Raw genomic sequence first — 72,089 nt, 5'->3', positions numbered from 1 at the left:
CACTTACAGTGGTCAGTCACCTGCTCCAAATTAATCATGCATGTGCACGCTGACAAAGATAAATACTGACATTGATGCAGTTTCAATCTCAGTCCATGCAATGAGCGTGATGCCTGTTCACACAGAACTGAGGTTTATTGAGGAAGTTACAGTTTTTATACAGGAATGCAAGAAAGATAAGAAAAAGGCAGGCTGTAAGCATATACGTCTTGTATCCGAATACACTGGCGATCAGTCATTGGCTGTTAAATTTCAACATCTCTTAGCTTTCGAGTTCCCAGGAAATGATACTGTCTTTCTTGTAAACCACATGACGATCATGTGCGTCAGCATCTGGGTGCGGTACTGGATACAGGCGCCATCTTAATGTATAAACGTTGCACAAAGAAAAATATAATTTCTTAAGCAGTATAAAGCATGTATAAAAATAAGAATGGACATGGTCTACCTTCACATTCCCCCCTAAATTATATTTTTCTTTCCCTACACAGTGTTATCTGGAATGTGAGTACAACATTCTTCACCAATCATGGAGCAGACTCCACCTCTTTCTGCTGTGATCATATCTATAGCTAGTCGGTTTTGGAGAGAGGAGGAGGGTGTGGTAGAGTTTTTCATGCAGAAGTCAGAGCCAAATATGCCTAGTTTGACTCCAGATGTTTCATTGGCAGTAAAACAGGTGTAGTTACCAGCATGTATATACACATGACCTTAATAGTCCCCCCTTGAAACAGCTCCAGACAAAGGGAATGCAGGGTGGGATGTCTGTCCCTATCTCTCACTACCGGACTGTAAGGAAATACCCTTCACATCTTATAAAAAGCATATACATTGACTATTGTCAGACCTATAAACAATATGAATATAATAACTATAGAAACATAACAGGAATATAAGTTCAGATGGATCCAACAGTCTTCAAATTTTCTCTTCTCAAGGTCCATATCCTCTAACAGTTTATTGTCCCATTTATTTTTAAGAACATCATCAAGTGGGCGAAGGTTTAAGGTTTTCCTTATACTCTCACAGCTGTACTGGCGATCAACAGGAACCGGAAGTGACCATTGAATCTCATATATCTCCTTATCACCATCCAATCTTTGGGTTTTAGTTTATAAGTTCCTTCCACTGACTTAGAATCTGGAGGGAAAAAGGGAAAAAAACTCGAGAATATACATTAATCATATGTCTTTGATGATTCGTCACATAGTCAGTCAGCACAACATATTACATCTGGAACATTTATAAAAGAATACAATCCAAAGACAGGGCTAAATATCAATTTTCCTCTTTTCAACTTAGTGTGAAACACACTGTATACTTATGGACAATAGATTCAGGTAACCAATAATGACACGCGTAGACACGTCTGCCCCAGAACTAGTGGACTTTGTACACGGACTGTTTGTGATGGTTTTTCCTCACCAGATATGCCCCAAGCCATCCTGAAGGGAGACAACAACACACAAGCACGTACTCATACCGTCTCACTGTATATACTCAACCTGAAATCTCTGGAACAGGTACAAGGGCTTCAGGCCTGGCTCTCCGGCCTAGCACATGCCATGCAGGCTCACATATATATCTATATATCTGACTATAGTGATGCTAAATCCTGCAGCTGCCCATCCTCCGCTTACCAGGTCACACATGGCTACTACTAAACAGTGCACTTAATAATAATAATCTGCTTATGCCATCAGTGGGAACAATGTTCTCAGTACATACTCTCTTACCACCAGACACCAGGACTTGTACATCCTCTTTCCAAGTCTCCTTTCCTCCTGGACCATCTTCGGTGCATCAGTGTCATAAAACCTGAAAAGAGAGCTAAAAGGTTTGGGTCTTACCAGTAAAACATGTCCCCTAGGCTTGTGCAGCTGGGCTAATGGCAGTGTCTGCCCACATGCTACCTCTACTTTCTTTCGTATCAGCCTTGGTGTGTGCCATGACTTCTGACTATACCTATGAGCAGCTGCAGGGTCTCCATCACACAAAAGTCCTTGCCCTCCAGATCGGACCATAATTCTACTATATCCAACACCTACCCTCAGAGATTGTACCATGTTCAAGCGATGGCTTCAAGTCCAGCTGAGACCCGTGGAGTCCCATAATAGGTCTCCTTACGCTTGGTTTACCTCATATACGGTGACTGTGGCATATCTGATGCAGGATTCACCATCTTTCCCAAATATAAGACCATCTATAATAGAGCTCAATCAAAAAAGTTATCAACAGATTCATATCAGCAAAGTTTTCTTAAGTTAACTTATGCTTCTTCACCCCCCCCCCCCCCTTTGAAGATATTGATAACATCACGGTTCGGTTGTGTCAATGCCCAAACAACCATATACTGAATGCTGCATGCACCTCTATGGGAATGGGGTAGGAAAACTCTCCCTGGCTCTACTGGCTGACTAGGCCCTGCCTGCGGGTGTTGGTCAGCTGTTCCCAAGCTAAGCTTGGCCCCGACAACTTCTGACTCTCTAAACACGAAGACCTAACAGACAGGTGGGGTGAGAGCTGAAAGAGGCTAGGGACTGGGATACTAAAGATGGTCACCCCTAATGAAAGAATAGGTGCAGCTGCCAACGGTAACAAATAGGATGGGGCGTGCAGGAAAACAAACAACAATTTCCCAAACAACTCAGATCCTGACAGTTAACCAGTTAAAAAGAACTTTTAGTGCAGAGTGGAAAGGCTACATTAGGAGACATAAACACGACACACTTCAACAAGACTCATTCCCATCTTTACTTCCAATGTGAGATTTAATCAGTGTCTTCTTGTGCAAGCAGCTACACATCCCACACATGACTGTGCTGTCTTTCCCCCCTGGAAAAAAAACAAAAAACAAAAAAACAAACAAACACAAAACAAAAACCTTCTAAGGGTCAGTTCACACGTGAAAACCGCCTAGCTTATTTGTGCGAGGTAAAAAACCTCGGGGAGTTTTTTTGACGCTGTTTTTTGCATTCCACGTGGTTTTTGACGAGGTTTTTGACGCGGTTTTCGCTAGGGTTTTTTTTTTCCTATATGTGCTATAGAAACTGCAGGCGAAAAACCGTGCGGTTTTTTGCAAAAAAACGCGCGGTTTTGTGTGCAAAAAACCGCGCGGTTTTTTACCGCGCGGTTTTCGCCTCCCATTCACTTCTATGCAATTCTTCAGGCGTTTTCCGCCTGAAGAAAGGTCATGTCGCTTCTTCAGGCGGAAAACGCTAGGAGGAAAAAAAAAGCTAGTGGTCTACATAGACCACCATGTTAAAGGAGAGGTTTTTGAAGCGAATTCCGCTGTCAAAAACCTCCCCTTTGCCCACGTGTGAACTAGCCCTAATGCAGCAAGCAAATGTGACTTGTCAGAAAAATGAACTTTAACACAATCTTAATGTTACGTGGACTGGACCCTTTTCTTTTTTTTTTTTTTTTTTTCCAAAAGTACTTCATGTTCTGTGAGAGAGATACATGTCTGACGGGGCGCAGGAGTCTCTGCAAGGTCAAAGCTAGACAATACAAGAAGAGCCAGTACTATCTTATCATGCTGCAGCTCACATAGCTGCTCATCCCACTCATAGCTGCGGCTGGGTATCCCCCCCTGTATCTCATAGCTGTGTCTTGTGTAGGACTACAGACTTCAGCAATCTCTCTTAAAGAAACAGAAACACATTTGTACAATCTCATAATATCAATACAATAAGGTTAGGCACATATTCAGAACATATATAGAACATATATATATATATCAGCAGAGAAAGCAGAAACATTAACTGAGGGATCAAATCAATCTCCTGGTCACACAACAAAATCATACACACAGAATACTATACAACAGGTATGAGAGTGACTTCTAATTCTTTTTTTTTTTTTTTTTTTTTTTTTTTTTTATAGACACAAAGGAATTTTTCTCTCTCTTTCCTTTTTCCTAAAACCAAAACATCATTACAAAGATAATCTGTTCTACGTCTTTTTTTTATCAACATACACACACACGTTTTCAAATTCGGACACCTTACTGAGTTTCTAAGTTTCAATAACAGTTTTCCTACAATGGGGGACGATCCTGGTTTCAATCAGCTTACATCAACCTACGTTCACTTTCTTGCGCAATCTTTCCACTTGCTTCACCCTAAAATCTGATACCCATCCTATTATGTGCATATTGTCACATCACTTTATGGTTCAACATTCCAAGTTCCATCTCATTGACATCCTAAACTTAGGCAGCATACTTAAACCTCCTGTTTCATGCCACTTTCTGGCACCTCTTCATTACATCAACATTTTTCAACCATTCATTTCATGATTCACATAATCTAACACATTGTGACCGCTCATTGACTAAAATACATGTTTAACACAATTTCACACTATATTCCGGATTATTGGATGGACGTCTCAAAATTCCAGATTATCAGAATTTACCTAGAATTTTACTTTTAAGATCAAAATGTTGCTAACAACACAGTCCTAACAAGAAAAACCTTCTACCGTACCCCTCTTATTGCACTATATGTTTTTCCAACTATCTTAAGGGGTTGGGTACGGCTTTAAAGAAGGCAACACCAAATGCTTTACTAAGACAATTCTATGTGGGATCAGTGACTACATAAAAAGAGAATGGAAGCTAGTGTGATATTGTGCACACTTCTGTATGATACAAATTATAAAGATTAATATACAAAGATTAAAATACAGCACAGACCAGATGAGTTACCTTCCCTCATAACCGTGATCTGAGTCAGCTCATGAAAAGGATTTTGGTCTCTTATGGTAAATTTTTAGACAAGAAGAAGACACGTTAGAATAATTAGCATAACGGGATATAAAATTCCAACATAGGTTTCAACACAAAACTATGGGATAAGACACAAAGAAGAAGTTTCATCTCATTATTTCCCACTCCCATAAATAAAACATAAACACATAGATATATAACCAAACAAGTAAAAATCTGAATATTCTCTGTAATACATAGATGATACCACAAATTCAATCTCTGTATGCCGTGAACCTTTGCACAAAGATTTTAACTTGGGGTAAAACCCCAACTTGTAGGTTGGCGAGGCGACAGAGGGTGAGTGGCCGTCTCCCCCTCCGTGACCTCCCATACCCACGCTGTGAAGATTCAAAACTTTTCACTATCACCTTTTTGCTCTTTTGTGGATACAACAGTTTGAAAGACAATACCAGACAAACAATAATTCAAAACATAACCATTACATCATATGTTTGAATATCCCTATATACACATTGTCATTATACGTTACTCAGGTTAACCCTTTTTTTTTTTTTTTTGTACTAAATCACTCCTTTGGATATAATACATAGACTGTGGACTGTGGTGCTGGCACAAAGCCAAGTTTCATCTTCTCTGCGCGTCCTCCAGCATCTGGCAGTCTATGAGATAAAACGACCTTGAAGCTCTTGGCAGTCAATTGAAATGCTTTGATTGCCCTTTACAGAAATAAAATAGGAATAAAACTCAAACAGCAGTTAATATACTGACACCAAAATTACACATCAATATTTTTGCGCAATTTTTTTATTTTCATACCAAACCTCACTCTAGTAATTACCACAAGTGTTCAGAATCTCTTAAAGTATACTTGATGTTAAGGGAAATTTCCTTCCTTCCCAATTTTCCTTTTCTTTACTAGATCCCAACCAAAGTTTTGAACGTATAATCCTCTAAACATCATAATAGTGGTATACAGTGAGGTCTTTTATAGCTGAACTGGGCATAGACACTCGGAAAGGGGGCTACCGGGAGTTTGACCTTCCGGGCTTGAGGGTTTGTGATAGGAACTGGATGTGGCTATCACTGGAATCACCGGATAAAGGGGGCGTGATCTGAGGGACGGTGGGGGCCGGAGATGTTGGTCTGGGTGTAATAACATGGCTGCCATTGGGAACAGCCATAACCTCACTTCCGCCATCCCTGGGCATTGGTCCGGAAGATGAGACAACAGGGGCATGGGCGGGGAGATCCACAGGCTACACAGACATCTTGCAAATCAGGATTCAGCTGCCTACAGACATCACAGATCCACCCATCTCCACTACTCTCGGCGCCATTTTAGGGCAGTGGCGCGCAAGCAATTATACTCGGCATATTCTTTTTATCATTAAGTTTCAGATAACCAAACAAAGAAACAAAGGTTCAGCATTTTCATATCCCTCACGTTCTAGAGTCCTTGCGACCCTGTAATGAGCTTGGGCAGCTTCCAGCAAACCTTTATCTTCTAACACTCCCCGTGACTCTTCTAACATTTTTCTCCACATACTAGGTTGCAATCGGTCCGTAGGAGGCACCTCAGCCAGTTTATACATTCTCAAAGCTTCTTTCACGTATTTCTTGCCCTCCCTGATTCGAACTAAATCAACAGCAGTCTGTGCCCCGTCAGGCAGAACATGTTCCCTCTTGAACAACCGCAACATTCTTACGGTCCCAATATTGCTTATCTGCGTGCGCACGGCAGATATGTGACCCCACAACCACCAACAAAAGTCACCTTTACCGGTCTCAGACTCTTGCTGACAGGTCCTCCGCTGACCAAAGGTTGCGGTCACTGGGCAATATCAGATAGGAAAGAATAAGCAGAAGCAATCCACCAGCTGACAGCCTTATGCTAGGGATCAATAAATAAGTAAATTACAGCACCCGTCCTCTTTACTGACGGCCCGTGCCCAGACCAAATGCTGCAATCGTCCAAAAGGTCACATGCACTACTCTACATCAAAGAGGGCAAGAAATTCACTTCCTGGAATCTGCAGCACCACAGGTGACTGAACACTCGGTGATATATATATATACCAGTGAGGAAAAACAAGTTCAGACTACGGCTCTAGGACCCACCTATCTGTATCACTCAGACCGGACAATCGATCCAACTGGATCACCTGTCAGCCAGACAACGACACACCGACAGTCACAGGCAAATGACACATATTCATATGAATATGCATACACTTACCATGACTCTAATGAGGGTGATCAGGCCTCGGGTCGGTGAGACGTCGTCCGGCATCCAGGGTCCTGCGCGGGTCGGTCATCCGCGGTGGTCCCATGGCCGTGGTCCCGGGTTTCGGCACCACTTGTTGAGGGAGAACCCCCGTCAGAATACGGGTCACTTACAGTGGTCAGTCACCTGCTCCAAATTAATCATGCATGTGCACGCTGACAAAGATAAACACTGACATTGATGCAGTTTCAATCTCAGTCCATGCAATGAGCGTGATGCCTGTTCACACAGAACTGAGGTTTATTGAGGAAGTTACAGTTTTTATACAGGAATGCAAGAAAGATAAGAAAAAGGCAGGCTGTAAGCATATACGTCTTGTATCCGAATACACTGGCGATCAGTCATTGGCTGTTAAATTTCAACATCTCTTAGCTTTCGAGTTCCCAGGAAATGATACTGTCTTTCTTGTAAACCACATGACGATCATGTGCGTCAGCATCTGGGTGCGGTACTGGATACAGGCGCCATCTTAATGTATAAATGTTGCACAAAGAAAAATATAATTTCTTAAGCAGTATAAAGCATGTATAAAAATAAGAATGGACATGGTCTACCTTCACAGTACCAGCTACAAAACCCAAGGGTTCCTCAGAGTCAGCTCCCTCACTTTCTGCACCATGAGTTTCCATGGGTGGCAGAGTTATGGCTAGAGGCACAGGCATGGATAGGGGTAATGTGTAGGGGCAAAAGCAGTGTGGATGTGGAGGCAAGCTAAGCATAAAAAACTGGGGGTAAAAGCAGAGGCATGGACTGGGGTGATGTCTAGGGGCAAAAGCAGTGTGGATGTGGAGGCAAGCAAAGCAGGGAAAATGGTGGCTAGAGGCAAAGGGATGTCCATAGGCAGCAAGGGCAAAGATGCAAAACTCTCCCCTGTTTCAAGAATTTTCCTGACTTGTCTCCCCACAAAACATTCCTGGGAGGAGGGCTGAAACACCACCCTCCTCCTCCTCCGCTGTTAGATTGACCCCAGCTACGAGCTGGAAACGCTGCAACACTGGTGTGGGGAGACGTCAGCGGGCCATGCTGAAGCTCATCAGCTTGGGGGCCAGACAGCACACTGCCTACAAAGTGAGTCATGCCATCCTCGATGAGACGGCAATGTGGTTTTTGCCACTGCACCTGGGCCCAGGCATGTTGTCATGTGTGATAATGGCCGTAACCTGGGATCGGCTCTGTAGCTTGGCAGCCTGCAACATATTCCATGCCTGGGCCACGTTTTTAACTCATTGCTGCTAATCTTTTTAAAAAGGTACCCCAATGTTCCTGAGCTACTGGTTAAAATGTGTGGCGCTTGTGCGGATAGTTTTTAAAGTCTATAGTTGCCGCTGCTAGCCTCTATGCACTCTTACAACGTCTGTACCTGCTGGAACAACGGCTGTTGTGCGACGTCTCCACACTGCTGGCACTAAACATATCATGTGTTGAGCAGAGTGTGTGAGCAGCACAGACCTTTGATGTAGTTCCAACTCCAAAACCCTCGGATTCGTCAAAGTCAACTCCCTCAGTTGCTCAACCATGAGTGGCCATGGGTGGCAGACTTATGTGAAATCCCATCCCATCCATTGCACTGGACATGAAACATTAGCATGCGCTCAGCACAACTCCGGATATGGCAGCTGCGTTAAGCAGGGTGCAGGGTACAACACAGACCAGGCCCGAGCACCAGGAACAGGTGTTAGAAATACTGCAGCATCCACCATTTCCTTCCAATTTTGGTGTTTTGGACCCGCCACCGACTTGTCTGGACCTCAGTGGGGATCATGAGACACAGTTGCCATCAGGGCAAGCTGTGGTCATGTGCGGTTTTCAGTAAGGGGGCAGTGCGCAATTGGAAGAGGAGTTGGTGGATGACGAGGCCACCGACCCCACATGGACAGGGGTGATGTCTAGGGGCTAAAGCAGTGTAGATGTGGAGGGAAGCTAATTCAACAAAAAAAACAGGGTAGAAGCAAAGGCATAAACTGGGGTGATGTTTAGGGGCTAAAGCAGTGTAGATGTGGAGGGAAGCTAATTCAACAAAAAAAAACAGGGTAGAAGCAAAGGCATAAACTGGGGTGATGTTTAGGGGCTAAAGCAGTGTAAATGTGGAGGGAAGCTAATTCAACAAAAAAACAGGGTAGAAGCAAAGGCATAAACTGGGGTGATGTTTAGGGGCTAAAGCAGTGTAGATGTGGAGGGAAGCTAAGCAGCAAAAACAGTGGGTAGAAGCAAAGGCATGCAAAACTCTACCCTGTTGGAAGACTTATTCCTAGGTCTGGAACACGTTAATGCCCCCCCCCCCTGACAAATTACTGCCACTCAGGGGCCTAGTGTCACCAGGAGGGACAAGTATAGGCGCATGTTGTGCGAATACCTGGCCGACACCAGCTCTGTCCTCTCCGATCCCTCTGTGCTCTACTGCCTACACTTATTTTTTCATCTTTTTTTCTGCACTGCACATCTCTTGCCTACTTCCTTTGGGATCTTAGAAGTGGTGGTCCACTTCCAAAGGTGGTAATTTCAGTGCTGGAGTTGTCAATAGACAGTGTAACGGGAGTAGCTGAGGTATCGCTGTCTTAACCACTTTTTGGCACAAAATTAACTTCCAAAGCCAAGTATGGTGCAAGTATATGATGAAAGGACACCTACACACCTATCTCTGACACATTGGGGAGTTCACCCTCATGCCCCCTTTTGGCCTGCACCATCATGCGCCTCTTCCCAGCCACTCCACATCTCCCAAGCTTTTCATTGCAGGCAGAAGTACAACACAACCCACTCCCATGCCCAAGCCTTTAACAGCCTCATCGATAAACTGCTGGCCCTGGAGATGTTGGTGTTTGTTTATGCTTCTGGATACCCAGGCCTTCCGTCAGCAGATGGCAGCTGGGGCACCTCCCTATGCTGGGCCTAGCCGTTACTACTTCTCTTGGTGTGCTGTCCCTGCCTTGCGCCTGCATGTGTCCCATAACATCAGTCGGGCCCAGAGCTCTGCGCTTTGCTGCAAGGTCCACTTGACCACCGACACATGGACAAGCGCCTGTGGTCAGGGATGCTGCAGTGCTTATCTTTAATGACAGGCAGGGTGAATGTGGTGGAGTCTGGTCCCCGGGTGCAAACTGGGGTGGCCTATCTCCTCTCCCAGGCCAAAATTCATGGCAGGAGTAGACTGAAACCCTACGATGCTGCAACCTCCACCCCAGCTACTAGCGGCAAACACTGTAACACTGGCGTGGGGAGATGTCAGCAGGCCGTGCTGAAACTGATCAGCTTGGGGGACAGACAGCACAGTGCCTCCGAGGTCAGGGATGCCATCCTGGCTGAGATGGTATTTTTTTTTCCCTGCTACACCTGGGGCCTGGCATTTTTGCACCTGTGATAATGGCTGGAACCTGGTAGCAGATCTGGAGCTTGCCAGACTCAAACACGGTCCACGCATGGCCCACGTTTTTCAACTTGTTGGTGCCATGTTTCTTTGAAACCTACACCATTGTGCCTGATATACAGGTCAAAGTGGGGCCATTTTCGTAAGTGAGAACTAGCCTCTGCTAGGCAGAAAACATTCAGAGCACACTCCTCTCATCTTCGCACCGTTGGCTGGCGGAGGAAGACGAGGGGGTTGGAGTGGCATCTGATGTCCCTGTCCCACACAAGGCTAGAGGGTGCACTTCAGTGCATCCCATTGCTTCACCACAAATGGTGTGAAGGGGAGTGGAAAATGGAGGAAATGGAGAGTGACCCTTACAGTTGGGGCCAGCAAAGGCATGCCAAGTAACACACTGGCACACATGGCTGACTTCATCTTGGGTTGCTTTTCAACACATATTTCACATCATGAAGAACAAATAATACTGGATTTTTACAAGCCTCGAACCCCGGTCTAGGTCTAATGTCTGTTCCTTTCTTATATTAGGGGAGAGGGAAAAAAAATTACTTCAGTGATACGTTTAGCGTACATAGACTAACTATTAATGTGTATCCCACTTAGTGTTGTTAGGGTTACACACCGTCACAACCTGGCTAAAGCTTCTATAGCTGTTAATAAAGTCAACATAACTTTACGGTATCCAAAAAGACAGCTGGTACCGACAGAGAGCAAGACAAATGTCAACCTAAGCTGTGAGCTCTGAACACCCACAGTGACTTTGGCGTCATCATCATTATAAGGGAGCGGGTGGTAATAAATAACTTGGCAGTGCCTAAAACCCAAAAAGCTTATACAACTATATTTACATTAAGATACACAAATGACACTTTTTAGTAGCATGTCATGAGACAAGCTGATAAGATCTTCCTTTGGGCAGTGCTATTTCAAAGTTAAACGCTGCCTTTATTTTAATTCTGGAGAAGGTGCAGACATTAGATTTAGAACATGTTGTCTTCATTGTCCAAATCCTATTAATATTATAAATGTGAAAGTTTGTGAGTTTGGATGTTTGTGGCTTTGGCTTTTCGGATGTTTGTTAGTCAATCACGCAAAACCCGCTTGACCGATTTGGCTGAAATTTTCCACAAACATAGTTAATACACCCCATTGCGCAATAGGCTACTTTTCGTCACAATAGCGCACATACGTTTTTCCCAGGACCCCCACAAACCCCAAACTCACATCACCATCTCTTCAATCTCACACACTTTGGACCATAGCAAGCCACAAAATTCATATTGCCCTCTGCAGCCTCGCCCCTAACCCCACACAATCTCATATACATATACTTTACCACTTTGCCCCTCATCTTAACGATACTCCAGGAGGCTCTCTTTAACGCTCCGGAGCAGCCATGTTTGCCAATCCCCACCGCTCTGACAATCCGCGACACCGCCCACCCATGTCAATACCCTAGGAGGTCTAATAAATGCAAAAAAAAAGTTTTAAAAAAGTAAAAAAAATATTAAAAACAAACAAAAAAAAGTCTTAAAAATTCAAATCACCCCCCTTTCCCTAGAACACATATAAAAGTAGTTAAAAACTGTGAAACACATACATGTTAGGTATCCCCGCGTCCAAAATCGCCCGCTCTACAAAGCTATACAAATATTTTTCCTGTTCGGTAAACGCCGTAGCGGGAAAAATGGTCAAAAGTGCCAAACCGCCGTTTTTTCACTGTTTTGATTCTGATAAAAATTTGAATAAAAAGTGATCAAAGCAATAACATTTCCCGAAAATGGTAGAACTACAAAGTACACCCGGTCCCGCAAAAAAAGACGCCATATACATCCTCGTACATGCACGTATAAAAAAGTTACGGCTGTCGGAATATGGCGACTTTTCAAAAAAAAATTTTTTAACAGTTTTGGATTTGTTTTTAAGGGGTCAAAATGTAACTACAACCATATAAATTTGGTATCCCCGGAATCGTAACGAAACACAGAATACAGGGGACATGTCATTTTGGTTGCACAGTGAACGCCGTAAAACAAAGCCCGTAAGAAAGTCGCAGAAATGCATTTTTTCTTGAAATCCACCCCATTTTGAATTTTTTCCCTGCTTCCCAGTACATTATATAGAATAATTAATGGTGGCATCATGAAGAAAAATTTGTCCCGCAAAAATTAAGACCTCAAATGGCTCTGGGAGCGGAGAAATAAAAAAGTTATGGGGTGTAGAAGGAGGGGAGTCAAAAACGAAAATCAAAAAATGCCATCGGCGGGAAAGGGTTAACTTCAAATCCCTCTGTCCTAAAGTCACTATGTAAAGTTTCTCACAACACCGTATAGCAGCTCAAATACAAATTAACTTCAACACAAAAGTCTCACGTATTCTCTGAATTAAAGCAAAAACAAGATACAAACTTACATTTCATATCCCATACCTTATACACAGTACAAAAACCTTACCCGCGCCTGTATATACCCACTGCTACAATCACCGCAGACGAAGTCGCGGGTACCAGCTAGTCCTCTATATAGGTAATGTGTTTTTCGGGCCGAGCTGTTTGGGAACGAGCTGGTGCAGCACTGACAACCTGGGTGAATATGGCAAGAGCCTGAGATGTAGGGTGAATGAATCCCCAAATTATTTGGGGAATTTCCACTCAGAAACTGGCACTATATACCAGTAGCAAAAATTGTGGGTGCACGTAACCCCAATATATTCTTTGAATTCCCAGTCAGACAATGGCACTATATACCAGTAGCAAAAATTGTGGGTGCACGTAGCCCCAATATATTCTTTGAATTCCCAGTCAGAAACTGGCACTATATACCAGTAGCAAAAATTGTGGGTGCACGTAACCCCAATATATTCTTTGAATTCCCAGTCAGACAATGGCACTATATACCAGTAGCAAAAATTGTGGGTGCACGTAACCCCAATATATTCTTTGAATTCCCAGTCAGACAATGGCACTATATACCAGTAGCAAAAATTGTGGGTGCACGTAACCCCAATATATTCTTTGAATTCCCAGTCAGACAATGGCACTATATACCAGTAGCAAAAATTGTGGGTGCACGTAACCCCAATATATTCTTTGAATTCCCAGTCAGAAACTGGCACTATATACCAGTAGCAAAAATTGTGGGTGCACGTAACCCCAATATATTCTTTGAATTCCCAGTCAGAAACTGGCACTATATACCAGTAGCAAAAATTGTGGGTGCACGTAACCCCAATATATTCTTTGAATTACCAGTCAGAAACTGGCACTATATACCAGTAGCAAAAATTGTGGGTGCACGTAACCCCAATATATTCTTTGAATTCCCAGTCAGACAATGGCACTATATACCAGTAGCAAAAATTGTGGGTGCACATAACCCCAATATATTCTTTGAATTCCCAGTCAGACAATGGCACTATATACCAGTAGCAAAAATTGTGGGTGCACGTAACCCCAATATATTCTTTGAATTCCCAGTCAGACAATGGCACTATATACCAGTAGCAAAAATTGTGGGTGCACGTATCCCCAATATATTCTTTGAATTCCCAGTCAGACAATGGCACTATATACCAGTAGCAAAAATTGTGGGTGTATATAGCCCCAATTCTATTGCTAGGGGACTTGCAGGGTATTTCTGAGGTGAAGGTGGGGGGGCACACCGTTGGAACGGGGATTTGGGGTGTATATATGGGGTATACGGGAATACACTGTCAGTGTATTCCATTCAGGATCCGCGGAAAGCTGGGTTGCGGCGATTGAGCCCGTCAGTGCCACGTTACACTGACAAGCTTCTCCCTGGAATTGAAGTTATATGTAACCCCAATATATTCTTTGAATTCCCAGTCAGACAATGGCACTATATGGCAGTAGCAAAAATAGTGGGTGTATATAGCCCCAATCCTATTGCTAGGGGACTTGCAGGGTATTTCTGAGGTGAAGGTGGGGGGGGGGGCACACCGTTGGAACGGGGATTTGGGGTGTATATATGGGGTATACGGGAATACACTGTCAGTGTATTCCATTCAGGATCCTGGGAAAGCTGGGTTGCGGCGATTGAGCCCGTCAGTGCCACATTACACTGACAAGCTTCTCCCTGGAATTTAGCTCTTACAAGAGCTGTTGTGGTTGTCTTCTCCTTCCTATCCTAGCCTGTCCCTGCCTACCCAGAATCTAACCCCTAGCTAACTGGACGGAAACCTCCGTCCCCGGTGAATTGCAAGCTCAGAATGACGCGAACTTGGGCGTCGCTGTTCTTTTAAATTAGAGTTCACATGTTTTCGGCAGCCAATGGGTTTTGCCTACTTTTTTCAACGTCACCGGTGTCGTAGTTCCTGTCCCACCTACCCTGCGCTGTTATTGGAGCAAAAAAGGCGCCAGGGAAGGTGGGAGGGGAATCAAGTAATGGCGCACTTTACCACGCGGTGTTCGATTCGATTCGAACATGCCGAACAGCCTAATATCCGATCGAACATGAGTTCGATAGAACACTGTTCGCTCATCTCTAGTAAACTGTCATTTTGGATGCACAGTGAATGCCGTGAAATTGAAGCCCAAAAGAATGTTGCTTAAATGCAGTTTTTCTCTAATTCCACCTCATTCTGAATTTTTTACAGCTTTCTAGTACATTGTAAGGACTATTACATGGTACCATTATGAAATACAATTTGTTCTACAAAACTTAAACCTTCATATCGCTCTGTTAATGGAAAATTAAAACAGTTACAGCTTATGGAAGGTGGGGACTAAAAAATGAAAATCGAAAATCAAAAAATGGCTGTGGTGGGAAGATTTTAATAGGTGCTCGACTTATTCCTATACAAATGTATTTCTTTTCTCTAGCCCCACCATTCCTGAGCAATTTATGCAATTAATTTCAACTTCCAATATGCTAATTAAGCTTTCTACTGTCAGATGGGCAGTCTTAGACTATGTGCTCCAGCTCAGGACCATCCACCATCTATATGCTTGTTATGCTGCATGCAGGGCTGTAGAGGGTTCGGTCGCAACAGGGCCCAGGAGCCTTAGAGGGACCATAAGCACTGACATTAGCATTGAGATTGCAGCTTCCATCGGGCCCATAAACCAAGGAGACCCACAGATTCCCCTAACCACACTAAGGATGATTAAACTACTTAGTACCCATAACCATCACTATCAAGAATTCGCTGTAGGGATGATGTGGGGGGGCTCCAGACAAAAGATGTCACTGGGACCCACAGGACTTTAGTTACGCCGCTGGCTGCATGTTTTTGTTACAGAAACCATTGTAAAGGATGAAATCGACTTTGAAAATCTGCAGCATAAGCTGACATGCTGCCGGCTTTAAAATCCACACCACAGGTCAATTTCTGCTGCAGATTTTTTACTCAACATGTGAGATTTGTGAACATCTCATCTCTTCTTCTCTTACAGTAATACACTGCGCATTTCCCACCCACAAATTAGGATTGTTCTTCCTATTAAAAGCCTACTCTGTCTACAAATCTGAACATGCCTCATTAGATTGAGTGTTAACTATTGTCTGTCCACATTGGTCAGCTTTCACATTCGTTTGTCTGATCCCAGCTCGCCATAATAACACACTCGAGAATTCTAGGAACTTTGATGTTTCCACTAGAGCATTTATCATGTGATTACAAGGAAATATATTCATCCACACAGGACAATGTCATTTGTGAATTTTCCACATCAAATATACAGTATCAACACTCCAACAATGAGTCAAGTATGAGAAACCTTCTGGCAATGGGAAAGCTTGTAAGCAATACTCTCTAAAATAAGAATAGGCTTCTAAAGTTAATTCACAAAGCTGAGTCGTGAATGACATTGACACAAGTTCCTCCTCTGTTTTGAAAAGCCTATTTCTAGAGCAGAATGTGAATAAAGTATATAGACTATATACTGAAGGTCATATATAAATAGTAATAGTATTGGATTGATGAACTCTAATCTCAAATTGCTCTAAATTTTCATATAAAGGGCTCTAGAGAATGCCTAAAGTTGCCACTGTAGTAGCCCTATATATATCATAATAAATACAGGCTAGAAAATTGTATAAGATAAATTTAAAAAAATCCATAGTTTACCCTTCATAGAAGACATTTCACTTTTGAGATTTTTTTCATGCAACTCCACTGAATCTGAGTATTTTCTCTAGCTCCCACCATTCCTGAGCAATTATTGCAGTTAGTTTTGGTGCCTGATATATTAAAGGAGTTGTTTGGAGAGTCAAGATAAGCTTACTTGATCCAGTGGACTTTGATTTCACTCTGACCCTTCTCTCCTCCCCTGATCTCACGAGTAATCATCAAGGGTCCACCAGATGAAGTAAGCTAATATTAACTTCCTGGACAACCTCTTTAACTAAACGCTATAAGGTCAAGCAGGTGGTGTCAGACAGGAGCAGGCAAGGGGGCGTGACTCAACTCCAATCAGAGGCAGCCAGTGTCAGAGCTCAGAATCATACCTCTTATCTGCTCCTGCCTGATACTGCCCACCTGACAGTACACAATCTAAATAATATATCGGGCACCAAAACTAACTGCATTGATTGCTCAGGAATGGGAGAGGCTAGGCAAAAAATTACAACTTCCCTGGAACCAATAGGGAAGAGACTATTAAAGAATGAAAAGAGCTCAAGTCAAGTTGGTGTATCTTTAAAAGGGGAGCTAAGACTTTTTTATTTATGTTTCCAGTCTGTACTTATTTGGACATCAAAGATCGTTACTGCCTGTCATGGTGACTCCGCCAGCAGTACGATCTGGGGGACTGTACGACAGGAATTTCACTTCTGTTACCACCCCCTTTTCCTACCAACCAGAGAGGGTATGAGGTCTGTGAGAAGGCAGGCTTCATGACTTTAATGTTTACTACCTTCTATATCATAGTGAAATAGATTGCATTAAAGGGGTTATCCAGCTTCCCAAAATAATCTGCAAATACATCCATAGCAGTACTGCATACATACATTGTTCCCATTGTATTTGTGGACATGAATCTGTGGACAAACTACACTTCCCATGATTCACCTGCCTGCTCTCACTCTTTGTGAACGCCTTCTTCTCCACTCTGCCCTGGAATGAAATCACAGGTTCACTCCCTTGTCTGAGGTAACATAATGCTGTGATGTTTCTTCTGCAAACTCACCCCCCTCTTGTGAGCAGCAACCAAACTGAGGCTAGATTCTTGGGGGTCCAAAAAACAGAACCCCAATCTACTAAAAAAGTGGTTACCCGAGAAAACACACAGACCCCATAAATTATAATGAGGTCTGCTGGGTTTTTGCCCGAAAAATGTAGAGAGAAAAGTTCTGAGGACTTGTCTTTCTGCATTTTTCAAGTGGAAGGGGGGTAGAATCCCTGAATGGCCACACAATTACCTAAGAGGTAAATCGATTTTCTGTGAAATTGAACAGTGAGTGCTGAGAAAAAAAACACCTATATGGCAGCCACTAACTTTGTGGCACAATTGATCTCCTTCGACTTTGCATAAAAAAAGTTTATTTAAAGTATTTTTCATCCTTGCAGTTTAATGGAAATAAGTTAAAAGTATAATCTACATGTTGATATTTTACTATGTTTAATAATATGTTGGCCTCATCTGTAGTGTACAGTAAGGAAAAACAATGTGCAAGGACAAAAGATCTTGCATTCCTGTAGTTTTCACAAGGTTGTAAAGACATGCCCAAGTACAGTGTCGACCAAAAAAAACCGCACCATTTCACAAAATGTAATGATTGTAGTGAAAATGGTATCATTTTCAGTGATACACTTGTATTGAATCGTCCTTTTCTATATATGGCACGGTGGAAGGGAAATGTTACTCTTAAGTGTCTCAATTACTTGAACTACAAGGATGGCGCATTATGTCTAGTTAACGCCAAGAAAAAAAAAGTGTAGCTTTTGCTCTGTCCCAGGAAGGGTTGTCCGTACGTGCCATTACTGTTAAACTAAGCTGTCACCACTCAACAGTGGTTTGGTTACTGAAATTAAAGCGGGAAACAGGTGATTTGAAGCAAAAAGCAGGATCCGGTCGAATAAGAGTTACTACCCCATCTCAAGACCAATATTTGAAGAAGTTGTGTCTCCATAATTGTCAAGCTAGTGCTTCAGACCTAAAAGTTCAGTTTCAGACTGCGTCTGCTGTTGAAATAAGTGCACAAGCTATCCGAAGACGTCTAACACAATGTGGTCTTCAGGCCTATCGTCCCCCAAAAAAGCCACTGTTGACCAAAGAAATGGGGAAAAAGCGACGTGCTTGGACTAAGAGGCATTTTTGGATAAAAGAACAGTGGGACAACATCATCTTTTCTGATTAATTAAAATTCAATCTCCATGGATCAGATGGGAAATGGTATGTGAGAAGACGAAAATCGGAGGCATACCAACCAGAATGTATTTTACCAACTGTAAAGTTTCCAGCAGGCCAAATGATCTGGGGATGCATAACAAGCAAAGGAGTAGTTCGAATGACGTTTATCACAGGAATAGTGAACGCAAAACGCTGCTCATTCTCAGGGCTCGTTCACATCTGCGCCCGGGACTCCGCTATGCAGGTTTCTGTTTCCTGCACAAAACAGGGCAGGCGACGTAAACCTGCAGGACTCTTTCAAACCCATTCATTTGAATGGGTTTGAAAAGTGTCCAGCTGTGAGCGCCGGTGAGCATTTTATGCTTTCCGCCGCAAAACCGTTTTTTTTTTAACTGGACACAGAATTGGACATGCAGTAATCTGTGCCCGGTTTAAAAAAAAAAAAACGGTTTTGCCACGGACAGCATAAAATGCTCACTGGCGCTCACGGCCAGACTCGGCATGACAGGTTTCCGTCTTCTGCATGCAGAAGACGGAAACCTGATAACTGAGACCTGAACCCTGGTGTAAACCCAGCGTCAGAGACATCTCTGAAACCAACTATCACCGATCACTACTCAGACAACCAAAACTGCATATTTCAACATGACTCAGCGACTTTCTACACAGCAAAGTAAGTAGATCTATTCATATGTTTATTTCCTAATGTTGTTAAAACATTTTATTAACATTTTCTCTTTCTCCACTCCCTTCAGGTCCAGGAATTCCTCAAAACGAGCAACATCACACTGTTGGAATGGCCTGACAACAGTCCTGATATGAATCCTATTGAACATTGCTGGCATGTCATGGGTTGTAAAATTGTTGCAAAGAAGCCAAAGAGTAAAATTTAACTCCAAGAAGTCATTAATAGAGAGTGGCATCATGAAATTGACCAGCAATATATTCAGAACCTGATTTATTCCATGCCAGACAGATGCAAAGCAGTTATTGCCGCTAATAGAGGATCAACAAAATATTAAGCTCCAAAATATGTTCCATTTGTGTTTGTGATAGAAAAAAAACTATAAAAGTTACTTTGGTTGTAAGGAATGATACGACAATGATTTCTTGTCTTTTTCCATTTTTATCCTCTTCTCTCCTGGATGACGAGTACTTGGCAATTTTGTACATGTCACGTGACATTTTTCAGTCGATTTCATAGTAGGAGGTATACATATCATTTGTAGGGGCTCAATTTATACGCATCACATACATTTGCCAAAATCCACTTTTGGCCACCACTGTATATGCAAATAAGTCCTCCAGTTTAGAAAAAGAAGAACCTGCTCTAGCGCCACCTTTTGGAGGTTAGCTACCTATATATCAACGCCTGGTGTTTTTTGTCTGAATCTGGGAATAAAGTCCTGCAAGACTATCTCCCTCAAGAGTAAGAGATACCTATCCTAAGGGTTCATTCACACGGAGGAAAATGCTAGCAGAAAAAGGAACCCATTGAAGTCAATGGGAGGCTGTTTTTTTTCAGCGCTGAATCTTACGTGGATTCCACACCAAACTCATTTTCCGCCATGTGAATGCACCCTTAGGGTGCATTCAGACTACGTAACGCCGGGCGTGTATGAGAGCCGTACACGCCGGCATTACGGCAGACTGCCGAACACTTCCCATTCACTTCAATGGGAGCGCTCGTAACAGCGGCGTTTACGAGCGCTCCCATTGAAGTGAATGGGAAGTGTTCGGCAGTCTGCCGTAATGCCGGCGTGTACGGCTCTCATACACGTCCGGCGTTACGTAGTCTGAATGCACCCTCAGCTGTATTGGGGATATTGCTCCTTATCAGTATGAAGCAAGGTGAGGCTAGGCTAGGTGAGAGGTCATAGATGTGGGTCAGAAGGGGTACAGTTTCTCTTCAAGGAGACTTTCTTTTTCACATCACCATGCAGTGTGCAGGGTCTTATAGACCATATATGCCTTTCTAATAAATTTGGGAAAAGAAGGAGGCAATATCTCCAAAATAGCTGTCAGTGGATGTGTCTCGCTTCCTTTTGGCTGATACATTCTGGTTTGACTTTAACCTCACAACATGTCACTAGCTTGCTGGAAAACCAGTAGCTACATTCCAATAGCTTCCTGTCTGACATCTCAGCTGGAATGTGACATCTGCCACTCCTAAAGCTAGGTCATGTAGCCAAAGATTGCCATGTTACCCTGAGACTCCTTCACCAATGAAAATCACATTTCGACTTCAAAAGCCATGTGATTGGAACTTCTATTTGCACGACACCCCAGCACTGCTTGGTCTTTTTGCGACTAGCGGTCACAGCCATAGCACCTTATTGGTCACAATGTGCTTCCATTAACTTACATTGGCATAGGAGTCACAGGGAGACACAGAGATCTTTACTTGTGCAATGTTAGTAATGGGCAAAGTCCTCGTGTAGCCCTTCCCTAAAATTACACCCTTAGGCTAAGGCCCCACGGCCGCGCTAAAGCTCTGAGGGAACAACCGCGGCGGCAACGCATTGCGGTTCTTCCCACAGCGCTATGAACAGAAAGTTCACAGAGTTTTCCTCCGTGGACTTCTGTTACCGTTATATCTACGGGAAAGCCGCCGGCATTTCCGTAGATATCATAGACATGCTGCGATTTCCAAAACCGCACCGCTCTGTGTTTTTTACTGCACAGTGGGCATTGGATTCGCATTGATCCAATCCACTTTGCAAGTACTGTAAAATGCCGCGATTTTCCCGCCGCGTTTCCACCGGCCTTAGGTGACTCTTAGTACTGTAGACGCCAGTGAAAAGATCTAATTTTTTTTAGTTCTGTCATTAGTTATTTGTACATTTTATTTATTACTACAAGGTATCTTTTTCCATTACACTTAGCATAGCACAGAGTCTGAACAAAGTCGGACATATACACTCTAGTTTTTGGTCAAGGTATATTTAATACTTAGCTGTTTTAATAATTACAGTAACATTTTCCACCTCCACATTATTCCATAAAGCAAAAAAAATAAAAAATCAGATTCAGTTACAATTACAAGAAATAATAAAAAAAGAAAATAAATAAAATGTTATTTACATTTTCAAGTACAGTATTACAGATTGAATGTGAAAAATCTTCCTCGGGGGAATAGCCAATTCAAGAAAGGAAGCGACCAGTATGAACTGATAGACTTAGCACACTTGGACTGAACATTGATTGAAACCATATTTCCTTCTCATTAGTGTTGGCAAATAGCCACCCCGACTCCTAACGCGGAGGCCACAACTTGTTCTATTCACTCTAAGTTCAGACTAAGTCCAGTTCATTTTATTTGGTGTAGGTAATAGAAAGTAGCTTTGTTTTATTGGGAAAATACACATTGCAACTCCAACAGAATTCTCAGTATGTAGAAAAGTTTTTGATAAGTTGTCGGTAAAAATAACTTAAGATATTTATGTAATTGTACGAAATTGCCTCTACGACATTCATATATTTGCTTTGGTTTTGAAACCTGAAAATATAGGGGTACAGGGGCCGATATATCTTGTATGTCAGTTTTCTGGTATGCAATGCATTTTTGTCACATGACTGTTTTTTTGTGCAAAAAGTTGCAAGTTTGTTATACGATCCCCACTTTTCAAAAAAAGTGGTCAGAGTGGGCAGGAATCTAGGTATTGCGGGGACCTCAGCCCAACTCATGCCGAAAAACTAGCCTAAGGTAGAACAGAAATCTGCGTCAATCCCTGGTGTTATTTTTGGTGTTATTTTTAGCACATAGGACCTCTCTCGATGAAAGGCCAGAGATTTAATATAAAAGCCTCCGAGCATCTCCTTTAAAGGGATTCTACCATTAAAAAACTTTTTTTTTCTAGGTAACACGTCAGAATAGCCTTTAGAAAGGCTATTCGTCCCCTACCTTTGGAAGTGATCTCCGCCGCGCCGTTCGTTCAAAATACTGGTTTGTACCGGTATGCTAATTAGTTCTCTTGCAGCGATGGGGGCGGGCCCCAGAGCAGGAAATGCGATGGGGGAGTCCCCATTGCTGCTCGAAAACCGACTCCAGTGCCGCCTCTGTCTTCTTCTGCATCCTCCCCTTCCTTCTTCGGCTTGACGTCGGACGCTTGCGCAGTACGCTCTGTTCGGCAAACTTGCGGTGTCGGCACTATGGCCGTGGGCATGCGCAGTACGTTTGGTGAAGTTCGCTGAACAGAGCGTACTGCGACGGCGTCCGATGTCATGCCGAAGAAGGAAGGCGAGGATGCAGAAGAAGACAGAGGCGGCGCTGGACTCAGTTTTCGAGCAGCAATGGGGGCGCCCGCCCCCAATCGCTGCGAGAGAAATAATTAGCATACCGGTACAAACCGGTATTTCGAACGAACGGCGCGGCGGAGATCACTTCCAAAGGTAGGAGAAGAATAGCCTTTCTAAAGGCTATTCCGACGTGATACCTAGAAAAAAAAGTTTTTTAATGGTAGAATCCCTTTAAGAGAATATAGGGATTTCGCTTTAGGAGTCTTATACTGGATTCCATTCCACTTCTGGATTTTACGTTACATCTTCAGTGGGGCTCACATCTGGAAAGATGTTATTGTTTTATACTAGTGTCAAGGAGTGGAAAATACATGGCACAGGTTCTAACCAGTTCCCACGAGGAAGGGGTAGTTTTTGGCTGCTGAAAGGTACAAATCAAAGGCTGACAGAAGGAAGGAAGCCATTAAGTCTGATACATAACTCAGATGAAATAAGCATGTAAGTAGGTATAAAGCATGTGTACCACTAATTGTTTTTCAGCATACTGAACGACAGAGAAATAAAGCAGTCTTTCCTAAAATGATGGCTGCTGTAAAAGCTAAAAGCTATTTTTCTACCTTTATCTATTGTAGGTTTTGTTTGCAGTTGTACTAGCACAGTTCTTATTGTTCGGCTTTTAATAAAAGAAATGTAAAATGTAGTACATTCAGCTATACTTCCATACCCCTCACCAGGGAAAATAACTTTAAAAATAACATAAAAAATTGAAGTATGGAATTTTCTGAAAACATTGCTATACCCATGAATTTAAAGAGTGCACCACCAGTCTGGTCTGGCATTTGTTCTTCTTTTTTTTATTGAGATGAGCTTCGTTGCCTTAAAAGAGAGGTTATTCTGCTTGTTGAGCTATTTCTGTTACTTGCTCTTTGCTGCCTTCCATTTCTTCCCCCCTGTCTTGCGGCACTTGAAGCTGCTAGTCCATTCCCACGAAAGACACTTTGCTTGCCAACATCCTGATCCAAGCAGTTGAATGTAAGAGCTACCCCTACATTACTCTTCATCACCCTAGAAGTCCCATCAGATGAGCCATCAAAGCATCTACCAAGAGCAATCTCCTTGGCTGTTCTTGGATCCTGGTCAGTTACTGTATAAATGCCATAATTATGTCCAAGTGGATCAAGAGGAGCAAGCATAGTATACTCATTGGTGTCATTGTTAACCGCCATTGGAAGATGATTGACAAGATATTCATGAAGCATGCTGTTTATGGCCTCTCTCCGACAGCTTCCTTGAGGAACAATCTTCACAAGTGTTCGATCCACCCTGTCTTGATCATATAACATGCCACTACATTTGAATTCCACGCATGCTGTAGAGAGATTGGATTCTTCCTGGTCTCTGGTACTCCGTACATCTCGAATTCCATATAGTTGGCCAACGGTTTGTGGATGTGTGCCACCCATGTTTCGAGATCTTACAATAATTTCCTGAGTCCCGGTAATTTTAACTTTCATATAGCAGGCCCTGTATTCCAGTGGCTTGGGCCACCAGGCTAAGTAGTCTGCAGTCCAGCTCATTGGGTCATCTTCATTAAAAGATACAGTGTTGAAGTCATATTGGTCACCTTCTACTCTAGAAAATCTAAAATGTGCAGCATTATAAGGAGCCTCTTCACACTCTAGAAGTTTGTCATAGGCATAAACAGGGCCATTACTCTCCTCGGGAACATTTGGAGTTGGTTTGGCCACATTGATGCTGAATGCAGTTTTCTTAACTTTAGGATCATCATGATCTGTTCTTCTGTAATTCAGTTTATTTAGGTAAGGTTGTGGCACACCAATGATATTTGGATTAAACTTTGGAGAAGATTCAACTGCTTCTAGTTCTTCTCCTCCTAAGGTGGCAGTCACAAATGCAGTGTAAGCATCTGGTGTTTTGTCATCACAAAATGCAGGTAGACATGCCCCATTTGGACCAGTTATAGCACTGTCAAATCGTCCCCATGCTCGAGGATTGGATGAAAATCCTGCCATAGGTTCCATGTTGATTAAGTTTACTACTACACCTTCAACTTGTTCACTTGGCAAAAAACGTTCACTTCTGTATGCACGAACTTTAACGTAACACCTTCGACTTTCAGGAACATCCAGGTTAAACAATCTTCTCTCCCTAATTTCCATATTGCCTACAAGAAATGTCCTCTCCTCTCTCTTACCTCGACGAACTTTTGCTTGTTGAAAGTCTCCTTCTTCTTCCCAAAGTCCAGTTTCGGGGTTTAGAGACCATAATTTCATGCTTTGAAGGTGTTCTGCCATTGTGACTTGGGATGAGTCAAGGTATACTTTAACTGCTCCAGCATTCAAGGACTCGGTGGCTTTTTCATCTGTAAAGTCTACTGAGAACATTCCATATGAACGTAGTGGCATGGTGTCACCTTCCTCATTGACAAAGTTTAAGTCACTTTGTGCAGCTCTGGCTGTTGATATATTTCTTGGATCTAAAAATGTTACACTTGCTTTCACTTTTCCATTATAGATCTCTCCATTTTGCCGATAGAAGGAATTTGGTGGAATTTCCAGTTCAGCCATAGGATCACTATCTTCTATATCTCCCAGCGATATCTGGTTTGTATTCATTGAGTCAATGGTTACTGGCTCTTTTCTCCTGAGAAGAAGAACCTCGTGAAATACAGCACCTCCCTTTTTATTGAATGGAAGAACTTTTGTGGTATTAACAAATTTGTTTAGTCGGTCAACGAAAGTAAGAACCAATCTCTCTGTTTCTGCAGGAACCTGGATAGAAAAGGTACCTTTATAACCTGTCATGCTAAGCCTAGTGTTTCCCATGTATATGTATCCAAATCGCATTGGTTCTCCAGTATCTGCTGCTACTGCTCTTCCACGGACAATTATTTTGGTCTCTGTACACTTTGAGCAACCACATTGCACAGCAACTTTAATGGGGAGAACATAACCCTGACAGGAGACTTCTTTTACTTCTGTCTTAGCAATTCCACAGCAGTAGGGCACAGTGTCCTTGCACCGCAGTCCATTGTCCAGATCACCAGGACAAGATGTGGACGGACATTTCCCCACATTGTAGTAGAGGGAATTAGTAGCATTTTGGAAACAGTCATGAGGAAGCTGGATGAGATGAACCTCTGGATTTGGGTTGCAAGCATGAGCATCCTGATCTGTAGAAAAAAAAGAGTCTTTTTTAGTGTGATACTACACATTTTAATTAATATTTGACATTCATCACATATAGCAGGCAAGAATATTTTGCAGACCAGACCAGATCTAATGAACCAAACATGCACATCATAGATTCCTTCGACGCAGCTGGTTCAGGTCATCAGGTCAGGTCATTATTATTTTTTACATAATTTTTCATGATTTTGTGAATTACAGATAATTTTGTTAAAGACAAATTTCAACTAACCAATGAGCGTGAGCTTGGCATGGCTGGACTTTACAAATCCTGCATCGTTTTTAGCCTTGCAGTAATAGTTTCCTGCTTGGTTTGCCTTAAGTTTCCGAAGAATTAGCTGGTTGCTGGATTTATGTATATTTTGGTCCAACAGGGTTCCATTATGGTACCTGAAAAATAAATTGTATAATTGGAAACAACCAGCTACACTGTAGTGTAAAAAGATTTCTAAAATACACTCATTAACAAAAAAATAACCAAAGAGTTGTTGGATTGGGATGAAACTTTCTATGTGTGAATGTAATGATAATATATGTAAGAGATTACAACATTAGAGTGAAAGGAGAAGTTTATTGGGGAAAACTGTACACTTGAAAATAGGCTTTGGTACCCTGTTGGGCAGCCAGTAACCTGGATACAAGATGAGATATACTTGGGTAGGGTTCTGTATGGTATGCTTTGGCACATTTGCCCACAGATGTTGCAGCTGGATCTCTAGATAATGCACACTTGTAGGTTTCCAAAGCTGGTGTCCCATAAATTCACTATTGGTGATAAATCTGATGACTGTGCAAGCAAAGGAAGTTGCAATCATGACGAATCATTCCTGGGAAACTCTTGCTATGTGGGCAAGAAATATTTTGCTCCAAAATGCCAGTTGGAAACTCAAACAACACATGTGGCCCCAGAATGTCGCTGAGCTGTTAGTGACCCTTATATGATTACTAGGGGTGACCAATTGTCATATGCAATAACTCCCCAGGGGCATTGTGTCGCTCCATATCAAGGCAGGATTGAAGATTACCACCAGACCTCTTTGCTCGAACCCAACCATTGTCCGTTCCCAAACAAACCTGGATACATCACTAAAATACAGTACCAGTCCACAAGGAAACTGTGGGAGTTGTCAGCAGATCAAGAGATCTTTTCTACTGGTGGTTTGTCTAGGCCTTCTGGGGCCAGTTCTCTGTGTAACCATTGGGCCCAGCTAGGTCAGAACGGCCAAGATGGCCACCCTGCTTCTCTCAGAACAGTGACAAGATCTTCTCAAAGTCTATCAACTTTGAGAAGCGGTTGTGGGTAAAGGCAATCATAGATTTGCTATACCCGGTGAAGTTTGTGAGCAGGTATTGAGAAGTTTGACTACATTATCCCATAATAAAGTTGCCACATAGCCCATGACCCCATAGAAAAGCATCATCTTTAATGTTGATGTCCAAACGTAGCAAGCTCATACATGTATGCTGACAACAATCAGCTGAGGCTTACCACAGATACTGCTCTATGGCTGGCTCTCCCACAGCATTGCAGCAGAACGTCACGCTTTGTCCCACTCTCCTCACTTTGGCTTCAGGGTTTTCTACAATGTAAGGTTTTCCTGTAGAGACAAAGAATAAGTGTCATTTGTAGAGACTAGCAAATCATTTCAGTCTGAACCAAATTCCACTTGAATTTTCCAAAAGTTTTGGGTTTGAATCGAACCTTAAGCTTTGGGGGTTCATCACCTGCAAACCAGAAGGGCTATTATTACATGCTAGGGTCCCCTCAGACCTAAAGTATAATAGGTGAAGCCCCATGAAGGGTGTAAAAAATACAGCTATGGTCACCTTAAAGGGGTTGTCCAGTTTCAGCAAATAAATGTTGTTTATATCAGGGCTGCCCAACCAGGGTGCTGTTGAGACCTGACGCATTGAGCTGCAGACAATAGCAGCAGACTCCCCATGGAATGAGGATGGGTAAGTGTTACTTATTTGCTTGTTTTTTTTCAATTGATATGACACAACGGTAGCATGGGGGTCATTAGGAGATATCACCATTTGCCTGTGGGCCACTGGGGGCATTACCATTTGCTTGTGTGCCACTGTGGAGCATCGTTACGTGTCTGGGGCTACTGCGGAGCATTATCAGGTGTCTGGGGGACACTGTGGAGCATTATTAATTGTGGGCCACTAAGGCACATCACACTGTGTTGGTCCTTTGAGGAATCATATACTGCGTGTTGGACAATTAGAAAGCATGATACCATGTGGGGGCCACTAAGGGAGCTGGTGAAGGTAAAAGGTGAATGGTTATGTGTGCTAGATAGGAAGTATAGGATGGTATCACTTTAAGGCTGTATTCACACAGAGTAACGCCAGGCGTTTTTTGTGTGTTTTTTGCACATAGCGCCGCGTTTACGCCGCGTAGCGCCGCGTTAACGCCGCGTTAACGCCACGCTATTTAGCGGTGGCGTTGCCCGGCATTAACGCGGCGTATACGCGGTGTTAACGCGGCGCTACGCGGCGTAAACGCGGCGCTATGTGCAAAAAACACACAAAAAACGCCTGGCGTTACTCTGTGTGAATACAGCCTAAGGGTGTATGCACACTACGTAACGCCGGGCGTGTATGAGAGCCGTACACGCCGGCGTTACAGCAGGGCTGCCGAACACTTCCCATTCACTTCAATGGGAGCGCTCGTAAACGCCGCTGTTACGAGCGCTCCCATTGAAGTGAATGGGAAGTGTTCGGCAGTCTGCCGTAATGCCGGCGTGTACGGCTCTCATACACGCCCGGCGTTACGTAGTCTGCATGCACCCTTAAGGGTGCATTCACATGGTGCAATTGTAATGCAGCACATTTGCATCTAAACTGCATCAGAATAAAAATATATGCAGTTTTGATGTGTTTCTTTTAGTGAGGTTTTCTAAATTTACAAGTGAAACAAATTTCTGAGAATTCTTTTTTTTTTCAGGGATGTCCTGAGTCTGAAAAGGTTGGGAAACACTAGTTTGTAAAATCAAAAGTTAAACAATTTTCCAATTCTTTACGATTTTCTAGCTCTGTGCTTGCTGATATTCATTCTTCTTGCTCCCAGTGGATAAAACCCAGTCCATGGTCATGTGAGATACAGTCCATGGCCATGTGATGTACAGTTCATGGTCATGTGATATAAAGTCCATGGTCATATGATGAACATACAGGTGCTCTGCAGCACCTGTGTTCATCACATGACCACGGACCTTAGGACCTTATATCACATGACCATGGACCGTATATTACATGACCATGGTCAGAATTTTATCTACTAGAAGCAAGCAGAATGAAGGAGATCTAGAAAACCGTGAGGAATTGATACAGAACGTAAAATTGTATAACTTTATTATTAAACAAAAAAAACATTTATCGGCTGAAATTAGAGCACCCCTTTGACATAGTACAGCCACTGTTAAAAATTACGTATCACACTGACAAAACTGTATATAGAAGAATAACATACAGGCGTGCTACAGATTATAATACTGATATAATACTCTTACCGTTCCTCTTCATACTAATATTGATAACTGAAGAAGATCCATTGCTTTCAGGAATTTTTACATTCACTACCGAGTATTTCTCCAATTTCAGCTGTAATGTACTATCGGGACACAGCCCTATTACACGGAATTGTCCTTGGGCATCGGACACAGCTTTCACTCGGGGTTTCTTAGAGATGACGTACACATTTACACCAGCAGCGGGCGCCCCATCAGGGAGGGTGACTGTGCCATACAGTATTTGGTTTTTGCATTCGCATACACTGCAGTCCGCACTGGCTTTGCCCACAGGACAGCTGAGGTTACACACTGTGAAGAGAGATAGGAATCAATGTAACATTCATATTTGGGACAACTAGATGGGAAGTATTACTAACATTGATATTATTTTTTAATCATTATACCATAGGGTGGGGTTAGTCGAATTTCCTGTTACCTGTACATGGGGCACCAGTACACCTGCGTCCCTCTTCTGTGGGTCCGTTACAGTGGACGTGCCACTGATCCTCTGCTAAACAAGTCCTCCGACGGATCTGCATGCCATTCCTACCACATCTGGCTGGGCAGGCGCTCCATGCCGACCATTCTGACCATGGCTCACTTGGCACAGTGGGCTGTAAAACTATAATATTGTAATATTGAATATCCTGTGTATACAGAGTTATTACACAGTACTAGGCAATAACCATATCAAGATGCTTCACTTTAGTCTTTTATAATAATTCAGTGCAGAACATTCACATCTCACCAAGGTAAGGGGAGACATATTGTACATCATACAACGATTGGTCACAAATACAACCACAAACTTGGTTACTAAGAATTATTTTTATGTGTTTTGTTATAATTAGAGATGAGCGAACACTAAAATGTTCGAGGTTCGAAATTCGATTCGAACAGCCGCTCACTGTTCGAGTGTTCGAATGGGTTTCGAACCCCATTATAGTCTATGGGGAACATAAACTCGTTAAGGGGGAAACCCAAATTCGTGTCTGGAGGGTCACCAAGTCCACTATGACACCCCAGGAAATGATACCAACACCCTGGAATGACACTGGGACAGCAGGGGAAGCATGTCTGGGGGCATAAAAGTCACTTTATTTCATGGAAATCCCTGTCAGTTTGCGATTTTCGCAAGCTAACTTTTCCCCATAGAAATGCATTGGCCAGTGCTGATTGGCCAGAGTACGGAACTCGACCAATCAGCGCTGGCTCTGCTGGAGGAGGCGGAGTCTAAGATCGCTCCACACCAGTCTCCATTCAGGTCCGACCTTAGACTCCGCCTCCTCCGGCAGAGCCAGCGCTGATTGGCCGAAGGCTGGCCAATGCATTCCTATGCGAATGCAGAGACTTAGCAGTGCTGAGTCAGTTTTGCTCAACTACACATCTGATGCACACTCGGCACTGCTACATCAGATGTAGCAATCTGATGTAGCAGAGCCGAGGGTGCACTAGAACCCCTGTGCAAACTCAGTTCACGCTAATAGAATGCATTGGCCAGCGCTGATTGGCCAATGCATTCTATTAGCCCGATGAAGTAGAGCTGAATGTGTGTGCTAAGCACACACATTCAGCACTGCTTCATCACGCCAATACAATGCATTAGCCAGTGCTGATTGGCCAGAGTACGGAATTCGGCCAATCAGCGCTGGCTCTGCTGGAGGAGGCGGAGTCTAAGGTCGGACCTGAATGGAGACTGGTGTGGAGCGATCTTAGACTCCGCCTCCTCCAGCAGAGCCAGCGCTGATTGGCCAAATTCCGTACTCTGGCCAATCAGCGCTGGCCAATGCATTCTATTAGCCCGATGAAGTAGAGCTGAATGTGTGTGCTAAGCATACACATTCAGCACTGCTTCATCACGCCAATACAATGCATTAGCCAGTGCTGATTGGCCAGAGTACGGAATTCGGCCAATCAGCGCTGGCTCTGCTGGAGGAGGCGGAGTCTAAGGTCGGACCTGAATGGAGACTGGTGTGGAGCGATCTTAGACTCCGCCTCCTCCAGCAGAGCCAGCGCTGATTGGCCGAATTCCGTACTCTGGCCAATCAGCGCTGGCCAATGCATTCTATTAGCCCGATGAAGTAGAGCTGAATGTGTATGCTAAGCATACACATTCAGCACTGCTTCATCACACCAATACAATGCATTAGCCAGTGCTGATTGGCCAGAGTACGGAATTCGGCCAATCAGCGCTGGCTCTGCTGGAGGAGGCGGAGTCTAAGGTCGGACCTGAATGGAGACTGGTGTGGAGCGATCTTAGACTCCGCCTCCTCCAGCAGAGCCAGCGCTGATTGGCCGAATTCCGTAATCTGGCCAATCAGCGCTGGCCAATGCATTCTATTAGCCCGATGAAGTAGAGCTGAATGTGTGTGCTTAGCACACACATTCAGCTCTACTTCATCGGGCTAATAGAATGCATTGGCCAATCAGCGCTGGCCAATGCATTCTATTAGCTTGATGAAGCAGAGTGTGCACAAGGGTTCAAGCGCACCCTCGGCTCTGATGTAGCAGAGCCGAGGGTGCACAAGGGTTCAAGTGCACCCTCGGCTCTCCTACATCAGAGCCGAGGGTGCGCTTGAACCCTTGTGCAGCCTCGGCTCTGCTACATCAGAGCTGAGGGTGCGCTTGAACCCTTGTGCACACTCTGCTTCATCAAGCTAATAGAATGCATTGGCCAGCACTGATTGGCCAGAGTACGGAATTCGGCCAATCAGCGCTGGCCAATGCATCCCTATGGGAAAAAGTTTATCTCACAAAAATCACAATTACACACCCGATAGAGCCCCAAAAAGTTATTTTTAATAACATTCCCCCCTAAATAAAGGTTATCCCTAGCTATCCCTGCCTGTACAGCTATCCCTGTCTCATAGTCACAAAGTTCACATTCTCATATGACCCGGATTTGAAATCCACTATTCGTCTAAAATGGAGGTCACCTGATTTCGGCAGCCAATGACTTTTTCCAATTTTTTTCAATGCCCCCGGTGTCGTAGTTCCTGTCCCACCTCCCCTGCGCTGTTATTGGTGCAAAAAAGGCGCCAGGGAAGGTGGGAGGGGAATCGAATTTTGGCGCACTTTACCACGCGGTGTTCGATTCGATTCGAACATGGCGAACACCCTGATATCCGATCGAACATGTGTTCGATAGAACACTGTTCGCTCATCTCTAGTTATAATGATTGACTCTGACCAATGAAAACCTCTTCAGTTAGGGATTTATAATTCTTAAACAGTAATGTCATAGAACGTATAGGGGTTGTATGAAATTACTGTTTTGTTTTTTTTTTGCTTATTTATCCATTTATCCAAAAACACTTTTGCTTATGGGCCTCAAACTCAGTCTAGAAATGCACTACCTACCGTAGGACATGAGTGTTGATTTTACTGGAAAAATAACACAGATCGTCTTTCCATACCTCTTAACCTTACTCTATTTAAATTTTAAGCAAAATTTTCATTACAAAAAAAAAAATTAATAATCTTTTTTTTTTTTACTTTTTTAACATTTTCCATGTCTCTGTCTATATTTTTAAAAAATAGCTAAGTCCTGCAATTTTCACTGTGTTCACTAAGCCTAATAATAGACAGACAATTGCCAAATCTGTAGATTTTTTTCTACAATTTTGTCTTAATTAATTTTTAGTTTCACAGCAAAAAAATCTCTATATAGAAAAATAGCACAAAGTTGGCAGGAAAATAGGATACTGGGGCCATAATCCCTCATAGCAACACATATATAAAGTCATACTGTGCCTGAAGAGTCCCACCTCTTCCTCTCCATACTGACTTAATTTGAGAAATATTTGTGCAGTAGTCCATACTACAAGTTGCACTTTGCATCTTGAAAATAAGCATAAAAAACGTAAAAATATATTAAAAAAATTTGCAAAGGTGCTGGGGTCAGTAGCTTTGCTTATTTAGTATACAGTTGTGAACACTGTCGTAACGTAGTGACACTTGTAATGTAATATAAACTCATAAAATACTATACTCTGGCCACATTTTTTATGTTGCATTACGTACATATTCCAGATGATCTCAACAAATCCTCGCCATTCGCACATCATAAAAATACAATTGTTTTGTAAACTGCATAAAATGTAGTAACTGTGAACTTACCAACGGGACACAAGAAGCGGACGGAATAGTTGGAACAGTTTTTGCCCTCTGCTTGCTCTGTATTGATACACCAGAATCCCTTTGTCAGGCTGTAATGTACTACTTCTCCAGTCTTTCCTGCTGGGACCCATTCTGTTGACCGTGCTTCCATACGGAGAGGTTTTGCGCAAACTCTGTTAGGATAGTAGAACCTAATGGCATCCAGGCGCTCATAGTCTCCATTGCCACCTGGGTGATCAATGTTGAACCAGGATGTCCACTGCTGTAACTCTGAGCCAAAGCAGAATAAAGGAATTATGATGGAGCCAATGAACTACAAAGGTTACAGTAGATAGTAATTGTACTTATACTTTACAAGCGATAAATACTGATTAGGGTCTGATTCCCGGCACAAGTTACCTTTATAATATCGTAGGGATCTTACCACTATTTTAATATCCAAAATATACAGAGAGAACAAACTATGATTCTCTATTAGTAGCAAACAGGATCGTACGGGGCCTATCATGACTTTGAGGTTGAAAGGTGTCCACCCTAACCTTACTTTGAATTTAGACACATATAGAATAGACATCTCATAAGAAAATATAAATCATGGTGTTTTGAAAAACTGATCATCTCATGACAAACATATCTGGTCTTGGGGGCCACATGGTGGCTCAGTGGTTAGCACTGCAGCCTTGCAGCACTGGAGTCCTGGTGTTCAAATCCCAGGCAAAAAAAACAAAAAAAAACATCTGCAAGGAGTTTGTATGTTCTCCCTGTGTTTGCATGGATCTCCATCCCATATTCCAAAAAAGACACACTGATAGGGAAAAATGTACATTGTGAGCTCTGTGTGGGGCTCACAATTTACATAAAAAAAAAAAAAATATCTGGACTTGTCCATAAACGGTAAGGAAGGACACATCTGTATGTGCAAAAGTTACATCTCTCAATGTTTCTAATATGGTTCTATGTGCCTTTTTCATATAATAACATATCTCTTTAATGAGATATTATAGTTCCGTGAATCTTATATCACAGGTGAATGATTTACCATTAACTTCGATCTTTAGAGGAGCAGTGGTGATTTTTTTCCCGGTGCGAATTCTTCTTGCGGAATGATTTAGTACAGCATCTCCTTTCCGGACTCCTGCAAGTCATAGCAAGTTTATTAAAGTATAGACAGTTTGTAAAAATATCCAACTTTTACAGGGATAGTGGCAATCTGGCCATGCCTTTATGAGGGATTCCTGTTGCTGTCCACTCCATGAGCATTGCATTACGATTATTCATTCCATATGTTGCTGGCAGCTCTAAGCCAATAAGGATTTGCTCATTTCTAAGAGGATTATTTATAAAAGTAAACAGATTTTTAAGGATTTTGAAACGGAAGCTTTGCAGCGTTCCAGTGAAGAGATGAATTTATGACAATATTATATGGAGCAGTATATGTTAAAATTCTCATCCTTAGCATGTACTTCTCCTGACTCAGAATTGGAGCTTTCTCTTGAGGATTCTGACACGATTGTCATAAATCCATTACAAATGCAGGAGGATCACATCAGTAAGTCTCCTAATACAGTAGTTGTACTGGAAAAGGAAAATGTACTGGGAAAGCTGGGAAAGGCTGTTGATTTCCCTATAGGTATAATTGAAGCAGAAAGTCCACAGAGGAAACCTCTTCAGGCTTTCTGCGAAAAGCTCTGCAGGAAAAACTGTGATGTGTTGCTGTTGCGGTTTTTCACGCAGTGCTTTTTTTTGCTGCGGCACGCCTTAGTCTAAAAGAAAAGCTGCCCACAGCAACAAATCATAGCACAACTTTAATTTTTCAAGGTCAGAGTATGAGACATACTGTGCTGTGCCTGGTTACTCTGTGCACTTTGTGCATCATTTTGTGCTTAAGTCATACCTAATCTTTAAACAAACTTTGTATAACTCAATTGTAATGTGTATACATGTGGAATAACACTATTTTTTATCAGGTGTCTATCTTGCACTATAGAGCAGTTTTCCACTCTGTATGCTATATTTGTTGCTTTCATCTCTCTCTGAGCTGGTGGGTAGAAAGTAAGTTTCATATGCTGTACACAGTAAGTAAAAGAGAATCCATAACTTTCTCACTCTCACTCCAAAACAGCCATAGAATGATGCAGGACATATATACAGAAGTACTGATCTGTACTGATGTGAATAATGAACTATGAACTAATGTCTATAGATATGTGTTATTTTACTAATGTAACCTACAGTCCCTCTTGAGGTGGCTGTTAGTTTAGGAGGGGAGCAGGGAAACAGTCAGATATGAGCAGAAACAGGCATCTATCTCTAATAAGATATATTACAAAGTTTCTTATAATCGCTTGTAGTATCGTATTATGCAGAGTTTTTTGAAAAGTCAGGTGTGCATAGTTATTGGAAAAAGTAACTTTTTAGCAAAAATTTATGAACTGTACTATTTTAAGAAGTTGAAAATGAAGTCAAAGGAGCACTCCACCAGCACGTTGGTATAAAAACTAAGCCAAGAGTGCCCCACTTTTTCCAATAAAAAATGTGACGAGTAACAAATTATGTGTAATATTTCATAAATTCATAAGTATCTTAAAAAGTTAAATGGACTATACTAAATATTGATTCCCTATCCATAGACATCCACTGTTACAACCCTCACTAACTCAAGAACAGGCGTCTGGTTGTCTCATCCTGATGGAAGAGCAGGCCAAGCATGAACTCTGCCATGCCATTCCTTCTCTCCTTCTCTATGGCAGATAACTGAGTACAGTGCATGCTGGGCCTGACGATCCATCAGGATAGGAGAACTGGACCCCTGTTCTATCCTATCAATAGGGGATAACTTCAAAACTTGGTACAACCCTTTTAACTCCAAAAAAATATTAGTTTGACCAGGAAAGAGAAATTGATGATGATTGATGCATTTTAATCAATGTCTTGACATTTGTCATACAGAAGCAATCTTACATTAGCAAAAAAGGAGCTGTGCCCTGAAAAATATCCATCTATAATCCTACCATTCGGGAATTTACCCTCTATTCTATGGATAGGGGAAAAGTCTTTACATGATATTTGATATCTTTGTACTGTTAGTTCCCCTATAAAGATGGTTACATTATAACTTATCAACTTGACTTTCATCACTAATATGGAAATGTATTTATTCATATATATATATATATATATATATATATATATATATAAATCCGTATTGAAGAGTCTTTGTAGTGATGACCGACGGGTTATTTAAGGATGACGCACACAACATCGTCATGTGGTTTAAGAAGACAATTCTTCATCTATTATTTGACATCCAATAAATGTCAAGATCCCAAAAATAAAGCTGGGGCCACCTGACCTCAAGTATTCTATAGTTAGACCCAGTGGGAAGAAGACTTTAAGAATAATTCCTTAGTGGTAAATTCCAGGGATGGGTGGCAATGCTGGAAATCACACAACAGCTGCTCTAGAGAAAGAACAGCTAAATCAGGAAGTGTATACTGCACCCTAAATAATCCAGCACGTGAATACATCCTCCCCTGTCCTTCTCTAAGTAGATATTTACGACAGTCACGCAAAGTACTTATCTATATCTTTCCCATGTACAATGTGGGACTAAATTGTAAATATCACCTTTTTCATACATTAGTTGGAAACCATTAAAGTGGAGGTCTGATTGCGGTGACCCTCACATTCTTTGGAATAAAGTGACAGCAGGGAAGTGATATGTCCCTTTGGCACATGTAGGTCCCACTTTTTGGTCACCAGATACTTTTTTCTACTGATCGGACATCAATCGCCTATATTGACAATATTCAGTCACTCTTCAATGAAATATCTCCAGGGACATAGCTATAGGAGGAGCAGAGGCTGCAATCATCACCGAACCCTGGAGTTTTAGAGTCCCATAAAAAGACACCAGTTTTATGGATACTGTGCATACTGCATTGTAAGTGGGGGCGCCATATTTTGCATTGGGTCTAAGGAACATCAAGTTATGCCTCTGAGTAACACCTTTAAAGGTTTGTGATCTTTTATCCCACATGGAAGGAAATAAGCAGTCTAAAAATGCAGCCATTGTCAAAAAATTTAATTAAAATAAATTAAATTAAATCATTATTTAAAATAATGGGTACAAGTAGTAGTAATAAATAATGGGGAGTAATGATGGGTAGTAGTCAAATGGATACAGATTGTTTTATATGAACCCATACTGACAGATCTTTACCCCCGCCAGGTTTGCTGTATACTTATATTGTAATATTATACATAGGCTGTTTCTTATTATTCGTTAAAAAAAAGCAAAATAAAATCAATTAAACATAAGATATTGTATCATATTACACAGTATACTGATTTATATTACTTAGCCTAGAGCTATATGGTGACCTTGGTTGTGCAACATGAAGATTGCACAGTGACATTTCAATATTATAAGTAATATTTTCTGAATGTATTATGTGCAATATGATGTGACTATCACATATTAGTCACAAAAAAATTCTAATCTGCTGCATTTTTGTTTTCAGATCATGAGTTGCCTTGCTTTGGGACTGTAGATGTGGTAGATATTTTAGTACAGGGGTCTCCACTTCAGGCAATCTGGCGGGTTTCTGTCTTCTGCCCGAGAAACTGGACAGGGGTCGGAAACTCGGCAGTCAGTTTTCAAACCCAATCACTTGAATGGGTTTGCAAATTGTCTGCCCGTGTGCTCGTATTTTTTTTAACCGGACACAAAGTCGAACATGCAGGTGTTTGTGTCCGGTTAAAAAAAATGGTTTCACCGTGGAGAGGCACAAGACGCTCACAGACAGACACTGACTGCCGCGTTTCCGTCTCCTGTCCAGTTTCTCAGGGAAGAAAACAGAAACTCGCCAGATTGCCTAAAGCAGAGACCGGGTGCTGGTATGAACCTGCCCTTACAGTGAAACTACAACAGATGAAGAACGCAGCACACACTGTAACATGAAGCGATGTCCTAAGACTGATTTATTTCATTTAAAATTAAAATCTGTGTCACATTTAAAGGGCATGTCCATATTTATAACCATTCCCATGATTAAAAATTTCTTACATTGTGTGTCTTCAAATACGTCTCCAAGGATACAGACTACAAACAGACTGTGTAGTCTGATTCTGTGTTCACACTTCAGTTTGCTGAATACATGTTATTACAGGGTTACATAAAGATACATATACAGTATATGGAGGTTTGCGTAGGAGTTCTAGACACATAACAGTAGGTTTTTATTTTAAGTGCCTCCAAAAGTACACTTTTCACCTGCAGTAAGCAGTCACGTGATTTTATTCCTATGAATATTCTCATTATTATCAGTTATACAAGTCTCAATCATTTCCTGATGGGAATTGCTGCATGTTATCATATTAATGTATTCAGAATCCATGTACTGAGCATACACAGGTGTGAAAGCAATGTATCCGCCTGACATGTTACAGACAGCTGCGAGCGGGACAAAACCCCACAATACGTCCCCAATGGCAGTAGATAAATCTGGAATGTATGTTCCTTATACTTGATTTATTCAAGACATCTGTAACCAGTGCAAATAATTTTCCTCATATAAATGTTACCAGATTAAGATGACATCTTGTAAAATGAACGCATACCTTGTCCAGACACATAGGCTACCTCCAAGAGCAGCAGGCAAACCAATAAGCCAGGCCTCATCTTATTCTGGAGCGTCTTCTCCTGGGATTCAGTGGTCCCAAGTGCTCAAATACCTGCAAAGACATTTTACCAACATCCATTTAATAGGCATTCTTGTTATGTACATTGCTTGTCTATGCACATTATGTGCATATGAATCATTGCAGCAACTATGTGACGGTTACTTTACTTAGAGTTTATATAACCACTGTCATACGCCTTGCATTGGATTACTGAATATAGGAAACTGTTATCATTGGTATGGATGGATGTGAGGGAATGCTGATAGATACTGTACATGGTCTGGAGTGTGGAGTTGTCCAGGATTTAGTGGCTGCTTTCTTCCAGAAACAATGCCACACCTGGTGGTGTCTGGTACTGCAACTCAGCTACATTGAACAGCAGTACAACCAAGGAACCAGCCATGTTTCTCAAATCCTGAAGATGAATAGAATCCAATGACCTGTAGTGTGCATGTAAGGCCTGGTTCACATCTGCATTTGGTATCCCATTTGGGAGTCCACATGGGTACCCCCCAAATGGAATGATGAACGCACTGACAAGCGGTGAGCAATGAAAGCACATGGACCCCACAGAATATGTCCATATGTTTTCTGTGTGGTGTCCGCACGAGTCATGCGGAGAGGAAAGTAGTTCATGAAGTACTTTTCTCTCCACATGCTTTGTGCGGACAGTGCACGGAAAACACCATCAGACCCCATTATAGTCTATGGGGTCCGTGTGCTTTCATAAGCTCACTGCTTGTCAATGCGTTCGGTATTACATTTGGGGGGGGGGGGTCCCCATGTGGACTCCCTGAATGGAATACCGAATGCAGATGTGAACCAGGCATAAGAGGAACTGTCAGTGATGTAACATGAATCTTTTATTAAATACTTGCATTTTCTATTAAGTAAGTACTAGAACATCTTTTCTTAACTCTGTCATGTGCCATTCCTCTGTTAGGCTCCGTTCTCTCCGTTCTATTCAAAATAGATCCCACTGATTTCAATGGGTGCCGGCTTACGCGTGTAACACATTGAAATCAATGGGAGGCTTTGTAACCCATTGATTTCAATGTGTTACATGCGTAAGCCAGCACCCATTGAAATCAATGGGATCTGTTTTGAAGCGCCTCGCTCTGACACGTGTATATGTGTCTAAATGAGCGATGTGTTACTCTGTGAGAACAGAGCCTTATTCATCCTGAAAATACTGAAATAAATAACTGGAAGTTACCATTCCTCCTGTCTATGTGGCGTGTTTGCATACAGTCTGATACAGTCAGCACTGACTGGACATTGTCATATTGTATAGGGATATGTCACCCTAACATTATGTTTACACTACAGTCACTTCTCTGTAGTTCGGGTCCATTGATTACAATGGGGTCTGTCAATATGTTCATACATTTCCAGGAGAAAGAACATGAATAACACAATATAGAAAATACAGTATATAGAAGTAAGGCCATAACGCGGCAGTTCTTTTTTTTTTTATCAGAAACTGCATCCTTGATGTCCATGTAATTGTATGTTTTTGGAAATAGATGCGCTTTCTCATGCATGAAATTTGCATTTTTGGTGACTTTTTTTTACCCTTGGCTTTTTGTATTCACACAGCATTTTTCCTTCATCTTTTCCTGGTATTTTGCTTCCTATGAATACAAAAACACCAGAAAAAAAATGCCAAAAATACTTGCGTGTTGAGAAAAAAAGCAGACCAAAAAAATGCAACGATTTACGTATTTTGTTCACAATTTTGTACTGAGTAACTTGTAACATCTAGCTGCAAAATTAAACATAAAAAAAGATTATGTGCAACCAGCCTAAATGTTGTCTTCCAGATTTCCTTCACTACTTGGTGACAGCGTTTGCTCCAGACAACATGTGTTACTTCTGACTGATTCTGCAGAGAAAGATGCTTTCTTAGATTTCAAGGAGATCTTAAAATTGCTCCATGTCTCTGGTGGACCAAGGTATTTGACAGATGGTTTGTTAAAAGTCAAAATTTCCCTTTTGCATTACTGTAAGAAATTGTTGCTCTATAGATGTTTCCACCTCCGCACTTCACATTAAAATCTCCAGACTGGCCATATTTTATTACAGTTATACGCCAATGAATACATATGACATTTACATATGATATTTACCAAACCAAACTACCAGTACACTAAGGAGGAGCTGCCCGCGTGTGCCGATGCCATGGGCTCCATAGATTTCAGATCACCCAAGTCACCTGAGGGTAACGCTACTTGTCAATGTCCTTTGAGACATTACATCAGGTGTCTTTGACTACCAATACGTGTCTAGCTCTGACATTTTGCTCTGTCTACATCTATGTCTCACATAACTTGGAAAGACCGTAAAGTCAACTGCTGCCCACGCGCAGATTAGCATGTAGTGGAAGAAACGTCAGGCCAAAATCTGAAAATCCTCAGGTATTAAAGAAAAAGTTTAACTGCTTCTTCATACATCTCACCTCTGCCAACTAAACCTCAAGAAATCAGTATGACAGCCGCATCTGGAAAGTCTATTCATTTCTGAGGATCCTTCTAGTTCATTTCAAAGCCAGTGTCCAAAGAATTGAATCCCCTCAGTCCACTTGGTATACAAGATGCCGGTGTGAGTTGTCTTGTACAAACCCATCGCTATAAACTTTCATATGGAGTATTATATTAATAAAGGGGGTCCTCTGTTTAGGGAATGTATAAGAGTGTCTCTCACTTTGGAGGACCTGACCCATCCATACCTACACAGGCAATCCATTGGTATAATAGGAACTGTGTAATACTTAGTTTCACCTGTGATGGTGCTAGAGGGAAATTGAACACAGGCTTTCCTGATGGTAATATCTGGATAATGGAGGCTCAATTGGGAGTACACTTGTAACTTAAAAACTAGGGTTATTCCAAGGAAGGGCAGCCCTTAAGTGGCTAAAGCATTACTATACTCAATCTATTTGGTAATACAAGTCACTTGAACGGGGTATCTGTTGCATTTCCAGACCAAAGGGTGCGTTCACATGATGTAACGTGTAGCGTGATCTGGCACGTATACACGTGTCATCAGATTGCGCGCTCAAAAAGATCCCATTCATTTCAATGGGAGTTAGGAGCGTATACGCTGCATTATTTTGCGGGCGCAAAATAACGCAGCATATATGCTCCTAACTCCCATTGAAATGAATGGGAGCATTTTGAGCGTGTAATCTGCCGACATGTGCATACGTGCCAGATCACGCTCCATGTTACATCATGTGAACGCACCCTAACTCATGGGTTTGCTCGTACCAAGATCCTTAGGAGGTCCATAAGCACTGGTTTAACTATAGGGGACGCAGTGGTCACGGCTGCAACCGATCCCATAATCCAAGGGGGCCACAGGTCACCCTCACCACACTAGGACTCAATAAACTTTAATCTCCTTTCTGATTTTCTTCGATGACTGCGAGTCTGTACTTTGTAAATTTATTAGCCCTGTTCTCTAGTGCGGGTAAGACAGGGGTAGACGCTATATCATACACAGGGAAATAAAATTATTAACCTTTTAATGTCAAAAGAGCAGTTGGTAAACAGTATATAGTCAAGGAGGGATTCTGTAGAGGGAAGCCGTGACACTGACCAGATATAGGAATGATGGTAAACTAGTGTGCACAGACATGTTGTGAAAAAGTCTTCATGTTTGTGCCTAGATAGAGAAGGAAAAGGGAATACAAATGCTGCTAAGATGTTAGATGGGACTTGCTGATGGTAAGGAAGTTGTGCCATAGGGTCCAATCATTGACCCATGAATCTTTAGTTGTGCCCATGCTCAACTAAAAAATTAGAAAAATTGATATAGGCAGAGAAAACATGTCAGAACACTGTGCATAAATAAGATAAAATAATATAAAGATAATCCTATAATAGTCCCACCATGGGAAGATAAGCCATTATCCAACCGTAATGTTTCCTCTATTGGCCCAAAGCAAATTGAGATTAAGCAACATCCCTGTATAATCCCCTAATCCTAATTAAGGAACTTTATACCCTAAATCCCATTCTTTGTAATTCAATAGAAGGAAGAAATACTTATATTGGCATGTCGGACAAACTTTTAACTTTCTTTGCCTTGAAATAAGGATCCACTGAGCTGTTGTTGAGCTCTGAAGAATCCAGACATAGAAGGCAAATGTGCTGCTTGTTAACCAAGCGTCTGATCATGAATCCTTGTAACCAGCCGACTGCACGAAGGTGTGTGACATCATGCAATAAGCTGTGCAATTGTGTAAAGATGTCATGAGACAACACAGGCTGCTTTATACATCAGCGCCGGGGAAATGCGTCTCTAAGTCATTCAGATCTGATGCGATGTGCCAGAGCAATCTTCTGCTATATGTTTCATTGGACTGTAATGCTATTTATAGCCGCGAAAGTCTCTCGCTCTGGATCCATTCATCTGCTAGAGAAGCGATTTAAAAGGGATGTCTGGGTTTTTCATTACTTATTTCTGCTCCTGTATCCTTGAGGTAGAAGCCCAGAATCAGTTCATCGCTTGCTTTCCAAAGAAAATAAACATGCAATCGCTTCTCTATAGGTACATATCTACACCAACTGGATATTTGTACACCCCTGCCCTGCCAGGCTGCCCCACGTGCCACTAGTATGCTTGGCATTATTTCAGTATAAACACATCCTCCAGAGATGTCTGCCAATGTCTAATGAGGACGTGTCACACATTTCCTCTGGTTAACTAGTTTACTGACTGATGGTTTTGGCAATCTTCATTTTAGCTTCCCACATTGAAGGGGTTGTCCAGCAGCGATTCTTTTTAAACAGACTCAGAACGGGCTGAAAACATAAAAACCTTAGTACTTAACTCACCAGTCCAACTGGTCGCTACTAGAGATAAGCGAACACTGTTCGGATCAGCCATTCCGAACAGCACGCTTCCATAGAAATGAATGGAAGCACCTGGCACGGTGACCGGCCGCCGGCAAAGTGTACGTGCCCGGTGCTTCCATTCATTTCTATGGGAGCGTGCTGTTCGGAACAGCTGATCTGAACAGTATTCGCTCATCTCTAGTCGCTACTTCTTGGTCCCTCTCAACACACGAGAAAACTCTGCACAGTATTTCCTACCACTGTGCTGACATGGGACCATAAAGAGAGATCATTGGACTTGGGCAGCACCAGAGTAGGAGCAATAGGACATGGTGAGGCAAGCACTGCTTGTTTTAGGTTTTAATTAGAGATGAACGAACAACGTTCGATCGAATACATATTCGATCGAATATCAGGCCGTTCGATTACAATCGAATACCACGAGGCAAACGCAGTAAAAATTTATATCCCCTCCCACCTTCGCTGGCGTGTTTTTTTCACCAATAACTGCGCAGGGGAGGTGGGACAGGAACTACGACAACGGAGGCATCGAAAAAAAATCGGAAAAAGGAATTGGCAGCCGAAATCAGGTGACCTCCACTTTAGATGAATGGTGAATTTAACATTCGATTAATTTGAGAATGTGAACTATGTGACTGTGAGACAGGGACAGATGTACAGGCAGGGTTAGCTAGGGATAACCTTTATTTAGGGGGGAATGTTACTCACACGACTCTTTGGGGCTCTATCTGGTCGGGATCCCTGTCAGCTTGCGATATGCGCGAGCTGACTTTTTTCCATAGGAATGTATTGACCAGCATTAATTGGTCAGCCAATCAACGCTGGTTCTGCCGGAGGAGGCGGGGTCTAACATCCGTCCACAGCAGTTTCCATTGTGGTCCAATCTCAGATGTAGCAGTGCTGAATTTATAGCATCATAGTAATCTATGGATAGGGTAATGCACACAATGATGTCACTGTACAGGGATAATGTGCACAATGATATCACAGTATGTAGATCATATATACACAGTGATGTCACAGTACTGGAATAATGTGCACAGTGATGTCACAGTACAGGGATAATACACACAGTGATGTCACAGTACAGGGATAATATACACAGTGATGTCACAGTACAGGGATAATACACACAGTGATGTCACAGTACAGGGATAATATACACAGTGATGTCACAGTACAGGGATAATGTGCACAATGATATCACAGTATGTAGATCATATACACAGTAATGTCACAGTAGTGGGATAATGTGCACAGTGATGTCACTGTACAGGGATAATATACACAGTGATGTCACAGTACAGGGATAATACACACAGTGATGTCACAGTACAGGGATAATACACACAGTGATGTCACAGTACAGGGATAATATACACAGTGATGTCATAGTAGCAGGATAATGTGCACAGTAATATCACAGTATGTAGATCATATATACAGTGATGTCACAGTACTGGGATAATGTGCACAGTGATGTCACAGTACAGGGATAATATACACAGTGATGTCACAGTACAGGGATAATATACACAGTGATGTCACAGTACAGGGATAATACACACAGTGATGTCACAGTACAGGATAATACACACAGTGATGTCACAGTACAGGGATAATATACACAGTGATGTCATAGTAGCAGGATAATGTGCACAGTAATATCACAGTATGTAGATCATATATACAGTGATGTCACAGTACTGGGATAATGTCCACTATGACATCACAGCAAAGGGATAATGCACACACAGAATATCACTGTGTACACTGTGACAACACAGCATATGAAGAAAGTTCCATCATCTTCCATCATCCATAATTACTACTTATTGCACCCTAGGTCTCAGTGGAAATGGGCCCCTTAGTTGTTGGGTCCCATATCAGCTCTTATGTATGCTACCGTTAGTTACCTCCATGGTAGTATAACTGTGTCGAAGGGCCCTAAAGCATACCACTGTAACTAGACAACTTACATATTTACATAAAGAAAATCAAAATCAACTGCAAATTGCTCTGTGTGTACTGTACATACTCTAACATTGGTAGGAGTGGGGTCAGTGCACACATAATTTTTTGGTGCTGATTTTGAGGCTGAATCTGCCTCAAAATCAGCCTCCAAAAAAAGCCTCCCAATATAGTTCAATTGGGAGGCATTTTTTGGGAGGCTGATTTTGAGGCAGATTCAGCATTAAAATCAGCGCCAAAAAACTCTGTGTGAATGGACCCTTAAGAGTGTTACTATGTAAGATATGCTGGAGTAGTAATCTTTGGTAGTATTGGTTGTGCCATAGGAGTAGATACAATAAATAAGGGAGTGCTACCCAAGTACAAGCACAGGGATAATAGTAATGCCATAAGAGTACTAATGGAGTTATAGGAGTGCAGCAGAAATAGACACATGGGAATAGAATGGATGCTTATGTGAAATGAGTATTTATTTGTTTTCTCTACTTCATTGATATAGAAAAACTATGATGTTAAAATAAGAATGTATATAATGTTTGTCACAATTTCATAAAATCTCAACATGTGAATAAACCCTAATGGTAAGGGTAAATTCCCACGGGGTGTATTGGTCAGGATTGTGAGGCCGTATCCTCCTCAAAATCCTGACCAAAAAGACAGCTGTCATTAAAATCAATGGTTGCCGCTCAGGAACTTTTTCCGGGAGCCGGCTTATTCCAGTTCCCGGAAAAAGAAACGAGGTGCTCATTCTTCAGGCTGTTTCGCTTCGCAATTTGACCTAAAGACACTCCCTCCTCCAGACTAGGCCCATTCATTGGAGCGGAGTGCGCATCTGGATGCTGGTGCAGTGCACCGGCTTTCAGTTGCGGCTACCTGGCTTTTGGATCGGAACCTGAGCCAGCCTCCGCCTCAGTTTCTGATCCAAAAAACCCAGTGTGAACTTACCCTTACAGTATTGCTTTACCGGGTCTTGCATGGTCCTTAAAAGTTCCATATTTGCTATAACATTTCTTACCCCTCGTTCACGTCTGCATTCGGTAATCCATTTGAGGCGTCTGCATGGGGACCCTCCGAACGGAATACAAACACAGATTTAAATGAGGGGTTACATTCTAACTCAGTTTTTGGAAGTTCTTCTGCAGAGTTTATGCCATTTTATGGGATTATATATTTTAGCACACTTTCGATAAATATCTAGTACTTATAGTAGTTCAGCCCTGTAACTGGTAAGGGGAATAATTGCACAAAGTGTAATTGTACTGTTATGCTCCATCACATAATCGTGACTTTTTTGCTTATAGTTTCTCCAATGGCCATCTTGACCTTTACACAGTAAGGGCCCCTTCACACGGAGTAAACGCGCCGCGCATTGTGGCACGTTTACGGCGCGTGTACGCCGCTTTTTTTACGGTGCACGATTACGCCGCGTTAACCACGCACCGTAAAAAAACGCGGCGTACACGCGCCGTAAACGCGCCACAATGCGCGGCGCGTTTACTCCGTGTGAAGGGGCCCTAATGTTTTTTAACATCTATTTCCAGCGAACACAATGGATGTAATACCAAATGCATGTAATATCCACCAGATCTGATCTGTTCTATGCTGCGTTCTAGCCTGGAATGTGATGTAGTAACATATGGTGCTCAGATCATTCTGATTTGACATTCTAATTAATGTGTAATTGCATAGTTGTGTATAGATGTGCTGTAATGTGTAACATGTGTCTTGTTAGTACATGGACAGGGAACATCTAGCTAGCTGCAATTGTTTATAGAAAGGGACCTTGTTCACAAACAGATTACTTAGGGAAGCCTGGCATTCATTCACTACATTGCACCTTTGTCCTGAAATGTGTTTGGATGATGTATTGTGCCTCACAGTGATATCTGAGGGCCTCATGAGAGCATGTGCTGTGATGTGCAGTCTCCTGCCAGATGCCTCCTCAACACAATTGTCAAGGGAAACCTCAGAGTCTATCTAAAAAATATTCCCGCTATGGGATTGTGTGCCAGACTTTGTTCACATGGCGTGGATTTGTTGCTATTTTTGCATGAGTTTTTAACTTATAATGAAGGATGTATATAAAAAAGACCACTTAATGCTGGGTTCACACCAGCGTTTGGCTCTCCGTTATCAGGTTTCCGTCTTCTGCATGCAGAAGACGGAAACCTGCCATGTCGAGTCCGGCCGTGAGCGATGGTGAGCGTTTTATGCTCTGCGCCGCATAACCATTTTTTTAAAACCGGACACAGAGTACTGCAAGTCCGACTGTGTCCGGTTTAAAAAAACGGTTTCGCCTCGGAGAGCAAAAAACGCTCACCGGCGCTCACTGCCGGACACTTTTCAAACCCATTCAAATGAATGGATTTGAAAGATGCCGGCAGGTTTCCGTCTTCTGCCCGGTTTTGTGCAGGAAACGGAAACCTGCAGAACGGAGTCCCGGGCGCAGATGTGAATGAGCCCTTACAGACACATTGCCTGTTGGGGAAGGAAAATCTTTTGATTGTCAAATAGACTTCCTGAGAAACAGATTATCAACCCTGTTTTCTAATCCTGCACAACCCTAGGTGCAATAACTTGGCTTTTGCAATGTGACCACATTCACTATCAATAATCATATAATGTAACAGAGTGACAGGGGTGTAACTACTGGGGTAGCAGTGGTAGCGGCTGCCACAGGGCCCGGGACACATTAATGTTTCTATATTGCTTGATAATAAAGGGGTACTATGTCACCTCTCACCCGGCCATACTCTGCTTCGCTCTGATGACACAGTAGCCTTGAAATAGCTGTCTATGGATGGGTTCCTCTTCGTTTTGGATAGCTGACTTTATTCTCAGATCATGCCACTAGGTTTCAGGAAAGACAGGCATTGATCTATAAGGAGCTACCTTCCAAAGGGTTAGCGCTAGAGCAAGTTGCCCATTTTCCACAAAGGAGAATGTATTTGTATTTTCTTTTGTACTATATACAAGTCTTCCAAAACGAAAGAATCCCTTTGAACCTCTCTTCACAATGGCAATTTGGAACAGGGGACCCATATTTGACTTCCCCAATAGAATATATAAAATGGATCTTCTAAACTGAACCTCAGCTTTAAGCTGGGAATACACACAGACATTTGTTGCATTAGACGCGTCCCACGTTTATGAAATCTGTTCCATTGTGTTAGATCTCAGTGTGATATTGTGTGTTACTACTGGAAGTGTTACTCCATGATAGACAGATAAAGTCACACGTGCACAAGCGATACCAGATTGCAGAACAGCCGAACATTGTTCAACATGTTACACCACAGAATGGTGGCGGTGGCATCAATATGTACATATATGAATTCACCTTTTATTCGCGCAAATATACTGTTAAAGGGAATCTAAACAACAACAACAAAAAAAAAAGGAAGGGGCACTTCTTAGTGAAGTCCGTACAGGTTTATTAAAAGGGAACTTGTCACCAGGAAAAAGGAGTGTGATCTGCTGGCAAGATGTTATAGAGCAGGAGGAGCTGAGCAAATCGATATATAGTTTTGTGTATGGGAAATTATTCAGTACAACTTGTCATTTATCCATTGAAGTCTCTGATCTTTCTATGTTATGAAGTCAAGGAGGCGGAGCTATCAGTGATTGACAGCCTTCCCTCTAATCCTGTGTATATAGAGATACAGTAGCCGTCAGTCACTTATAGGACCGCTTCCTTGACTTTATGACATATCAATTAGCAGAGATTTTAAAGAATAAAATTATTCAGAATATTTTCCCACAAGTCTATATCTCATTGTGCTCAGCTTCTCCTGCTCTATAACATGCTGCCTGCAGATAGCACTGCAGTATAGACACAATGCACAAGGTTATAGGACGCTGTGTATGAGTAATAAGCAATGGCTTATCTATAGGTGATGGCATCAATAGGTGATTGGTGCAGATCAGACAATCATGAGAATGAAAACGGAGCCATCTTTTGCTTGGTATTACAATTGCTTGTGACTGCGATAATCATTTTTCCTCTAGAATAAAGCAATAGAAGCCAAATGAGGTGTTTAATGTCATCCTCATGGTCCGCGGGCTTTAAGCGTTTTTTCACACAAGGCTACGTTTAAGTGGAAAAAGAATTATACTAACTAAAGAAACAGCTAACACAACATATCCTGTATTCTAAGCCGCCCCACCACAGTATTGTACTATACTCTTTTACCCTACATACCATGAGCGTAGCATTGGTCAACAAAATAGTCAAGCTGATATAATGTTGCAGAGTTGTCCTCAGCCAAAAGTGGCACCTTTGTACAGATACATGTGCCAGGAATATGACATATAACAAATAATCTACAGTGACAGTGTCACACTATAGATCCATTGGCCAACCTTGGGCCTACTGGGGCAGTCTGTAGTTCACAGGGATAACCGCCCATGGACATATTCAACTATTACAGCTGCTCATTCATTGCATATTACTCAGTTTCTTACAGTGAACTTGCGTCTGTATATTATTACATTGCAATTCACGTAGCGTATAGTTGACTGAGAGGTTCATATATTGAGTCACATAGTAAATAATCCAGTTTTAGCCTTTACTTCGCTCTGACCCCTTAGGTCATACAAACACCTGTTGTACTTCTCTTTTTGTACACTGATGCAGACATAGCAAGCAGCACTCGCAGTGCTAAATAAACATGGCGACACTGTCTAAAAATTTAGCAGATTTTCATCTATAGTCCGAAAGCCAATTTGTTGTTTTCATTATTTGGCGTATTTTACAGCAATAAATCATCAGTTTTAACAGTTGCACAATATATATTAATATACTGTATAACCTTGTGTATGGTCGGTACTGCCCTGGCCACCTTATACAGGTTTCCTATGAGGCTTATAAGTACATATTACTATAATGAAGGAGGCTGGAATGAGTAAAATGCATGCGGTTGGCACAAGTACTAGTTTTTCTATGATCATACCCATAATAAATTATAAATAATTCAAAATTTTTGCAGTTTTAAAGATTTTCTATTACCATCTTACTGGTGACAATCTATTGCCTTCTCGATCCATTGCCAGTGGATATGACCATGAATGCAGGAACTTTCTATGGTTATTGTAGCCAGGTTATCTTCTCATACATGTGCATGGTAACCAGTCTACAATAAGGAAATCCTGGCCGATTTTTTGACATGTTCCAGACCATAGAACGTTCCGGCCTTCATGGCTGTATGTATTGGCAGCCTATCAATACAAAAGACTATCACCACTAAGATAGTTAGAGAAAATCTTTAAAATGCTGCAAAATGTTTTATTATTTATATTTGCAGAAATGTTTAACCCTTTAATTGTCTATACATTTAAATAGGGTTATATTCATGGGAAAACTAGTACTTGTAAAACCAGATACTCTTTACCCATTCCCCTCCTTCATGTGTACTAGTAAGTAGTTATAAGCCTCTAGTAACAAACAGCAACTTGGAAATAAGGAAATAAACAAAATACCTTATTTCTCTTCTGCCATTTAATGTATATCATGTTTGCTAGAACTTGCTCGGTATATCCAGCTCAAGACCAAAATGACCAGTGTCAGCGCCAAAGTTATGACAATCTGCTCTTAGAGGACAAATATACTTCAAAGGAGAACTAAACTTACGTAGTACTGTGGTACATATGGAAGCGCAGTATAGATTGTATGTCAGAATTCAATTCAGTTTACATCGCACCACTTTTTATATGGATGTGTACGTATGTGTATGACATCCATAGTTTTCTCTATGGGCATGCAAAGACTATAGATTTTACACCTAGATATGTTTTATTATTCAATGGCTTAGATATATTATTAATACATTAATATCAGATACTTTGCCCATTGATAGATGTGAAGCTACTACTTATAAATTGCTATATATTATCTTCCCTTCGGTGCTACTAAATTTATAAATCATATAGAAATAATTCATATAAAAGTATCTACAGAACTGATATAATATGTAATATTCTGGTACATAACAAAAAGTGATTGAGAACTGAATAAACAATGAGACGTTTCAATCCGACAGAACGTTAACAAAATACATATAATAAAGCACTGTGTTAAACTATAAAACAAAAAAAAAATTACAATAAAATTAAAATTGATAGAAAAAATGAAATGAGTATAAATCTATCTATCTATCTATCTATCTATCTATCTATCTATCTATCTATCTATCTATCTATAGCACTTGGTTATTCATATTTGTATGTTATATGATTATGTTGTACTTGTTGTGCGGTTTCTATGTGTGTGATGTATAAGATAAGTCACAGAGGTATTGTTGGGAAGTGTTAGGTCTTACCAATGCTTCTTGTGTTCCCAGTTGTCCTGCAGAGCTGTGTTTCTCCTCTGGAGCTGTGCGGGGGTCTTTTTATATAGCAGCTCAGCTAACAGCTCGGGAGTGGCTGGCAGACACAGTACATAGTGGAAACCAGATCTAAAAAAGCAAATAAACTACAGAAGACTTACAAGAGGGATATAGAAGGATGTCATGCCATCAGACGAGACAGGAGGACATCCCACAATATAGAGTCACATTAGTAACTATGTTCTTGAGATCAGACACTAACTATAATCTTGAGATATGACACACAAACTTTTTATCATAATCTAAAAAATGGTCTTGTCATGTGTGAATGACTTTCCAAGACCTGAATGTTCCCATTTAATCCCCTGTTGTCACAATTCTACCCTTTATTGAAGGTAATAACTTACCATGAAGTCAACCATTAAGCATTGTATGGACGCCAATATTTGACAGTATCCTATGACACTTTATGACTTGGCAGTAATACATAGCTTCGAAAATGTGGAAAGTATTTCTTGGGGGTCTCAGAAACAGGACAAATGAATATATATGTGCCTCATGCAAAGAAAGAAAGGCAGATATACTATAATAGACCCATTAGGGAAGCATCTTTAGAGGTAAGACTTCATGGACCAGTGGGCCACTAAGAGGATTTATGTAAGTACGGTCACGTCTGTTGACTTCTAGGCATATGTTGTCATACCGATGGTGTTACATGTGTTGGCAGACATTAGTGGTCCCACATCCTCATTGTAAATGTACTTTCATTTGTGATACCCTGCATTTTAATCATTCATTGCAATGTATTGTAGGCCTCAGGGCTCATATACACTGCCATATTAATCCTCTATGTAACCTCCAAGTTTTCTACATCCCTTTCCATCATCCATAGTTATCAGTAATTGCACCCGAGGTCTCAGTGGAAATAAGTCCAGTTAGTTTCTGGGCCCCATAGCAGTTAGTATGTCTTCTACCCTAGTACAGCCATACCAGGAAAGTGGATTAGATTTATACAAATCTCATTTACATACTGGGAATATTTTCTGCACCTAAATGGACATTTAATGTAGATTTTAAAAATAACACCATGCCCATTTATTTCACAGAATTTCAATGGTGATCACAGCATTATGAAAAACATCACTATGTCACTAAGCTATTCATTATTTACAACCCATACCCAATGTTTGTCTATGGATATTGCAGGTCTGCAAGTGTCTCATAGTGCCCTAAGTAACTCCAGTCTACCAACACTCCTATGCGGTGGTGCTGCATACTATAATAACATAGGCAGGGTCTTCTCATGCCCGTTGAAAGCTTGACATGGTGGATATGTCCCATGTCACTGTAAGGGAGTTAAACTGTACTGCAGCTTTCTATCTCTTAAGCTGAGCTCGGGGCCACAGGTCACTGCAATGATAGTACCATCACAAATGGAAGGTATAGAGGTAGTGTTCCAGTTACCACAAAAGATCTCAGATTTCAGGTTCTGTTTTTGTATTTTTATTTTAAAATGATTTTTATTGAAGAAATTTTTTTTCAAAATACAAGAAAAGCAAAACAACGAGCCAAAGGGAGGAAAGACAAAAACCTGTGGCCAAATTGGGCCATACAGTACTATGCGTCAAGTACAATAATCCAAACAACCTCTTATCTAATGTAGACACTCAGGAGCATACACAATGGTTACAAAAGCATGAACAGTAGTCCTATCAGTTCTCGAGTGGCAGCCAATAACGTTCCGAACAGGGCCTGGGACAAGGTAAGGGGGGGTGGGGAGAGAGGGACAGGGAAGGCAGGGAGGAAAACAAACATTGTTAAAAGTAAAAACAAATTTGGCATAATAAAGTCAATAAGTATCTAAGAGCAAAAAAAAAAGAAACACCGCATGTTCAGAGCAGAATGGTGCAATTCAAATGGGAATGGCAATGATAAGGAGGTCAGTATACAAATAGTAGTGCAAACGGCCATAACAATTGGAGTACCAACAATAATATTAGCAACAATGATCCGGTGCACGTGACCCATTATGGAATTGCACTAGGGTTGGAGAGGGGAGTCTTGGCCCGGGGATTTCTCCTATCTTCCATAAAAGTGAACCAAAGGGCCCATCTGGAGCAGAAACTGGAGAAGGTATGGTTTTTGGTGACCAACATCTGCTCCAGGGTGAAAGCCAAGTCCACATGATGGATCAGCTCATTTATTGTCATACAGGGTGTAAACTTCCACTGCCTCACTAACATGGATCTGGCCGCTAGAATTATCTGACCCAGCACCACATGCATACCCGTGGGGAAAGACCCAGTGTGTAGAAAGCATAATGCCAGCCCTGGGGAGGGGGAGATGGGGAGACCAGCTACAGAGGACATGAAGCCGAAGACAGCGGTCCAAAAGGTCTGAACTGGGGGGAATTCCCACCACATGTGCAATAGAGTGCCTTCGCGACTGCAACCCCGCCAGCAGAGTCTCGAGAAAGAGGCATCAATATGCGCCAACTGTACAGGAGATCTGTACCAGTGTAGAAGGATTTTTTGAGCCAACTCCCAGTGGGCTGCACCCTTCGACACCCACTTAACAAACCCACAAGCCTCATACCACTCAGGCAGAGAAATAGATTTGACAAGGTCCACCTGCCACCTTGAAAGGCATAGAGGTTTGATCTGCTCTGAGGGGGTGGAGAAAAAAGTATAAAAAGCTGAGATGCCACCTTTAGGAGGTGTGGTTCGTCTCCACAGTCTCCATGGAAGCCTGGGAAAAACAAGTCTCGACGCTCCGTGGGTTTGAAGAAGGTGCCTACGTTGCAGGAATTTTTCCCTTGTAAGGGAGGTCATATTCCTCCCGCAATACAGAGAAGGATTTAAAGCAATCGTTCTCATAGAAATGGGATATTTTGCAAAGACCTTTTGCTATCCAACTGCGAATCCTCAACTGGGGGAGAAACGCGGTTGTGTACAACAGTGAAACCAAATCCTCTAAGGAGGTATGTGACAGGAAATATCGCCACACCCATGTAGACGCTTTTATACTCAGCAATGGGGCCTGATGAAGCTACAGGTTCTGTTTTTGTAGAGTGGGTCCAATTCCCACCGATTTCACTGAGCCCAATTCCCACCTTCCATCTGTAGTATGTGCAGCTCAGTCCATGAGTCAGAAGATGTTTTCTCCATTTCTTTCTCTCTACAGCGGTGCTTGACATTTTCAAAACCCTTCAGAATTTTTTATATTTCTGCATAAATTTGACCTAAAACTGTATTCGATCCAGCCCTGGAAGTACTTAAAGAGGACCAAATCAAACAAATGAGTCAAATAAATCATACATGGTCATTATTTATAGAAGTAAAGTATGTGAACCATTAGGATTACCATAATAAAGAGCCTAAAGGTACAATTTTTTTTTTTTTTTTTGGAAGTGGTACAGAAAAAATTGTCAGAATATGGCTTGGTTCACACTGGGTTCCTGCATGCACGACTTTATATTTTGTTAAAAAAAGTAAACAAATATGACAGAAGATATACAGTTTCAGTTTACATTAGTGTCAATGAGAAGGGACACAATCAGTCTGTGTTTGTCCTCTGCAATAGTTTAATGTCTGTTGCTGTCATCCTATGATAGAAGACAGCAACGGACATTAATAACTGTAGTGTTAACCCACCCTAAAGATTTCATTAAGAATTTGGGGTATTGGATTTACACTCAGTCCAAGAGGTCTTAATATTCTTTATCCATTTAAGAGTTTTCTTTGAAGTTTTTTTCTTTCACTTTAGTTTATGTATGGGAGATATGGGTGGAATATTACTGGTCGAAAATGATTATGTGACCTGCTATAGTAACAGTGAGGCAGCTCGCTATCTCGCTTGGGTATATTCCTGTGAACTGAGAAAGTTCTAAATCCCTTTATGATGAATGGCAGATATTCTAGAATATGATTGGTGAGAAATGATCATGATGCTCCGTAGTAGTGGGGGGTTAGCCTTATCGAAATGCATAAAAAAACACTGTGGAAAATAATGGAGCAAGAATGTATTGTGTTGTTTTTTTCTGTTTTTCTCTGTGTTTTTTCTTCCCTTATTTCTTGCTGTTTTTATTATTGCAGATTTTGCTGCATTTTTTGAGGCAAAGCCAGGAGTCAACAGATTTCCCGTTCCTCGTCTAGACATTCCTCTTCAAGACGTTGACTTTGGCTCAAAAAACTGCAGCAAAATCTGCAACAAAAAAGCTGTGTTTCTGCAATGTGGTGCCTCAGCCTAAGACTAAGGCTAACTATCTGTTCAGCTGATCTTGCACTGGTAACCATGTTTCTTGTATGTTAATACCTGAGACCTCACAGTGAGAGTGTTTATGATGGCAACTAATACCTGCAAGGTCTGGAATAAGACTGTTATACAGACATCTACTAGTCCATATTTAGGGTTCTCATAATCGGATGTTACATGTCTATTTCGTTATGTCTGGATTAAGTTTTCATTAGGCTTTACCATCACCATAAAGCTTCGGTGACATTATTGCTTGTGCTTCATGGCAGAGGACATGAATACTGGAAGTGCTTGCCTTGAAAGCTTATCTTGGCCCACTGGGTGTTGAAACAGCATATTACAACTTTCATTATAGGTCTTAGTGTAATGCCATTTGCTTTTACTGGCCAAAAATTACAAAGATATTACATTACTCATATCAATTGGACATGACATATCCTTAATAAATGCTTTATAATGTATTCCAACCAGTCTACAGGCCAGCGTATGAACAAATTTACTGTAAGCGGATTTTTTTTTACATGGCAATGGTTGTTCATGACCTGGGAGGAGTAAGCAGGTAATAGTTGGTAGCCCCTTCCTCCAATTTACAAACAAAATGTTTTTTTTTATTAACCTTAAAGAGGACCTTCCACCAACTGCAGTTCTTTGCACCCTTTAATTGAAGCTAATCAATCCCAATGCAGTTGTATTTTTTAGTCACCACCATTAGCTCTGATACTGTCTGTGTCTGACTGGAATTCAGATGTCAGTATTTTCTATCCGGCTGCTGCACCTTTAATGTAAATGTGAATGCCAACCTGAAAAGCTTTTGCAGTTTCAGAGTTTCCTGGCTTGACCAATATAACAGCTGAGGAGGTTTATATAAGACCCCGACTTCCAGACACAGGTGCCGGCTAATTAGTTTACTACTCTGGGTTTGGCTTTTTTACCTGTTGTGTCTATTTTCTATTTACTGATCCCTTGGCTTGTTCTCGGATTTCCTTTTGTCTCCTGATTCTGCTGTGACAATCCCGTTTGGATTTGTGACCCTTGGCCTGTTTCCCAGATTTGTGTATGCCTCCTGATTAGGTCTCTGACGTTCCCTCCTGATACCGACTCCTTCTTCTTCTACGACATCAGCCAATCTCCCGCTATAGCTTTTATTGTGGCCTTTCATCTTAATCATAACATCAGAATCATGCACGCATGTTTACTGCTGTTAACACCAACCACTTAACAGTAGAGAGCCTAAATTGTATAATCAGGTATCAAAACTAACAGCACTTATTGCTCAGGAATGGTGGGGGCTACAGAAAAAAAAAACAACTGCACCTAAAAATGGATATAAAGAGCTTTGAAAGCTCCTTTTTAACAATTCATATATTATTGTAACACTGCACAGAGCTTTATACATAGCAATATTTTAAAGGGTCTTTTGTAGACCACACTGGTGTGATATTTTTTTCTTATTGTTTTATTTTGTGCAAAATATATGGCAACTTGGAAACCATCAAGAAGTAGGCTACAAGCTGTTAAAGGTTCCTATTATGACTTTATTTTTATTCTAATTGTGGCTTAGAGGGCTCTCCCCAACTTACCAAGTGATGTATGAAACACAACTTCATTCTCACAGAAAATCTCCAAGATGTTTGGGACAACTTACCTGCCGAGTTCATTCAAAAACTGTCTGCAAGTATACTGAGAAGAATTGATGGGAAGCAAAGGGCGATCACACTAAATATTGATGGGATTTAGATTTCTCTTTCCTTCATTCTCTTCATTTTATTATTTGACAAACATAAACTATTAACACTTCTATTATGAGAACATTCTTACTTTGTAGCATTTTTTCCACAGTTGTCTAAAACCTATGCACAGTATGTACACTTTATTGAGATTACTGGTGGTTATATTACATCTTTACCACCCCTTCCAGGTAATTATCATGGTGGAAGTTCCATCAGAATAAATGACTTGGACAAGTTCCATTTTCCCAAAGTTAATTACACTGTATATTATATCTTAGTTTGATGGTTATATACTTTATTAATATTGCAATCGAAACAGTTGTCCAGGACTTACCTTAGGAAAGTCATTGATGATCATTGGGGGGTCTGACCACTAGGATCCCCACAATCAGCAGTATGAAGGGGTCAGACCCCCCAATGATCATCAATGACCGGGGGGGTCCTCATGCGGATGGATGGAACACATAAGCTAGTGTGAACCAACCCTTACATCTCTAGTAGCTAACACTTACCTGCACAGATCGCTGCCGCTGGTCCGCTCCCCGCTGTTCTCGATCCTCTTCTGCCTTTGTTCGCCTCACTGCCCCTGCCTCCTTGGTTAGTGTTACAGACCTAGGAAGAAGGCGGAGCTTGTGGCTTAGGAGAGTGTGGGCGGGTACTGGGAAGGGAGATGTGAGTGATGCACTCATGTCTCCCCGCCCTGTATCTGCCCACACTCTCCTAAGCCACAAGCCCCACCTTCTTCCTAGGTCTGTAACACTAACCTGGGAGACGGGGGCAGCGAGGTGAGAAGAGGAGTGAGAACAGCTGGATCCGGACCAACGGCAGCGGATCTGTGCAGGTAAGTGGACACCAGGGGAGACTAAGTAGCCAGAGGTTTTTTTTCTAATCACTACACAGCGTGGAGTCTAACAATTAGAGTGTTCAATTTTTAGACTCCATGCTGTGTAGTGAATAGGATCGTTTTTAAAATCTGATCTTCGATTATTAAAAAAATCCCATTGACTTGCATTGGGATCGGAATTGGGATCGAGTTCAAATGGAAAATGATCGGAAATCGGATTTTAAAAACGATACTGAAATCTCAAGATTGGCTCAACCCTAAGGAAGAGGCCCAAGTATCTCTAGTAAGCCCCTTCATTGTCTATTTATGCACAATGTTATACATCAGACTGTGCCTGTTAACTACAGTGGAGAGGGTATGAGGGTTGATTTAAGGTCATCCATTTGAAGTTCCAAACACTCCCTTTAAAGATGACCTCTAGTGGAAACACAATTTTCCATCACTGCATCCCCACCTGACTGTAAGTATATTACATCCTGCTTTCTCTTTGTTTATAATAAGACTCCATCTACATTAGATTTTTCCTGATTTCTCTTCCTCTGTGCTTTACTATCAATCTCATCATGCTTTAGCATCTTGAGGGCAGATAGCGATAGTACCATCTTGGCCTGCTGGAGTACATTGTGAATATCCTCTCCTCAATACTTTTCTAAATAATCTATGAGACCATAAGTATATAGTCAGGGAGAGTGACCTACATTTCCGGGTAGAATAATAGAATGATGGAGTAACAAGCTGTAAAATTCGGTTCCAGAATATTACATTTATGGGCAATGCAATTATTTACTAAAATAGAAATATCCGGAGACGTAAAAAGATAAAAAAATTCCCTTCCTAGAAAGCAGCCCCTTACGTGCATTGACTAATGTTTCCATCTAATGTGTTGCTATGGAAGCAGAACTTACTAATGATATACGGACAAATATCAGCTTTAACGGTTGAGAAAACTGAACACCTAGAGGGAAATTTATCAAAGGGGTATTCCCAATTCGCCTGCTCACCAACTTGCATGCTGTGTTCTCTCTTCGCTTCCTGATTTTCTTGGTAAATTGGTGGTCGGGGTTTCACTTGCTCTGCTATCTCTCTTCATAGCAGTATATGTTTACAGTTAGTAATGAGGGATGGTTGTAAATAAATTAGCACAGTATCACTGGAAGGTGCACAATATGAAGCTGATGTAGCAGAGCTGGATTTGATATGTGATGAGAATTCCAAATTTACATGCTACAGGATCAAGAGTCAGCTTGCAATAAATTCAGTTTTAGGTCTGTGTTTACATACAGAGGTAACAGACTCCCTGTCTCAGCCCTTATTAGCTAAATTCAGTTAGCTGTCCTCATAACTGGGAGAGAAACAGCTCAGAAATACAAGCTGCTCCCAAGCACTCAGCTCCCCCTCCCTTTTGAGAGCAGGGAGCTACGTCACTTGTCCTGGGCAGAGAGATAAGATCATCCCCAAGTCTGTGGTTATGGAAACACAGTGTAAACAATGAAATGAATAATCTCAGATAGCGGCCAGACAAAGCAGTTTTGATGAAGCAATGTATTTAGGAAAAGTCTTATATCCACATAAGCTAGCAGTATAGATAGGATCCTTGAGATGGGACAACCCCTTTAAGTCTGGTGATTCTCCAATTTTAGTTCATTCCCCGACAGGCAGAATTACTAAGAAGTTCTGACCTAAAATCTATGATATAGCCATAAATCTGGTGGCCCAGGGCTATATTCCTGCCCTGCTCTTCACAATTTCTAAAAAAGGGGCGAGTGGTGTGCAGGAGCAGAGATGCATAAACGTGCACCTAAATTGAGGCTTATCTTTGACCATTTTCTAGGCACATCCTAGGCAGTAAATCTGTGCCCCAGTTCTTGGTATTATGTGTCTCTATAGTACCTTTGATACTTGTGTTTCAGTAGCTGATTCTCGGCATGAAATCCCTACACAAGGGTCCAAATACTGCATAAACTGGTGACAAAAGCTAAACTATCCCCACCTTTATATAAAGTACTTCATAATATCCATATACAGTAGATATCTAGCGGTTATGTAAGTGCAAATTCCAGGCCGATGACAAGAACTATCAGTTGAAATATCCAGAAAGTAATCAGACGATGGAATCTGCCGAGTGAGGAAGTTATTGTAAAGGGTCAAGCTGGGAATTGCTAATGAAGCTGGATAGGTTACACGAGGAAAACAGCACAGGCATTACATATGTATAGAGGTTTCACATTTCAACCCTATATACATTTTTCTTCTTCAATGACATAAAAATGTTTCCCTTGGTTTCACTGTTTAGACTTCTGCCCCTTTACAGGTTACTTTCTGGTAATTGTCGGTATTATGCAATAGCCTGTAATTGGTACATGGATAATACAATCCTATCTACAATGCACACAACCAAGGGAGCAAGCCGAGGCTCTTCTAATAGATGGTCTGATTCTCCATTCCATTCTGATGATTATAGAGCAGGACCTATCCTACACAATGGCATTGGAACAGAATGTAACAGAACCTCCTATTGAAGTAACTGGGGTCAGATGGCACTTGGTGGTCATCCGTGTGCATTCTGCTATGAACTCGGTGTCCCCTCCACATGCACCCTTGGATGAGTCAGGACAAACACAAGCTGTTCTATGCACTTGTCTAAGCTCCATTTAATTAAACCACTTTGTAGCCTGCTCTTTCTTACGTCAATTCTGGTTGGCTTCACAACTGTTCCTCGGACTCTTTCTGTCTTAAGGTCAGTTCACATGGAGGAATTTGCCGCGGATTTGGGGATGTATTTCACCCCCCAATCCGAAGCGGATTCTGCGGCTGTTTCAACTTGAGACTCCCTCCTGATTATTTCCATTGATTGGGCCTAATCAGGAGCGGGATGCTGCGACGGAATGTAGATGCACTGCATCGGCTTCCCATTGCGGCTACACTGCACCGAAAATGCCGGTGGCGGAGAATTAAGAGAAATTCCTAGCACTAGCACTATGGATCTGTGCTTACACTATGTGATATGCAGGGAGCTCTCCTTACACAGTATGGCCGGGTTCACACGGCGTAACGTCCCGCGAGATTTGGCACGTGTACGCCGCGTGACCCTTTGCGTGCCGTACACGCTCCCATTCATTTCAATGGGAGTGGGGAGCGTATGCGCCGCGCTAGTTTGCGGCCGTGCATTTATTCATCAAATCCAACAGCACGCTCATTATAAGGCGTCCTAGTGAGCTACTGAGATGCTGGAACAATCACAGGCACGGTGTGAGGAACAAGGTCAGCAGCAGAACAGCTTGAAAGCTACAAAATTTTACTAAAATAAAAATTTGGCTTCATCCTATTCTAAGGATAGGTCATTAGATCAGATCGATGTGGCTCTGACATCCGGAACCCCCATCAATGAGCTGATCTCAGCAGTTGGTGAACAGAGAAACAAGCAGGAAGCGGCCAGTTCCTTTTCATACTGTATGTTTAGGCCAGGTTAACAAAGACCTAAAAGAGGGTCCATGAGAGTAGATACAGTTAATGTTTAGGCCAGGGTTACACCGCCACTTTGACTGCAACTCCCAATGTACAACCAAAGTTTGCCAGATCGCTCTTCGACTCCTTCACTATTGTAAGTGAATGGAGTTCCATTACGACCCCAAGAGTGCTATAACTGTGACTTTTCATCAAAAAAGAAAATTTTAATGACGCTGGGTTCACACCTGCGTCTGGGGTCTCCGTACTATGGTTTCCGTCTTCTGCATGGCAGAAGACGGAAACCATAGATCGGGTCCGGCCGTGAGCGGCGGTGAGCGTTTTAGGCTCTCCGCCGCGAAACCGGATTTTTTTTATCCGGACACAGAGTACTGCATGTCCGACTCTGTGTCTGGATTATAAAACCCGGTTTCGCGGCGGAGAGCGCAAAACGCTCACTGCCGCGCACGGCCGGACAGCTTTCTCACCCATTCAAATGAATGGGTGAGAAAGTCTCCTGCAGGCTTCCGTCTCCTGCATCTGTTTTATGCAGGAAACGGAAACCTGCAATAAGGACCGACGACGCAGATGTGAACGAGCCCTGAGCAGTATTCAATCTTTGTTGCGAAAATGGCACGTTTGGGGTTGCAGTGCAACTCCATTCTCTTATGTTAGTGAATAAGTCCTGACACTCCTTGGTCACATTCAAAGTCTCATGGAGCCCTCCTAGCCATTGTAGAAACCAGCAGAGTTTTTAGAACATCACAGATGCTCAGATAACCCGGAGGCTCTCTGTCACCTGTCTAGATGAAGTCTGCCTACAGCATTGTAAGCAGAGATGTCATGTCACAGCATTAGCTCAACACAAACACATTTGTCATGGTACACTAGGTTACCAGACCGAAATCCACCTGTGATGTTGTCATTCTAGAGAAGCAGAATTATGAGAAGCAGATACTTGATACGACAGTAGATTAGTATGCTGAGATCCGCTTATGATGTCATATCAGCCTACCTAACTAAAACCCACTTGTGATGTCAAAATAAAACTTATGTGTGATTTCAGAGTAGCTGACAGCCAGTCACTTGCAAGATTCCACTTGTGATGTCATAGCAGCTTATATCCGTAAACCCCACTTGTGATGTCACAGTAGCTTATATCTAAACCCCACTTGTGATGTCACAGATTTCCTAAGAGAAACCATCTTGTGGTGTCGCAGTAGCTCTCTTGGCTATAAACCAGTTGTGATGTTGCATTCAGGAAGAAGTTGGTGGCGAATATTCCCTATGTTGTGTAAATTGGATTGTATTTAGTGCTAGTGCTTAGTGTGCAGCAACCCAGTGGAGGGGATCAGAGATTGCGGAACAAGACGACACGGGCTGTGCCGACTACTAGGCCTGGTATGCTACTCGCACACTCCGAACCCTCTCCAGGGCTGTGCAGAAGTACAGGTGGTCCTGCAGTTCTACTTGTTGGATGCAGTAGCGTCCTTGTCTTCCCCCGGGGCGCTCCTTGTTGGAAAGGGGACCTCTCAGTACTGAGCCGGAGTGGTGTTGCACAGGAGCTGCCCTGATGGTGATACAGGCAATGACTCAGGAGCCCAGTATCGTAGGGTAAACCAAATAACTTTTTATTCATGGCAGACATATTACATGTACCATAGACATACAAAATACAAGACAAACAGGACAACCTGAAGGTACTAATGACAAACACAGAAGCATTTAGCAGCTCACTCTGGGATGCTGCAAGTGCAGTTTATTCACTTATCATGATCTATAAATTGGGCCAGCAGACTTTACTTGTGATGTCAAAGCAGTTTACCTGACCTGATACGTCCTTATGATGTCAGTACTTTTACCGACTAAAGCAAATCTGTGATATCACAGTAGCTTACCCAAGTAATATCACAGTGGTTACATGGCAGAAATACAGTTGTGATGTCATAGTAGCTTATGGTGTCACTACAGCTTTCATGATTGAAGCTCATCTGTGATGTCACAGCAGCTAACAATTGAATAGAAGAGCCGCAGTACTCTGACACAGCAACTCATGTACTGTAGGCTACACATAGTATTAAGTCGGATCTATGGGGCTGTATGTATAGTTCATGTAAGTTGAAGGATTCCTCTTGGTACTACAGTAGACTAGTTGATTAGTCTTGACCTGAGAAGAGTTTGTGAAGGACTTTACAGCTTAGATATGCAATGGCCAATATCAAATCAGACTACTTGAGAGGTCATATAAGCAAATCCATTGCGTCACTTGGGAGCCTGCCAAACCTGCAGACAGACTTCTCATTAACCTCTAACCCTGGTGGGCCAGACCTGATAACACCCTCATCATTGTCAGTAAAGCAGCATTGTGCACTTCACCATGGATCTACAGCAAATCAGATCACACCAATCATTTCCACATTTAGTTATATATTACAGACACCATGGTGGCTCAGTGGTCATCGTACTCCAGCGGGGCCTTGTAGCGCTGGAGTCCTGGGATTCAATCCAAGGTCAATAGCACATATTTACTTACCGTGCTGCTCCTAGAAAGTGGCCAAAATGTTCATCTCAGCTCTTACTAACTGCTCTGCCAGACACTGGACCTAGTGGTGCAAGACCTAGGTGCGACAGGGCAAGGACTGTCAAAGTCTGTCAGATTTACTATACCTCTCTCCAGGAAACTGTAGAGAATTATACCAAGTATCTAAGAAATTCTGGTGCTTCTTGTGCCTGTCAGGGAATGAATTAAAGGGGTCATCCGGTTTTTAACATTCCTTAGGATAGGCCATCAATATTAGATCTGCGGGGAGTCCTAGGTGTTGGACTGGTCACTGGTACCTAGAGAGTATTGTTACAAACTGTAGTGGTGAGTGTGGATACTACAGCGCTGCCCTTTTATTTTCTGGATACTGCAGCGCTGCCACTTTTTTGTATGTGATTCTAGATGGATTCTGCTCCATAGACACAGGACAGCGCCTTCGATGAAGATGTGAAGGCCGCCTTACATAGTTTGTTAGAGTTACTGTAGATAAATACAATATATTCATGGCTTTAGATCACAGCATACTTCCAGTAATACATTATGCTTTACGCCCAGCCAAGTGCTATGGTTAACACTCCCAGCGGCCCTTCTGTGATACCCATCTGTGATGATCATTTTACCATTCTTCAATCTGCATTTTACATTGCAAAGGGTAAAAGGCCACATAAAACCGTACATGTGAGCTTACGGTATATGTTTTCCTTCCTAGCCATAATTCTCAAGTTATAGACTAAAGAGTTATAACAGCTCTGCTGATGTACATTACACATACGTCTCGCTATACAACAAGTACAACTTTATTTATGTGACATTCCCATGTCAGAAAAGAAATAATAAACATTTTGCCACTTTAAGGATTTTTAATCAGCAGCATAAGTGTAAGCAAGAGTAAGCGAAGGCTAGCGCCAATAGTGAATGGAGCAATTTCCCATAGTGAGCAACTTACTAAATGTTGACGCACTGTATGAATGATCAGACATGAGCTTCTTAAAACAAAATCCTGACTCCGACCCAAGCATTCATAAAAAAAAAAAAAACGCTTCATTTTACAGTACCTGCAAAGTGAATGGGATTCTGGCTAATCCCATCCACACATTGCAGAAAAACCTCAGCAACGGAAAAGTTCCGTTTTTAAAAATGCGTGCGTTTTTTGGATCTCGCAGCTTGTCAATTATTAGGGCAGAGAGTCCCTATAGGTATAATGAGGGCAGAAAGTCTGCAGAGGAAAAATCTGCAATGAAAAATACTGCAGAGAAAAACACTATTCACATGGCGTAAAGTGAACCAGTTTCCGGCCCTTTGGCTATCTGCTGCTGCTTTTACACACTGCTTAGTCTTACATGAATGGGGCTAGTGACCGGAGAGCGGCTCACACCGTGGTCTGTGCATCTGAATTAGCCACGGAATTTAGTAAGAGATTTATTTTCATATGATCCTGCTTGAATATAATGGGAGACAGACTTGGCACTGAGTTACTCTTAGGCCTGGTTCACATCTACGTAAGGAATTCCATTCGGGGAATCTGCTTGGGGACCCCCTGAACGGATAACCGAACGCATTACATAGCGGTGAGCAATGAAAGCACACAGACCCCACAGACTATAATGATGTCCGCGTGTTTTCCTTACGCTGCCCGCAAGGAATATGTGAAGAGAAAAGTACTCCGCTCTGCATGATTCATTCGGACACCGCACATAAAACACATGGATCCCATTATATTCTATGGGGTCCGTGTGCTTTCATTGCTCACCGCTTTGTAATGCATTTGGTTATCCATTCAGGGGGTCCCCAAGCAGACTCCCCAAACGGAATACAGAGCACAGATGTGAACAAGGCCTTAGACTTCTAACTTTATTTTATGTTGTGCTGTTACTGTTATTCCTTCAAATATTTATAAAATAATTAACAACTGGGTGTTACCATTCCATTGTCAAAGTGGTGTGTCCCTACGTAGTCTAATACTGTCATCACTGATTGGACAATGTCAGAGTGTGTAGGACGCCCCCAACTGGTAATGCCAAGTCATCAATGTATTTATACATTTCTAGGAGGAATAATAGAGGAATTGTACAACACAGAGTTCTAAGAAAGGATGATCCATGGTTATTATTTAATAAAGACTAGTACAATAGCGATGTCAGGAGAGGTGACGGGACCTTTGTAAAGAAATGTTGTTTTAGGCCGGGGCCCCATGTGGTGTAAATGTCGTGGTTTGCCCCAGAAACCTCTGTGAAAGGTGCTGCAGCAAAAAATCGCGATGCACTGCCGCTGCATTTTTTCCCCGTGGCTTTTTTCTGCTGTGGGCCACTATGTGGGGCCTTAGCGGCCATTTTTGGGTAGCCGTTCTTGCAGTTCAATACAGGAGCTGGCCGGCGGCCATTTTGGGGTGGCCTCTCTATGCTCCTGTATAGAACTACAAGAGCAAGAGAAGCCAGAAGAGGCCGAGTTGCTGCAGAGGAAGGAGGCAGCGCAGGAAAGAGCTCTGGGCAGCAATGGGGATGCGCTCATCGGTGTTTCAGCGCTGGGGCCCGCCCTCATTGCTGCGGAGAGCTCATTTGCATACCGGTTAAAACCGGTATTTCTACGGAAGGGCGCGGCGGAGACCACGTCTAAAGGTAGGAGACGAATAGCCTTTCTTAAGGCTATTCCGACGTGTTCATTAGAAAAAAAGGTAGTTTAATGGTAGAATCCCTTTAATGTTAGCTTTGGAGCTTTCACTAAGTATCAGAGGGGAGGGGGGCTGAGTCTCTTTCTTATTTTCCAATCAGTATACAGCAATTCAATGTGTATTACGCTTCTCCTGAACTGTGATGGTTTAGGGCCAAGACAAAGAATATTTTATATTACTCTAGTTCACATAATTCAGAGAGGATCCATGGAAGGAAATCTGGTCCTAATATCCTAATGTACTGAAGACATATTGGGGTCAATCACTTGCTAATGGGGGTCTATGACTCTTTCACAAATAAGCTATTCGTCTGTCCTTGTCTGCAATGGAAATATCTCAGTTTACAATGTAATGAATAGTGAGCATAGACTTGTTCGGTATAATAGGTATAATATATTCTGGTGAACTATAGTAAAACTGACACTACATAATAACAGACACTAGAGATGTACAGGATGTATAGCAAATATATTCAATAAAAATAAATAACGGGGAGAATGTATTACGATATAATGTTCCTATGTAAATAACATTAGTGTGGTGCTAATAGGAAACAGATGCCCCGATTTAATCCAAAACCAAGCTGAACTGCAGTTGCGTGAACGAGATACCATCTTAGGGGAATGTGTTCAGTGAGTCACAATAATACCGCAGTCACATACAACATTGTTATGCCCTGATGTCACAGCTTACATTCTTGGTAGCAACAAACAAGAAAATGATGTAAAGGTTTCATGACTGACTTCAAAGGGGCTGAAGCCAATTTCCCCCCGAGAGACTGAGATTTCCTCTACTGTTTAAGAGCAAAAGGAAGAATTTTTGGCAGAGGTATAACTATAATTAACTACCCAGTGAAAGACTAGCGAGAATCTCCGAGAATACAGTGTAAACAACGATGACATCACTGACTTCATGGCTGCCGTTTATAGATATGTACTTTATAGGCATGCCAGGTGGCTACTATAGGGAGCGTGAAGATAGAGTGGACCATTCCTGGTGGAGGTTTGAGATGCAGAGTCAAACAGGGCTCTAGTTCAGCTCTAGTTCAGCATTGAGGCGGAGTATTTTCACCTGACACATTCCCGGCTCAGTGCCTGTGAGTGCTTTTCTATTCTAGGCTCTATGCTCTCAATATTTATGCCCAGGACTTTTCCATGTTGATGCCCTGGCTTACTAATTTTGGCTTGCTTTTCCTAGGTATTCCCTCTCTTGTTGATTTGGCTTTATCTGTGATCTCCTGGACTTGACTGTGGCCTGAACTTCTGATATTCCACTGCTTTTGTCATTGTCATACTCTCCTGGTTTTTGACCCTGACTTGTATATCACTCTCTTGCCCACAATAAGGTTCTGGTATGGTCTTTAGCATTCAGGTATACCTGTTTTATGTCACCTTATTATAGGATTGTGATAGGGTTTGGTGAATACCTTGGTGTAGCCTTAGGGCTTGTTCACACAAAGATTTTTGGCAGTGAATTTTGACGTGGAATCCCAAAATCTGCTGCCAAAAAGGGCTCCCATTGACTTCAATGGGAGTAGCTTGCTTCTTTTTTCCAATAGCTACTGTAGTAGCCGCGGCATCCGCAGCACGAGACTCCCTCCTGATTAGGCCCATTCATTCGGGCTTAATTCAGAGTAGAATGCCGCAATAGGATGCTGGTGTACTGCACCGGTATCCCATCCCGGCTAGCCGCGCTGAATGTTCACACGCGGAATGCAAATTCTGCCATGTGAACATACCCTTAGTCTCTGCAAAGCTTGTATAATTAGACACTGATGAGCAAAAGGGTAACAATATTTAGAGCTTTTGACTTTGAGGCTCCATATCTCACCATCCCCTACATCTTCAATTGTAAGACTACCATAATTTTATAGACAGTCATCTTGGCTATCTCATGCATAAATATGACTTGCATCTATTTAGCATAAGATTAGTTATGCGGATTCTTGTTGTGTGACTGCATTGTTACTGTTTTCCTCCTGGTGGTTGAAAAAATCTTTTTCTTCCTGTATTCTATAAATTACAACCTGTTCTCACATTCCCTAATAGATCAGTGGGTTAATAGGTTAATTCCCAAGCGAAAGGCACTGATTCAAATCAAGGAATCACCTACGAAGAAAATTTCCCAAGAAAAGAGAAACAGCATCATCCAGCTCATTGATAGCAGCCAGGAAAATTGCCAAACTGTATTGTGTAAGTGTCACGACAGGTGGAAGAATATGGAACGAAGTCTGTTCATCCATTCAAAAGCCAAGAGTTGGACATCCAGGCAAAATATCAAAATCGACTCATCACAAGGAATATAAGTTCTGGCGCGATAAACACAATTGGAGGTGGCTCGTATGCTTTGTAATAGTGACATATGTGAAATGTAGAAAACAGGGCACTCACCCGCCACGGGATACATAAAACATTTGTTTTTATTTCATCCTCTTTAAAAAAAGGTCAAACCTTGACCATCGGGGTACAGAAGACGGAATGATGCAGAGAAACAAACAGCGACGATCGTTTCGTGCTTAGTGCACTTCGTCAGGCTTTGTAATAGTGAGATCACAGACGTCCATGTAAACAGTTTGTGACACGTATTACACAATTCTGGAATGGTTGCCAGAAAAAGGTGACACAGCTTCAATTTCAATATCGTTATTATCGTCAGCTTAAGTTTATAAAAAGTGGACAGTAGAAGTTTGGATGAGAGCCATGAGATGAAAGCTAATAGACTGGGCTTTGATGGGTACAAATGGGTCTGAAAGAAACAAGGGAAAAGGGGGCTAATGGATCAAGAAAGGAAAGGAACTGGTGGAGGAAGACTAATGAAATTGTAGGCGTTGTATACTTGGCCAGGATCAGTGGTCTCAATGCTGAGCTATATGTGAGTATTATGGGTATGAAAAGGACAACAACCTGAAGAATACATCAAGATTAGGGAAGAAATGGTTCAATGACAATGATGACAATGAAGCAGAGGTGCTGGATTGCCCTCCCAACCCCAACCCAACTGAACACTTGTGGGTAGAGTTGAAGAAAATTTTTTCAAGTGGAATGGGGGATGAAATCTCTCTATGGAGACTGAGCATTGGTGTATATCCAGCCTAAGTAGCTTGTCTACTTGATATCTGCTGGTCCTGACAGTTACCTGCTGTGTGTTAAGAAATTGCTAAAATAACAATTCCATCATTCTTTGGGAAGCACTTAAAGAGGACCTTTCACCATTTTTCCCAAAGGCAGTGTTATATACTGCCGGAAAGCTGACAGTGCGCTGAGTTCAGCGCACTGTCGGCTTTCCCGATCTGTGCCCGGTGTGAAGAGCTTACGGTCCGGTACCATAGCTCTTCTATGGTCAGAAGGGCGTTTCTGACCATTAGCCAGGAACGTCCTTCTGCCTCGCGGCGCCAATCACGCTGTACTGTGGAGCGGGGAGGAATGCCCCCTCCCTCTGCTCACACAGCTCGTCTATAGACGAGTATTATCAGGAGAGGGAGGGGGCGTTCCTCCCGGCTCCACAGCACAGCGCGATTGGCGCCGCGAGGCAGAAGGACGTTCCTGGCTAATGGTCAGAAACGCCCTTCTGACCATAGAAGAGCTACGGTACCGGACCGTAAGCTCTTCACACCGGGCACAGATCGGGAAGGCCGACAGTGCGCTGAACTCAGTGCACTGTCAGCTTTCCGGCAGTATATAACACTGCCTTTGGGAAAAATGGTGAAAGGTCCTCTTTAAGCGACAATTCTGTATTCATATAGTAAAAGTGCAGACTTGTATCAAGACTTGATCTATAGCAAGCCCCCTTTTTTATGCAGATTGTGAGCCCCACATAGAGCTCACAATGTACACTTCCCTACCAGTATGTCTTTTATTTTATTTTTTTTGGAATATGGGATGGAAATCCATGCAAACACGGAGAACATACAAACTCCTTACAGATGTTTTGAGGTTTTTTTGCCCTTGGTGGGTTTTGAACACCAGGACTCCAGCACTGACCACTGAG

The 72,089-nt window shown here is 42.1% G+C and overlaps 1 protein-coding gene across 1 annotated transcript; it reads right to left on the bottom strand.

The window, feature by feature from the left end:
* Positions 1-23,575: 23,575 nt before the first annotated feature.
* On the bottom strand, positions 23,576-52,624 carry CILP (cartilage intermediate layer protein). The gene is made up of 9 exons (XM_075273139.1): positions 52,615-52,624; positions 39,402-39,515; positions 34,819-34,914; positions 33,780-34,049; positions 30,097-30,282; positions 29,661-29,969; positions 27,632-27,740; positions 26,375-26,532; positions 23,576-26,126 (listed from the first exon to the last, which is right to left on the bottom strand). Exons 2-9 carry the CDS (start codon positions 39,460-39,462, stop codon positions 23,788-23,790), a joined length of 3,528 nt encoding a protein of 1,175 aa, XP_075129240.1. The 5' UTR covers positions 39,463-39,515; positions 52,615-52,624; the 3' UTR covers positions 23,576-23,787.
* Between the last annotated feature and the right edge of the window lie 19,465 nt (positions 52,625-72,089).

Source organism: Leptodactylus fuscus, chromosome 5, assembly GCF_031893055.1.
Source record: "Leptodactylus fuscus isolate aLepFus1 chromosome 5, aLepFus1.hap2, whole genome shotgun sequence".
Lineage (NCBI taxonomy): Eukaryota > Metazoa > Chordata > Amphibia > Anura > Leptodactylidae > Leptodactylus > Leptodactylus fuscus.
Note: the sequence above shows the minus strand (reverse complement) of the source record. Positions and strands in the feature narration are given on the sequence as shown.

Bases quoted from the DNA above. Each gene is read 5' to 3' on its own strand.
- CILP (XM_075273139.1), bottom strand. From the start codon at position 39,462: ATGAGGCCTGGCTTATTGGTTTGCCTGCTGCTCTTGGAGGTAGCCTAT. The intron at 34,050-34,818 runs GTAAATCATTCA...GCTTTGGCTCAG, and splicing joins TCTAAAGATCGAAGTTAATG to AGTTACAGCAGTGGACATCC. The intron at 26,127-26,374 runs GTTAGTTGAAAT...TTTTTTCTACAG, and splicing joins TGCCAAGCTCACGCTCATTG to ATCAGGATGCTCATGCTTGC.